The sequence below is a fragment of the Lytechinus variegatus genome, chromosome 6 (assembly GCF_018143015.1).
Source record: "Lytechinus variegatus isolate NC3 chromosome 6, Lvar_3.0, whole genome shotgun sequence".
NCBI classification, from domain to species: Eukaryota; Metazoa; Echinodermata; class Echinoidea; order Temnopleuroida; family Toxopneustidae; genus Lytechinus; species Lytechinus variegatus.
In genome coordinates, this window is record NC_054745.1 from 5,828,289 (window position 1) to 5,900,377 (window position 72,089).

At 36.2% G+C, this 72,089-nt stretch overlaps 2 protein-coding genes across 2 annotated transcripts; one reads left to right on the forward strand and one right to left on the reverse strand.

Moving 5' to 3' along the window:
• Window positions 1-951: 951 nt before the first annotated feature.
• Window positions 952-26,263, reverse strand: LOC121416911. Its single transcript, XM_041610438.1, has 12 exons — window positions 25,951-26,263; window positions 18,919-19,077; window positions 17,740-17,884; window positions 17,300-17,389; window positions 16,355-16,741; window positions 15,685-15,795; window positions 14,988-15,188; window positions 13,381-13,731; window positions 12,317-12,400; window positions 10,443-10,508; window positions 9,731-9,892; window positions 952-3,605 (listed from the first exon to the last, which is right to left on the reverse strand). The coding sequence occupies exons 2-12, from the start codon at window positions 19,063-19,065 to the stop codon at window positions 2,968-2,970; spliced, it is 2,382 nt and encodes a 793-aa protein (XP_041466372.1). The 5' UTR covers window positions 19,066-19,077; window positions 25,951-26,263; the 3' UTR covers window positions 952-2,967.
• Window positions 26,264-37,888: 11,625 nt separating this feature from the next.
• Window positions 37,889-60,128, forward strand: LOC121416755 (sodium-coupled monocarboxylate transporter 1-like). The gene is made up of 15 exons (XM_041610211.1): window positions 37,889-38,248; window positions 38,737-38,802; window positions 41,019-41,070; window positions 41,466-41,533; window positions 43,726-43,880; window positions 44,734-44,865; window positions 45,656-45,785; window positions 46,057-46,145; window positions 47,190-47,302; window positions 50,040-50,121; window positions 54,350-54,425; window positions 55,063-55,274; window positions 57,131-57,231; window positions 58,653-58,780; window positions 59,245-60,128. Exons 1-15 carry the CDS (start codon window positions 37,889-37,891, stop codon window positions 59,392-59,394), a joined length of 1,914 nt encoding a protein of 637 aa, XP_041466145.1. The 3' UTR covers window positions 59,395-60,128.
• The last annotated feature ends 11,961 nt before the right edge of the window (window positions 60,129-72,089 follow it).

Consider the following 72,089-nt stretch of genomic DNA (forward strand, 5'->3'; position numbering starts at 1 on the left):
AGTTCTTATCAAAACGAAGAACACCACATGATCCAAAAGCATAGATAATACACTAGATCTAAAGAAAAGTAAAAGGAATGTAATTAAGTAAATCCATGCCGAAAGAGAGAAATAATGTTACCATTTATTATTTTTTCATGGGCGGAGTTTTTTTTTTTTTTTTTTTTTTGGGGGGGGGGCTTTGCAATGGGCTCACGTGCACCCTCCCGCTGAGGAAGAGGAATACCAACACTGGCATGCAAAACGAAATTTGTACCCCCCCCCCCTTCTGCTGATTTAACGAACTTCAGCTCCAGCTCCCCAAGATGTGCATCCCTCCCCATACAACTTTAGCTCCACCTCCCCATGCTTAAGCCAGCCCGCGCCCTTGTTTTCCGTAGCATCTATAATTACATCGTGACATGCCCTTAAACGGGAGATGGATATGGCGCCATACTAATTCTATGTATAAAAAATGATGTTCTTAAAACTCTCCGGATTATTCTTATCATTCATATGTTTTTTTTTATATATATATTAACGGGCAATTATGTATAGACATGATAGAGAATTAGCGGTAGTCTGAAGGGGGGGGGGGGGCGCGGGTGGGGGTAGAAAGAGGAGGGGGGGGGGGGGGTCGATGGCGGAAATGTAGATAGAGAGACGAAATACCAACAACTAACAAATCCAAATCTATACATCATATGAACATGAAAATTAGAATACAGCAAAGATTTTAATAGCATTATGCAGCATACAAACTACCTCATATAAATGTATAAAAAATAATCTGATATTAACGCCAAGGAAACAAAACAGCTTTCATTCCTGAATGATATACCACATGTACCATGTTTTAGGGAGAAGACTTGTTTGAAATATCATGTATTACTTAGAACTTGTTGGGCATAATAAAGACAGAAATTGACGAAAGCGTTCATGAAATGAAAATCTGAAATGTACGACTGAAAGTTAAGTTTAGATTATATACATTATTTTATGTCATTCTTTATCCAACAGTCACTGTATTTGGTCGGTCTAGATTCTGTAGCTTCGTGATGTACGGTGGATTACTATACACAGTAAATTGATTGACAATACATGCCAAATGACAAAGAACGGCTAAGAGATCTTGGTCGAAAAATGTCCACGAGAACAGCAGTTTCGTCCTTATTCCGGAGCAGACGGAAAATAACAAACAGGTTGTTTGTCTCGAATCAAGGACCAAATTGTTGGTTTGATTTACCAATTTTCGACAAAGACATTTTGAATATTCTTTGTCACGAAGGCTTTTGATAATACATTTCCTTTGTTCTTGAATCCGCCTTTTGTGGCTGTATGAAAACTCCTTGTGTCCCCCAGTCTGAAGATGGCATAAAGCAATAGCCTTTAATATTACACCAAACAACCGACTCTAAATCGATCAATTGTCTTCTGGTAGGTGTTTCGTAAAGCTGCTAATTAACGCCTGTGACCCCTTTAAGGGTAAATGATACACATTAGGAGAGCATTTCATCAACATTTCTGTCCGACAAGTTGTCAGGTCTGACAACTTTCCTTCATTATGATCGGCTGAGAGGGAGTGTTACCATAAAATGTTGGATAAAACAGCACATTCTTGGATAAAACGTCTGACAAGTCCTTTCATGAAACGCTCCCCATATTACGATTGGTGTTAATGTACAAAGGATCGCCAGTCGTTAGTAAAGTCGTTCGTAACTTACAATAAGTCAATGAAACACCAACCTAAATATATGATCAGGGGGTGCTTCACAAAGATTTAAGTATGACTTAGAGTTGCACTTAAATGCATAGTTGAGTGCAATAAGATTGCGCGTTGCATATCATATACGCGTCGGCATTTTAATAAGTGCGTCTCTAAGTCACACTTAAACCTTTGTGAAACAACCCCAGGTTCCCGTAAAACAAAGGTTAGCGATAAATTGTACACTCAATTTTCGCGACTAATTGTACATTGTATTCAGTGGAATCAATCGTAGAAAGATATTATGCGATCATTGTTAATCTTTGTGTTACGGGCCCCAGATCGTATTCGAATTGTCTAGTTTCCAATAAGCATGGCAAGCATAAACCCACCAAAGAAAATCTTTAACTATACATAATAAGTATGATTGTCATAATGCCTCTAAAATAATGAAGTAAAAAATAAAAACATGCTAGATGAATAAGTTTTGACTAAGACACAAAATAATGATTTATGAATATCAGTTTTTTACGATCAAACAAAGCCACGTTAGCATAGAGGTCAATACATATAAAAATACAAACAGATCAAAACTAATATAAACATTTACCAATTGATGCAACTACGATAAAAAATAATGAAATAATAGGCAAGAATTTAGGTGTTTAATTTTATTTTAACATTTCCCATAACCATAATTATTCTTCTTATTATTAGCAATATTATTATAATCATCAGTAAAGCAATTATTGAATCCTTCTAAGCTCAATTTTCTATAGAATAATCATTACCACAATGATACAACTACAATTTTACTTGATTCAGTTTGGTGAATGGTAAACCATGCATCTAAGAAAACGATTATTTCGAATACATTCGAACAGAAATTAACGGATTATTTATACCTTTGGCAGAATTTCGTGATTTCATGCAATAAATTGGAACGGTTTTGATCTTAGGGAAGGGATCAATTCAACACCCTTTCCAACGACTCATATGATATATATTTCTATATCATCGAATAAATAAATGTAAAACAAAACACACGGGGATGGCAGCTTAAGAATAAACTCGTAATGACGTTGCTATCAACTGTGCCAATAAAAGCGTATTTAAGTAATCACCTTTTCTCGCACAAGCCCCCCATAAGAGTATTCTATTGCCGTTACAGGAGCTTGGAATATTAGTTAGGTCCATGGTTATAGTAAAGATACCATACCTTATACGACACTGAATTAATTTCAGGCGACGACACATTGTTTGTGAACAAACCTTTTAATTTTCTAGCAATCTGACGCTGCTGAGTTTGGGGTTTGTAAAAGTTTGTAATGTGCGAAGTTTTTAGGACCTTCCGCGAGCGCTTGTGGACCAATTGTCATTATCACAATGCAGTGGCTTAGATATTTTCCTTTAATTAGATCTGAGAATCCATATTTACTTTCATCCAACGGCGCGACTGATAATAGTTTCTGGAAGTCATTCTCATCTCCCCTTAAGACTATGACATATTCTGTCATGGTGCTCTTGAAATAATCTTCAATTCGACCTTGAGTCAGCTCGAATTCCTTACATACGCGTTGAGATGCTACAGCGCCCCCAACGGATGACCCAGGAGCGATGTCAGCAACGTTCAAGACGTAAAGCAAATCAACGTTCCCCAACGGACTGTGCGGATCCTTCTCTATGGCCCAATCGTAGCCGAGCTTCTCTGCCACCATTTGCCGGTCAAGTGGTTCGTTGGCCTCGATGAAAATGCGACTGGGATACTCGAGAGCCTTTGTCCGATTAACGACCTCCTCAAGAGTTGTCAATTGTCCCATTTCAAAGTCTTGTCTATTCGTGATGACCCGTGGAACAACCTTTATACTTCCGGTAACAAATTTATGCAGGTATTCGTTTTTCATGTTCTCCCTTATTAGCGCTGGATGAAAAGGAGGAGAATGCAAAATAATGGATTATATTCCGGTTCCGTGCATTAGTATTATTTTGATTTGAAAACATTAGACCAAAAGATCGATACCATGTCTTAGCAGAAATGGAAATAGTGCATTAACGCGGAGGGTTTGGTTAACCTGGACTTCATTCATTGCCAGACAAAGCCTTTATATAACTTCACACTAAACATTATCGTTGACCCTACAATCATGACAATCATCGTTTATCCCTTGGTAATCGGAGGGTCGTCGTATTGCACCCTCATGACTCGGGAGATCGTACGATTAACATGATACGACCCCACTGGCTACCGTACGATTACCAAAGACAAAATGTAAATTGGGAACTGCTTGGAAGGTAAGTTCATCAACATTTTAGAGGTCGGGGATTTTGGAAGTTTAACACCTCACTCCTTAATGACAATACTTTCGTTGAAATCATTCGTAATTGTATTGCAGAGAATAAATTGTATCATTATAATAATTTAGATTTTGGGATTTCTTAAAGTGTCAGATGAGATCAGTTTCAATAAACTGTTCAATAAATAAATCTAAAGAAAACAAAACATATGAAACTGACTTGGTCCTGAAATGGAATAAATTAGAATTAGATTATGATAAAAATCCGTCCAATTCCCTTTTAGATATGATAAAACAATGCAAAACTCGAGAAGATCTCGAGTTATTATATAAAAAGAAAACGGACGGTGCTATCGTTAGATCCAAATCAAACTGGATCGAACATGGGGAAAAGAGTACCCGATATTTTTTTTGATTGAGAAAAGATAAATCAACGACAAAATTAATTTCATAAATCAATTTCAAAAATCAATAACGAAAAGGGGGAGATTGTCGAAAGTACTAAACCTATTGTTCAGGCCATTAAACATTTCTATGAGACAATGTTTTGTTCTTGTGATCCACCAATGGTCTCTTTTGATGATATTTTGCCTCAAGATTGCCAAACGTATAAGCTATCGGTTAATGATAGAAAACATAGTGAAGGTCTAATATCGACGAAAGAATTGATGGATACCTTAAAACAATGAAAGATAATAAAACCCCTGGTACAGAAGGGTTTCCATGTGAGTTTTATAAGTTTTTTTTTAAGATTTAGGGGACCTTTTTTTGAATAGTTTTAATTTTTCATTTGAAACAGGTAAATTGTCATTAAGAGCAAAGAAGAGCTATAATCAATCTTATTTCCTAAAAAAGATCACGATCTTCTATATTTAAAAAAATTGCGCCCGATTTCTATTTTAAACACTGATTATAAATTACTTCCGAAGTGCCTTGCACAAAGATTAAGAAAAGTAATAGATGATATCATTAGTTCGGATCAAACAGGCTTTATTAAAAATAGATACATAGGAGAAAATATAAGACTTGCGTTGGATATGATAGAATATACAAATAGTAGTAACGTTTCTGGTTTCATTTTATTAGCAGATATTGAAAAGGCCTCCGATAAGTTAGAATGGTCATACATGTTTGAAGTGTTACAATATTTTAATTTCGGAGAAAATTTCATAAGATGGATTAAAGTAATATATACAGATATATATATACTCCTGTGTCAATAATGGTCATGCCTCCGAATTTTTCAATATCACTCGAGGTATTCGTCAGGGCTGCCCCCTAAGTCCATTACTTTTTATAATTTGTCATGAAATATTGAGTATCTGTATTAAAAAAGACCCTGGCATTGAAGGTATTTTGATAAATGATGTTGAAGCTAAAATCAATTTGTATGCCGACGATACTGTATTTTATATAAAGGATGTAAAATCTCTCTACAGAATTTTCCATATTTTTGACAACTAAACAACATATTCTGGATTACAAATGAATCGCAATAAATCTGAAATCTATACTGTATTTTATATAACGGATGTAAAATCTCTCTACAGAATTTTCCATATTTTTGACAACTAAGCAACATATTCTGGATTACAAATGAATCGCAATAAATCTGAAATCATAGCACTTGGCTATTACAAAGCCCACCCTCCGGATATTCATACTACAGGGTTAAGGTATTCGAATGGCCCTTTTCATTTATTGTATGTACAATTTACTTATGATCCAAAAGATCTTTATGTACTCAATTATATTCCTGAACTTGAAAAATTAAAAAGAACTCTAAAAATATAGTCGCAACGAGACCTCACGCCTTTGCGCAAAATTACTGTTGTCAAAAGTCCGGATATATGTCAACTTATATTTTTGTTTTCTGTCCTTCCAAAACCTTCTAAATGGTTTATGCAGGATCTTAATTCTGTAATCTTTGAATTTGTATGGGACAAAAAACCTGACAAAATTTATCGTAAGACTATTGTTGGAGATTACACTGTAGGAGGCCTAAAAACATGAAAAATGTTACACATACAGTCAGTTATTATGGGCTTGAAAATTACATGGGTGAAAAGATTTTTCAATGATTATAACACAGGTAAATGGAAATGTTTTGTTAACTTGTTCCTAAATGGTCTTGGTAATAAACTTTTTTTATTGCAATATTAGAAACAATGAAAAGAAATTTCATGTGGATAATATTTTTATTAAAGAAGTTTTGCAGTCTTGGTGTGAGTTAAATTTTAATGAAAATCCTCCTGCTGAGTTTATTCACAATCAGGTTATATGGAATAACTTTTGTATCAAGGTAAATGGTTCTTTACTTTTTTAAATTTATTGGATAAATAAAGGTATTATTAGGTTAAATCATTTGTTGAAGCAGGATGGTAACTTTCTCTCACATTCTGATTTTGTTTGTAAGTTTGATATTCTTGTATTTTTTTTTATTATTATTCTGTTATATCTGCCATACCAATTGAATGGAAAATTGTTTGCAAAGAACCTCCCCAAACAAAAGTGAATTACCAAGAGGAAATTATATATAACATAAACAAGGTAACACAAGTGTGTAAATATATTCATACGTGTTTTGGGAAAAATTTTAAATTTCCTATTTCACAAATCAAATGGAAAAGTATTATTTCAGATCCAATCGTTACTTTGGACAAAATCTATATGATTCCTTTTAAATGTACTTTTTCAACAAAGCTTAGATATTTTCAGTACAAAATTTTTCATAATATTCTTGGCGTTAACAAGTACTTGAAAACTGTTGGTATATCACATTCTGATTTTTGTTCCTTTTGTTCAGCACACACGGAAACTATTGCTCATTTATTTTGGGAAGGCCTTACTCGTCGATTTTTAGATGATTTTGAAAAATACACTCTTAAAAGTGAAATAAAATTATTTTTTAATGACTTTGTATTTGGCATACCAGCTGGAAATTCTTCTTTTGATATTTTATATGCCAAATACTATATCTTTTCAACTAAATGTTTAAAAGGAAACCTATCAGTCTCATCATTTCAAAAGAAATTAAAGTATCAGCATGAGATAGAACGAACTATGCACATGCAACAAAATAAGTTTATTGTATATCTTGATGAATCGAGGCACATCGAGCTTATTTAAATTATGTATTGGGTATATGTATGATATTGAATTTGATGTATCACATACATTTTGCATTTGTTTATATGCGTTGTGGAGAAATATTAAATAAAGACTTTCTTTGAAAAAGAAAAAAAAAATGGAGCGATTGGAGCTAGAATTCTTAATGAAAATAAACGGGTAGGAAAATGGAGCTAGATTTTTTTTTCTGAAAATAAAAGGGCAGGAAAAAAAATCAATAGTTAAATAATGAATAATTATTCAATGTATGTAGCATTACTTAATCGTGATAATAATTGACCAATAAAGTACATTCCCTAATCATGAGAGTATCTTTTGATATCCACCAAGGCAATATGATACAACGCATGGGTGTGACGTGTATGTACTGTATTTCGTAAAGTCTGCAGAACAGACACGGCTACAAGATGGATACGAGACAATAGTGGCCCCCTGAGAGAAAACGGCGAACGATGAACGAGAGTTATTATATTGTGTACATGCATAATTTACATGGTAAAAGATAAGGCCATGTGTCCTTTATTGAGGAACGATTGCCCGATGATGAACTGGAGAAGAGTTGGTATACAAGAAAACCAGTTCATATTGTAACACTGAGTACAAAATAAAACAAGTTATCTAAAATTATATACAACGCTCTCAACTGTATTCACTTTTTATGCATAAGAAATTGATCTGATCATATTCTTTTTCATGCACTCTTGCTATAAGAACAGCGAAAAGAGTTTCTCAACCAAAAACTATAACATTTTGAGCGTTTATAGGGAGTTGGAGGAAACAGTATGATTTCGCGTACTACTAACGCATAAATTAGCATGACCACTTATTACATAAAATAATTTAGTATACAATTTTGTAGATTATGTATTAGACAACGAGCGTTCGCGTGGTCGACGGCCGAAATCTCAAGGAGGGGTCTTGGTGCCCCCCTTCGGCCATATGAACTCCCAAAATACCCCCGCCTAGATAGGGTTTAACCGTTTAAAAACCATTGTCAGGTTCACAAATTATTGGGGTGGTTCAGGCTGAAAATATGTATAGTTTATTACACAGAGTAGAACTCACTGAGCAAAACGCTGAAAATTTCATCAATATCAGATAACAAATAATAAAGTTATTGAACTTTAAAGTTTAGGCATATTTTGTGAAAAAGGTCGTCATGAATATTCATTAGGCGAGCTGATGATGTCACATCTCCACTTTACGTTTTCTTATGTTATTACATAAAATCATTTTTTTTATTATTTCATACTTGTGTGAATAAAATGGCTCCCTTACATGTATATTGAAATAAGTTGCAGCAATAAATATCTAATGCATTAAATCAGTTGTCAATCCAATTTTTCTAGTTCTTGGAGGAAAATTTTTGAATGAACCTAATTTCATAATCGCTAGAGGGTATTCATTTGTCTCGCAATCTACTATGGTCAACAAGGAAATTCGTGATCACTCTCGCAAAAAGTGTTCACTGGCTTTCTAGGAAATTCGTGATCACTCTCGCAAAAAGTGTTCACTAGCTTACAAGTTCACGAGCTTTCGAGTGCCGCTGCAAAGACCCTATCCCTGATCACAGACGTGATGGCGTAGTATACAACATTCCTTGCCAGGGATGTGACGGGTCTTACATCGGAGAGACAGCCCGACCGATAGTTGAACGCATTTCTGAACACAAGCGCGATGTTCGGTTACAGCGAACCGACACATCCGCGGTGGCAGAACATGCTTGGGAGAAGCAACACCACCCAGATTGGGAGGGTGTACATTGCATTGCCAAAGAAAGACATTGGTATACACGCAGGATTAAGGAGGCTATTAGTATACGTCTTTGTCCTAACAATTTCAACAGAGACAGCGGGATCGACATCCCCGATTTCTGGATGCGAACCATCCGACAGCACAATACCCCCTTACCTGGCAGTGCACGCCGACCCGATCGTTCCCGGCCCCGATCGAGGGACCGCTCAGCCAGTCAACCCCCGCCCACGGGAAACTAGCGAGCCCGCCAATTTTGGTCTCATTTGCATATACCCCCGGCTTATTTGCATAACTCCTGACCAATCACACAACGGATCAGTGCCCACCTATTGTTCTCGCGTTTGTGCGTACGGTCTTGGAGGTTAGTATAAATAGAGTACGATATCGGACAATCCGTGTCACTTGATAAAGAGTTGCAGCGGCACTCGAAAGCTCGTGAACTTGTAAGCTAGTGAACACTTTTTGCGAGAGTGATCACGAATTTCCTAGAAAGCCAGTGAACACTTTTTGCGAGAGTGATCACGAATTTCCTTGTTGACCATAGTAGATTGCGAGACAAATGAATACCCTCTAGCGATTATTTCAATCCGCAATAATGAACCTATTTAGTAAACCTAATTTCATATAATAAAATACAAAAGAACAAGTGGAGACGTGACATCATCAGCCCACCTAATGAATATTCATGACGACTGTTTTACAAAATATTACTAAACTTTAAATTCAATAACTTTGCTATTTGTTGTCCGATATTGACGAAATTTTCGGCATTTTGCTCAGTGAATTCTACTCTATTTATTAAGCTATGAATACCTTCCGCCTGGACCACCCTTTAAACAACGTTTTTACTCTGCACAAACAAACTCACATATCCATACGGCATCCGCAATGTCACGTTGATTCATACGGTCGAGAGCGTGTGCTAGCTTCACCAAGCCTGCTATGTGCATTGTGTCATCCCTAGTAACGCCGAAAACATCTAGCCTGTCCCACATGTCTTCAAGAATGGAAAAGTCCATTCTGTCAATAACTAGAAAGGATTAGAAAAGTATTTGGGGCAAAATATCAAGCTGAATTCTTTCTGAATATTTGAAATTAATAACTTTACGTGTAACCGCTTTGCAAATGGGTTTAAAAGGTTAATGTATCACAGCTTTGTTCATCATGTTCATTGTTTAAATAAGTTTCGTTAAAAACAAAATTCTATTTTATCAAAGAAGCACCTTCGTATGGCTTTAAAGCTGTAGTGAGATCTTATGTTTAGTTTGAAATGAGGAAAAAAAGACGAAAGAGAAGACTGATAAGAAAATGAGAAAGAAAGGGGAGAAGAAAAAGAAGAAGGAGAAGGAGGAGGAAGAAGGGGGAGGAGAAGAAGAAGAAGAAAAAGAAGACCAAAAAAAAGAAAGAGAAGGAAAAGGAAAAGAGGAAGAAGGAGGAAGAAGACGAAGTAGAAGGAAAGGAAGATACAAGGAAGAACAAAAGAAACGAGAGAACGGATAAAGATTCATAAAGATAATTTTGATAATTATTGTAAAATGGTGCTTCAGAGGAAAAGCAATATTTATGAATTCTCAATTTACCTGGTATCGCAGATGTTCCCAGTCGCTTATGAGATATCCTCCTCTCACCGCCTTTCTGAATTCCGGCTATAAAACGAAATTTAACATAATTATTGTTTGAAATATTTTGCTGATGCCATTTCTTTGTTTTTTATTCAGTTCGCATTTATTTCATCTCTAAAAACAATGAGTACATATTTGCATCAATTATACACATCAATTATACAGATTAATGATAAAGCTGATAAATCACACAAGAATAACTTCAGATAGATACAATGCTATAATTTGGCCTGTATGGTCATAGAAGAAATGAAATAGGAAGATTTGAGATCTAAAGCCAGTAATGGCCCTGTGAGATAAAGTCTCCTTAACTATCAAATGCTTATGTGGAGGCTACTTTGCATATTATAATAAAACAAATATCTACATGTATACAAAAAACCACAATAGGTGACATTAGGGGTGACGGATACATTTTTACTTCTATCCGTACTACGCAGGAAAATTTATTTAAACTGCCAAACAGAATAAATAAATGCTCGTACAGTGTAATTGATCTTCTGGGAAAGAACGTTCGATGCCTGCCAATAAATTACTAGTAATGAATGGTCAATGGGGGCAGAGTAAGCTTGAGCCTTAAAGGTCAAGTCCACCCCAGCAAAATGTTGATTTAAAAAAGGAGAGAAAAATCACATTGGCATAACACTGAAAATTTCATCAAAATCGGATGTGAAATAATAAAAAATTATAGCATTTTAATTTTTCGCTTATTTTTCACAAAACAGTGATATATGAACAACTCAGTGACATGCAAATGAGTCAGTCGATGATGTCTATCACTCACTATTTATTTTGTTTGCTAGTGTTTGAATTGAACAATATTTCGTTTTTTTTTTTATTTGACCATTACATCGGGACCAACTTAGTATTAAACAATAGTATTAAACAATGCTAATTCCACATATTCAGGGAGGAATTAATCACTTTATCACTTGACAATGAGGAGAAAATTAGAGGTTACACTTCGTAATTCCGAAGGTTCTTTATTCTGAAGGTTCGTAATTCCAAAACACGTACATTGCCAATAGCTCGATGTTCGTTAATCCGAAAACGTTAAAGGGTTCGTTAATTTGTGGCGTTATTTCGAAGCTTCGTTATTCCGAAGGTTCGATAATCCAAAAACGAAACAAGGTTCGATATTCCGAAGGTTTGTAAGTCCGAAAACGAAATAAGGTTCGTTGTTCCGATGGTTCCTTAATCCGAAAACGAAATAAGGTTCATTGTTCCGAAGGTTCGTTAGTCCAAAAACGAAATAAGGTTCGTTAATCATTACGTTTTCGGACTAACGAATCTTCGGAATTACGAACCTTATTTCGTTTTCGGATTAACGAACTTTAGGAATTACGAACCTCAATTTGTTTTCGGACTAACGAACCTTCGGAATAACAAAGCTTCGGAATATCCAAACCTTCGGAATAACGAAGCTTCGGAATATCGGAACCTTCGGAATTACGAATGTATGCGAAAATTAGAATATTTCGTATCTCAAATAATGAAATACAAAAGAAAAAGTGAGTGGATGACGTCATCAGTCTCCTCATTTGCATACCGACCAGGATGTGCATATAACTGTTTTGTGAAATTAACTGATTAAACGACAATTTAACATGTCATAACTTTCTCATTAATTTTACATCCGATTTTTGAGGAAATTTTCAGTGTTTGGTTTGTAGAATTTTTATCGTTTTATTAAAATCAACTTTTCGTTCGGGTGGACTTGTCCTGTAATAACCCAACATATATTAGGCATTTCTGTTTTGTTGTCAGTATCAGCAAATCATAATCAAAATTTAAGAAAAAGCTCAAGAAAGTCTCCTGTCTGAATTACTCACGTTCTCTTAGTTGTACATAAGTATGATCATTTTCATTTTGAGCAGTTTGCATCTCTCCTCCGTTGGCATCCTTAATCACTTCGTCTAGATAAAGAAATAGACAGAAATATATCCATATCATATACCACATACTAAACGATTATTCCGTTCTTTGCATCAAAACAGGAAAGCTCGAAAGGTTGAATTAAGCCAAGAATAAAATACTGGTGCATTGTTTGACGAAAGCGTTCAACATGTTCAGGACTGACAAATTGACACTGTGTGTAAGTTACCATACTAAAATTTAGATCGCTACTCATTTAAAGGTAAATGCTAGTTTTGGTAACGATATCAAAATGAATTCTTAAAGAATCCAATGAAATGACAATCAAAGTGTCTGTTTGCATAAATAAAAATTATGTGCCAAAGGAATCTGGAAGAAATTGTGTAATTGCTGAGAAATCAGCAAATCAGCACAGGGTTCGGGTAGAGCGTCCGGCCCGACATTCAAAGCAATAATTATACACTGTCCCACGTGCGCTTATCTGTGTCGGGGATCTTCGGTGTGAACATTTTTCAGCATAGATTTCAAGATTTCACAAAGTTCACTTTATGTAACTGTACCAGATCTAGATCCTCGATGATATACAATTATTAAAGCCTTGTTTTACAGACTTTCTCATGAAATCAGTGCTTTTTTAATACTGCAACTACTGAAATTTCTCTTTAAACGAAGCCTTACCTTGAACTTTTTACCGCCAATGCGCATATTTAAGTCGATGATTATCATGATTATTGCATCAACGAGATTCTAGACTACCCATCCTTTTTGGTACAAGTCCATAAAGTGTGCCTTCGTATCCAACCCCCCCCCCCAAAAAAAAAAAAATCAACAACAACCCAACAAATTTGTCTCTCTCTATATCTTTTCGCATTTCCCCCCATTTTCCCTTCTTCCATTTTTTTTTTTGGGGGGGGGGGGGAGGGGCAAGTGGGCGTAGATACAGTTTTACTTTATTGATACTTATTCATTTTGGTAGAACATTATTTCAATATTACCCGACAAACACACAGATAAGACTTACAATCAGGATTCGCTTCAGCTGCTATATTTGCCTGTTTCTCAGTTGGCTTCGCATCTTCAGTGCGAAAGATGATGCTTTCATAGTCGGGTTCCTTGGTGCTAGAATCAGCAGTGCCTTGCCCTTGGGGAGGGCGCCCTTCATCCTGCAAACCTGTAGTGTTGACGTACGTGTGTTGTACAAATTTATTTTCTTTGGTGTCCTCAGGTGGGTAGTTCACGTATTTGTGGCACTGTGAGATTCCTGCACCTGAAGGCGGGACTTGATTACTTGGATGCTTTAGTTTAAGGGACAACATGGCGCTAACCATCGAAGAGTGAGCAGATACCCGCTGAAGGTACGTTCTTCTTTGTTCTTCGGGGGGAAAAATGAATAAAAATATAAGGAAAAACTGATTCCGCAGAACTGTCGTATATTTTTTTATGAGAAATAGACTATTACAGGAAGATCGGTTTATCAGGCAACGAAACAATAAGCGGAGAGGGACATTTTGCGATTCACAACATTTCATGATATCGGAGTACAAAATGTGACACACTTTCGCTTCGCGAATCCTCCTGATAAAGAAATGTAAACATTCGTTTACTTTTAAATCTACATACTATTCAAAGCTAAAATTGAGCCTGGCACATGGAAGTTTTTGGAATGTTTTTGAAGGGCAACTGTATTATTATATACAGTTATTATGATTATTATTTTTTTCAATCAAATAGCAAGCTATATTTGAAGAGCTCACTTGCAAAAGGGGTGAGGTCCATTTTTCATCAAATATGATTTTAGTAGCTCTATAAAACGATACCCCCAAAAAGTTGAAATTCCCATTAAAAAGTGAACTAAAATGCCAAAGAAAATCTCTTTTTTTCAAAAGGGGGTTGGTCCATTTCAGTTTTGTTTCAAAAGGGGTTAAGTCCACACTGATTTTTTTTTTGAAGAATATAAAAAAATATGAAGACAGGTCGGTTTCTTTTATACCAAATTTTATGTTTTTATGGTAGGGTATCATGAAAATAAACAAAAACAAAATAAACAAAATAATTTTCTTGGAGTGGACCTAACCCTTTTTGCAACCAAACTTTTCTGAAGAGCTTATTTGTCAAAAAGGGTTATGTCCATTTTTCATAAATGTTACTGTTTTCTGTCTCTAGACCTCTAAATTTTTAGTCGCTCTGATGATACCAAGAAAAATTTGAAGTTCAAATGAAAACTTGAATAAAAGTGGAAAAGAACATTCACTTTTCTTTGTCAAAAGAGATTGGATTCATTTCAGTTTGCTTGCAAAAGGGGTCGGAACCACAATGATACGTTATTTTAATATATAGAAAAAATTGAAGACAGGTATATTTTTTTATACCCAATTTTACGTTCACATAAAAGGGTAGTACATCATGACAATTTAGTTTCTTATAAGAATATTGCAATAAGTGAGAATACACAACAAGGTTTTTATCGGAATGGTCCAAAGCGGACCTAACCCCTTTTGCAACTAAACCCTTCATTTATAGCAAGGAAATCATTTCTTTTTTGGAGGGAGGATACTGATCATCGACAGAGAAACGTGTGTACATCTTACTTAGTTCATAAAATAGGAGTTTAAGCACAAAATATCTTACCCTCTTTCTCACTTTCCCTCAGCTCCCCTTTCCTTAGTTTCGAAGCAAGACGACTGGCACCAACTGACTCCAGAATTTCAGCCAAAACAGGAATGTCGTTCATACACGGATTGTGCTTCGATTTCCAACTAAACAGTATATGCTCGAACTTTGATCTGCTTGACATGGCCCAAAGGTTATTGATTTCGGCGTCCGACATACCTGACAAACAAAACCAATCAATTCAGGTCAATGGCATCGCACATACGTATTCAAATAAGGAATTCGTTTTTAATCATCGGCAACCTTTAGGTTGCACGTCCGACCATCGTTCTACACATACTGCTCTTTGTTTTAGATTTGAAAATTTATATGATACCCAGACTAGAAAGATATTTGTTCCAGATGAAGGAAATATAATCAACACAACCACCGTCATCATCCTCATCATCCTCATCATCATCATCATCATTATCATCGTCTTCATCATAATCATCTTCATCATCTTCATCCTCATCATTATCTTCATCAACATCATCATCATCAGCTCCATTATCATCATCATCTTCATCATCATCCCCACCACCACCACCACCACCACCATCATCATCATCATCAATACCACCACCATTATTACCATCTTCACTTCCTCCCCCACCGCTATCATAAATTAAATGACTATAATGACCACAACCATGGTAAATGTTTCCAAACTCACCTAATTTCAACCCGAGCTCCGTTACCAACGAGGCATCTAGATTTTTTGCGAGTCTTACCAGTTCTAGGTCATTGACACGCAAAGGCTTAGCATCAGACGGTCTTGTGTTTGCTGCAAGAAAAAAAAAAGTTAATGAATATTCACATAAGCAATTCGCCAGGTGACATGTGTGGGCCGTGGTCGTCTGTTAATGGTGACGCCATTCCAAAGTGCGAATAGCGCCTCATCGTAATGTCCCAGGCCGTATACCATATGGTGCGACAAAGTGTAAATCAAAATGATATGCATTTTATAGCGCCAAAACTAAAATGTTGCGCTGAAATATCTTCCCAGATGCTGTACATACTGTTGGATTAGATTTTTTGTTTTTACTTTAATTTGAAATTTTGTAAGTTGTTGAATTTATAATGTCAAGGGAAGTTTTTCCATAGTTGTGGGCACGTCTGAAACGGTCGTCCTTTATCGATTTTAAAGTATGGTGAGTGTGTATGGATGATACATGTTTCAGTTCGCACCCCCATTTTCCAAAAAAAAAGAGAAGAAAATTGCAGAGGGAGGGGAGGGGGGGGGGGAGAAGTTGATGTTTTTTTTAATTCTGTGCAATACAACCCCTTACTCATGGAGGGACACAAAGTTCAGAATTACGTTCTGGTTTGGAATGTTCGCATACCTTCTTTTCGGAAGTGTTCGATGATCTGTCCAATTTCCCTCTCGTCCTTCTCAGAGAACCAGGTTTTCAGAGAAATCGTTGACCTCTCCATACCAGCGGCAATATGTTTGCAAATGACATCATTCAGGTCATCAGCAAAGCGATTCGGTAATGACTTCACCCTCTTCTGCAACTCCAGAACGCCATCTTCATCAATCGAAGCGACCGTGACCTTTATACTTCCGGTACCATCGTCGGGCAGTTGCATCCGGATGAGTCTTAGTCCGAGTATATGGATGCATGTACACAGCCTGATGGCAAACTCGTTAGGTTCGGTTAGGCAGTCTAAGATCAGGGAGAGCGGTACCTGTCCTTCGCTCGAATGCATGGACACCCTGAATGAAAGTTCTGACGAATAAAGTGTTCATGAGAGACGTTTAATGTCAAATTTTGTATACCATTTAATACCATAGCAAGAACGACGTGGACTGCGATCAGGCAACGATATGTCACACGGTTACTTCCTTATATGATATAAACTGGTGGTCTTCGAACCAATTGGTTAGTGAAAAGGGGTTAAAGGATGCTTGGGGACTTCTGGAGAGGCGTGTAAAAGGGGGCATGGGGTTGCATATACACTGTAGAAAAATATATTGTGTAAAATCTTTATCACCACGAGGGTAATTATGTCCAGCCAATTTGGGACAGTATTTTACCCATTACGGGAAGCGTATTGTCCGGTAAGGTTAAAAAATAAGCAGCTATTAATTTAGAATTGGCAAAATTTTCATCACACTGGATAAATAAAAATGACCAAGAGAAATGCCGAATGTTGGTTGGACACAAAATGACCCTAATGGAGCACTCTTACCCGATACTTTTCTCGGATGTACACTAAGTGACAGTATACACGTGAGTGCCCCCCATGAACAATACATTAAACCAAAACCAAGTTGGACGACGAACCTTTTTCTTGCTGATAAGTCCTGACCTCGTACTCGAATTGTCTCGATGAACCAATGACTGCAACTTTATGGGGTGGTACGAAACCGACTTCTAAAATTTGAAGAAAAAATTGGGAAAAAAAACATTTGACCAATGTGTTTTTAAACAGAGTGATCATCGATCAAATTGGTCATTCCTTTTTTCATGTCATTAAAAATGAGAATGATTTTATTCATGTAAGATTTAAAGTCATCAGAAATGTCATTTCATATCCGAGACAAATTATCGTCAAACTTATAAAACAAGAATTTAAGGTTGCCATCACAAATTCAAATATATCATAATTATTTTCTCTCTCTCTTATTGTCTAATGGATTTTTGTCATAAAATCAAAATAGTATTCTTTATGTTGATGCGTTTTATTAAAGCATGTATTTAATCAGAGTGAACAGTCATCTTACCTGTTTTGGTAAGCAAGTACGCCAGATCCATCCGTTCCATTTCTTTGAATTGGTCAATCAAAAACTTCCTGGCGTCCGGTTGGGTAAAGTTAGGATACATACCAAGCCAGGTGCGCAACATATTGAAAATCCCATTCTTGATATCCTTTCGAGTTTTATAATGAGGGTGGGGGTGAGAAATTGAATAAATGTCATTATTGATGACAGGCATTGTTCATTGAAGGGAGTCCTTTATTGGCCTTTCTTGTGAGGGAAGCTGACAGGAGATTTGTCTTAGCGGCTTACAGATAGCTCAATAACAGAGAAAATATAATGTCGAATGCCAGTCATGACGAAGGACAACATAAAAGTATTTGTCGAAAATCGGTGAATCAATACATGCTACAGTGTACATAATGTATTTGCAAATTTTCATTTTTTCGTCATCTCTGACACTTAACAGGAAACTGCTGTTCCTGTTTACTAATTTTCGACAATGACCCTCCAGCTTTTTTGTTATTTGACGGGCATTTTCAATGCATTTAATCTGTTCTTGAATCATCCGTACGTAGCTGAGCGAATGCTCTCTTATTGCCCCAAACTACACTATCATTTACTTCATATTATTTGACCAAATAAATGTACAATATAAATGAGAACATTCGTAACGTTGATTTCGACAAATACTAATAGAAAAATTTTATCTTTACAGTCAAGGTAATTGATTTTAAGACAAATTATGACCCCTATTTCAAACAAAAGTTCCTTGGGAAATCTCGTGTGAACATGATTTTCTTTCGATATCTGACATAACAGTCCACAATACGATTTGTTTATTCGGTTTATTGCAGTGCTGCAAGGGGCCACGCCCATTGAAAAAAAGAGAGAAAGAGAAAAAAAGTTGGATTGGTATATCAGGGCCCTATCTTACAAAGAGTTGCAAATGATCTGATCAATAACAACTACATGTATGGACGGCCCGCAAGGTCAACATCTCACATGTTTAAAATGCAAATTTGTTTTCAACACATTTTCTAGATATGATATATATTCATACATTCATCATTCTCTTGAAGATTCAGTGGGATTCTCTTTACATGTAGGAGATTGTGTAAGTTTTCTGTGGTAGGGATGGATCTTAATACAGTTTAGATTGATTTGATCAATGGTAACTCTCTGTTAGACGGGACCATGTATTACCCCTTTATATTCTTCTTTCCAGACCAGGATTTCATTATACACGAAACCAAGACGAATCCCAAGGCTAAGCCAATCATCAGGGTTGACCTTTTCTGCTACTTTGTAAAGTTGCATCTGCGTTAGCTCAATAGGACTTGCCATGCTCATGCCCTTCTATATCTACAAAGAAAATGGATACCAATAATATCAATGAAAATAATAATAGTATTGAACGAAAGTCAAGCCCAGAATGGTTTGTGGCGGTACAGATACTATATTGTTATCACCATTTTATTATGATTATATTTTTAGGATCATTATTATTGTTATTATCATTCATATCATTTTGAAAGAGTATCAAAGTATTTTGAGGACGTTGGTTTACATATTTTTGATTGACATGAAGTATAATATTTTATGATAAATTTATTGTGTGAACACTGGAGTTAATTTACATGTAACACCAGCCAGGTATCTTTATGGAAAGAAATTAAAGGTGCTGTAACAACACCAGACTGCTTAGGCGTTAGGCTAACATCACATATTCATTTAAGCAACACCAATCAGTGTTAAAACAATACCACTTGTATTCTTATCTGGCGTTCTTTAAACACTTCCCTGGTGTTTTCAAATATCCTATATGCCAGGCTGGTGTAACATAAACTCCAGTGTTTTGCAGTGTAGCAATATTACTATACTACTGATATACTACTACTACTGCTGCTGCTGCTGCTGCTACTACTACTACTGCTGCTGCTAATACTACTGCTACTGCTATATACTTCGACTACTAAAACTACTTCTTCCATCACCACCCACATAAACAACGATAATAACATTGATAATAATAATGATAGTAGCAATCATTAAGGTCTGGTCACACCGCCCGATCGTTGTTGGAGCGGTCGTGGAGCGGTAGGGAAAGAGGGTCGAATTTCGCTCACGAAATTGGGGAAAATATCGAAAATAACAATTGAAAAAAAGAATCGAAAATTGGTGAACGGTATCGAGCAGTTATCGTGGGTATGATTTTTTTCTCTCCGCTCCATGACCGCTCCAACAATGCTCGGGCGGTGTGACCAGGGGCCCGTTGCAGAAAGAGTTGCAATCAAAACGCAACTCTAAAAATCATGCGCAACTTGATTTTCAACCAATCAAAAGCGCGCATTTGGGACTTGCGATTGATTTTTTGACTTGCGTTTAAACGCAATTCTTTCTGCAACGGACCCCAGGCCTTTAACGCTGGAGCACCGATTAAACGTTGCACAATTTTTGTAAGCGTTTTACGAGCGGAAACAAGCGGGACTTTTTTTGTCCCTTTTTGCCAATTTTTCATGAGGAAAATGTGCCCCCTTCGAAAAATTATGGATCCGCCCATGATTTTTTGTTTACAATAAGCCATACAAGTTTCTAACGGAAGAGATTCTGAAAAAAACCAAGGTTGTGGTTAAAAAATAAATGGAGAAAATGAAATAAAGTGAAATGTGTTCACAGATGATAGATTTTCTTGAAATATTCAATTAAATCATTGAACACGGTATTATTCGAAATCGTGTTTATTCTAAAAGGGATTTCCCCCCAATTATAAAGGAGTTCCGTCTCCACATGTGACTTCCACCCACGCTAAACAAATATTAACAATTTATCCTTTTATGGTCCAATTGCAAAATGTTTCCATCCTTTTTTCTACAATCATGATTTCGAGTTCGAAGCTTTCTTCCGATCAAACAACCTAATTCTGCAATTACGAAAATTATTTTAATTAAAAAAAAACAAGTTATCAAGAAGGACATGCATATGGCTGATCACGGTCTAAATAACTTAAATCTAAATTCTATTAAACATGTTAAACGGAAGAAAATAAAATCCACAATCAAAATCTTGAATAATTGTGTCATTGCTTTTCGGTCTGGAAATATATTCAACTCAATAGTCACGTTTATATTGCATGGCAGTAATGCGTTCCCCGTTTTATTGTACATGCATACAATATCTTTAGCACGGAGATACAGGATCAAGTACAAACTTCACTTTATAATTTACCTTACAGGTCCAAAGTTCAAGAGGGTCTTTAAAGGACTTTGAAAGAAAAAAAATAGTTCAACTGTATTTTAAGGGGGAGGGGCAAACAGACCAAACCCATGTGTTTTCTCTCATTCACAGTGGTTTATGAAGAGTAGTCGTAAAATCGACCTTTTGGGAAGAACTACATGTATGTAAAGATAAAATAAGCTATAAAGTGCGTATCAAAAAAAAGTTTACACTTTGAAAAAACCCTGGGAATTTAAAAATATAGAACATGAGGGTAATATTTTCACATCATATAATCTTCGGTTTGGCTCTCATCTATCCAATGAAAGTAAAAGTTTTAATAGAATGTTACACTTGAGTTAGCACTGTCCATTTTTGTAAAGCTCGCAGAAATCTGTTTGTGCAGAAATGGTTGTTTTCACGCCGTGTCAAGGAGAAAGGGCGAATTCAAACTTAACCTGCGAAACATTTCTCACACATTTCCCTTGCACGTTCAGTCCATTGAAATAAAACGGATACATTCAAGCATTTTGTAACAATTTTGCCATCAAATTGAGAATTTAAAACATATAGAGCACAACCTTTACCCTTTTTGTGCCAGCTGGATCTGAGGACATACCTCAATCTGAAAAAGTTTAAATCAGATATCTCCAGCATTTTTTCACTATGTTTTTTTTATCATTTGAATTGGGTTTACATTTCATTTTTCATTTAAAACTTGTTTCTGCACACTTCCCCCAAGTTTGACAATGATTAACAAAATGAAAATCAAGACTAAGCCATTTCATGTCAATCACAATTCAGGGCAAAGCAAATATCGTCACGACGGCCCTCGGTACATGGGGGGGGGGTGGGGCGCAATGCATTCTTCGAAGTGTTTTGGGCATAGAAACAAGTTAAAAAGGTAAAATATATCTTCAAATCAATTTTACCAGCTAAATTTTATGTGTTCTTCATGTTTAAGTTCTACTTTTATTCCCATAACTATTTCAAAGTTCTTTCTTCATCCTTCTATCCTTCCTGCTTGTTCTTTCTTTCTTTTCTTTCTGCTATTAAATTTCCTTTGTTATTTCCTTTATTCTTTCTTTCCTTAAATTTTGTTCTTTCTTCCTTCTCCCGTGCTCAGTCTCCCCTTTATTTTCGCTCTTTCTCTCCTTCCATTACTTTCTATTTTTTTTATTCCGCACCTGCCTTAATTCTTTCCTCCCTCTCTCGTCCTTTCTTTCATTCTTCATTTTTTCATTCTATTTTCCCCTAATCTTTCTTTCCTTTCCTTCCTTTCTTCCTGTTTTCTTCATCTTTGTTTCTGTCAAAGAATGAAAGAAACATTTTTTCTTTCCTCCTCCTTTTTTCTTACTTTCATTTTTTCCTTTCTCTCTTTTATTTTGTCTTTCACATGTTTATTCATCTTTTTTTCGTTTATTTTTCCGTCTTTCTATATTCATTTCAAAGAATGACGTAAACCATTTTTCTCTCTTTTATTCTTTTATTTTATTTTTTCCCTTCATTTTCCCTTTCATATTTTCTTTCTTCTCAATTCATCTCTTTTCTTTCTCTCCTTCATTCTTCCGCTCACCCTTCCAATTATTTATATTTATTCACAAGTCTAACACTGTGTAGCCTTCTTTGTTGATTTTTATTTTTTTCAATTGTCCCGTATTTCATTTTGTGAAATCTGGCCACCCTGTTTGAATCACTGAAGCATGTAAATTGGTCATGAAAATAACGAAAAAAGTTGAGAAAAGATCATTTTCAGTTACCAAAATGAAATAATACATGCCTAACATATTTCAAAATCGTATTTTTTGTTTTCAATAAATGTTCATTGAACCGTGAAAGGATGAATATTGTTGAAGATACTCTTCCCAAAATAACTGCCATCGTATTCTATAATTTGTATTGATGGAAATGTGTAAAAATCCAATTATAGCAAATTTGGACTAGTGTTTATTCAACGGTGAAATTTAGCAAAGAAAGTTGTATCTTCTGTTAGAAAGTATCTTTTACAAGCTTTCTGACTATTTTTCATGTTGAGAATATGGAATAATAGTTCCAACAAAATGGATTCAATGTAATGATATTTGGCTTGTGACTTTTGAAAAGTGACATTTTTGCCTTTTGACGGTGCTCATTGAAGCATGACGTAGAATACGTCCAAAACATTTACTCAGAGGATAGGATATAAAATTACCTACGCGCTCATGTAAAAATATATTAAATATTCGCATTGGTTCGGAAATTATTGATGTTTGTTAAAGGGGGGGATTACTTTTTTTGTTTTGTATATTTAGTTCCCAAGACCCCATACTTTTCCTTCGTGGTCAGTTCCTTAGACCCACCATTTACGAGTTTCGTGAGGCACACCCCCTTCCAAAAATAAACTGCCCCCGGACGTGTACAACACTCTGTCTGCCATCACTTCATAAAGTGGTTCAAAGTGAATCTTGGTATCCTTAATACCTTTGAAGTTGTGACACTACAATAACCATGATAACTACGTACTGAATCTGACACAAAGAGGTTGACGTCTCGTCAAAATTCTACATATATTACGGTCCATGCACGGTTTTGGTTGAATTGTCAAATTTGAGTTTGCGCTTGCATATAATTTAGTAGACGCGGAATTATGTGCGTATTAAAACGGTTAATTATCAAATGATTTATGAAGGCTAAAAAACCCCAACAAATTACAGAACAATTATGACCTTATTCACACACCCGTATTATCATTTTTTTTAGCATTTCTTGTTTTAAAACATGTATTTTATCGGCATTTTTCTGCTTTGTTCTTTTATCAAAAGATTTTATTTTAATTCCTCTCCATCTTACAACGTCGCTAACCTTTATACACAAAGCACTGTTTCCTACACGGAGCGCTACTGGCTATTTAATAATTAATGTTATTTATATCCATACAGTTTTTGCTATGTGTTTTTTGGAGGGGGGGTGCACTCGAAAACCATTTATGTTATCTATATTAGGAGAACATTTCACCACTGTGCATATATACATGTATGTGTGTGTGTGGGGTGGGTGGTAATCTACATTGTAACTAATTATCTTTAGGAGTGGGCGGTCGCTCCCCATTTTACGCAGCCCATAACCTAATACATAAACATAAACAAATGAAATGAAACTGGGCGTTGTGGCGTGCGCCTATAATCCAAGCTGTGGGGAAGTTACAAATTATTGATTCAGAGGTTCAAGTCCTGACCATGTTCTTTCGGATGGTAAAGTTAAAAACTCAAATACATACAAACACCCTTGTCTGGTAGAGAAAAAAAAATGTCCTGTAGATTTTAGAATGCAAGAACCAAGTACAAATCTGAATCCAATTTATACTTAACATTACAGTACCGTAGGAATGGTGCCTTGTAAGAGGGAGTGCAAAATGATATTAAAACAGAAAAAATACCATTGCTTTTTGTACAAGAAGGAGACTTGCAATGTGCCTTTTATGTATTTTTTTTGTAAACACGAAATGAATAATTATCGGATAACATTTTATCTCAATAGCTAATTAATTAATTATGTATGTCATATAAAACTCACGGTATATTACAATTGTTAGAATTAATATCTAAAGATGCATAAAACTATACAAATGCATATACATGTATATATATATATATATATATATATATATAGGGCCTATATATATATATATATATATATATATATATATATATATATATATATATATATATATATATATATATATATAGGGCCTATATATATATTCTATGCGGGATATGCAGGATATACATACGTATATATATACACACAGACACACTGTGGATGAGTGTTTCCAATGTGATCAAACAGTAGGGAAAGGCAGGCGGGGTAAGTTGTGGCACTTTGCATTTTGCATGTTAGAATTGATATGACTAGTAAAATTGTAGAAATAAGTACCCTGCCCTTAAATTTGATCCTTGGGAAATATTTTTTCATCCAATTATACACTTCTACCCCCACACTGAAAGTCATTGTAACCTTTGAAAAAAAACAAATGGCTCAACCTGCCCCATCTGTGGGATAAGTTGTGCCACCGTCTGGGGTAAGTTGAGCCATAATAATTATATACAAAATCTATGCGGGAAGTACCAGGATGACAATTTTTCTTTTGAAGTCTTTTTACTTATTAATTCTTAATAAGCACTAACACCTTCTAAAAGTAAAAGAACTGTCATGTGAATTTGCTCCTTTCTGGCTGCATATCAATGGCCTTTTACGGTTTTTTTTTATTATTATACATCACCATAAGAATTACCATGGCTCAACTTGCCCCATGTTGATTTGGCTGCAGTCCGAACTTATTGCGATGTTTTCACATCCACACATTTCTTATGCATTCATAATGTAAAAGACCATGACAAGAATGAGAAACCATACCTGGACTAACAATATTGTTCTTATTTCTATAATATATTTCAAGACGTGAGTGGGTAAAAAAACACTTATCTATTTCACACCCTTTTTTATACTTTCTTTGCTGAAATTTGTATATTTCCCCCTAAAAAAGTACTTTTTATTTCAAAGATCAAAACAAAGTGGTGGGCTTAAGGGTTATGCAATGGGTCATCAATATATGACACCACCACAATGTCTGACTCATTCATTATTAGCTTGGGGTGGTTGCTCAACTTGCCCCTATGCTCAACTTACCCCGCCTTCCCCTATATGTGGCTGGTATCGGCCTAATCGGCTAAACCCAGTTATTCGGACATCACAATGGTCCAAGCCAGAATATATATTTTCTGTTGCTTGTAAGTTATAGGCCTATCTTTCTCCCTGCATAACAATACATAAATTGGTACAGTATAGCGTTACATTAATAATAATATTACATAATATGATCTTAGTAGTACAGTAGAACTAATTCAACTAATCGTCAACTAAACCAGGCCTGGTTTGTTACTAGTGCATATGACAAAAAGTGAATTCTGCCCATGCGAACTACAGTAAGCCTATATTGAGGGAGTAATCTAGAAATTAATAGGAAATTGAATGGTGAATACTTACATAGTTTCTCCTATTGAAATAAAGATGGTTTCCCCCTGTAAAGTCTACTTCGATTGCATGCCTATCTATGTAATTTCCACTTTGATTACTTCCGGCTTGCTGTACTGCATAAAACACTTGTAGTGTCGCCGCAGAAGCAACATAATTTGTTGCATGAAACCTCCAATGAGAGCTTACTGGCACGGTATAAACGAAGCTTGTTGAAATCCATATATTCCCCTTTCCATAAGGGTATTCCCCAACTAAACACACGCAGGAATGGTTAAGTAAGTATTGGATTACGGCATTAAGATTTCCAGGGGATCCGCCGAAGACAAGGTGTGCGAGCAGCCGGCGAAGCAGGCCACCAGTGATCGTCTGATTCCAACATGTGCATAATACTACTGTAACCCAAAGAGCTGTTTGCAGTTGGTCACGGTTGATAGCCCCGTACACGTCATGGCGAGACCAATTCTATACAACACAATTCTTTTCATTCCTATTTGTATTGTTGTTGAACGTGTTGTACTCCCAGGTGCGTAATATTGATAAAAAGATTAATTTGTTTGAAGACCCGTTGACAGTTTTCTTCACCCTTCGTAGCCCCCCCCCCAAAAAAAAAAATAACAACAGTTGATTGTACATTTTCTCGATTATATGATTATATCATTTTTTCATTTTCATTTTAACTTATATGGTCATGCGTTATGAGCTCGCCCCCCAAAAAGGGTGGTGCTGTTACACATTTTCGCTTTGTGCTATAGTAATTCTTAATTATTTTCAAAACCATAGAGGCTATTCCAACAAATTTAGTATCATTTTAAAGCTGAATTATTAATGCAATAGCCTGGAAAGTTTCATTGCTGTAGACTTTTTAGAACTTGAGTTATAGCTCTCAAAAGTCAGGACACCAGAGGTGATGAGGGGTGGTGCCGGAAGCGGCGCTCCCGGAAGCGGCGCTCCCGGAAGCGGCGCCGCCTGTACAAAGTCAATGGGAAAACGCAATTTTTGGTGTAATTTTTGGGAAAGCATCAATATTTTTGTCAAAACTTGGCCTAAACCTACAAACTTGGTATCAAATTGAAGCTAACATACTCTACTTTACTGTCTAATGATTGAAAAGTATGTTTTTCCATGTCATAGACCTGTGTGATTAGGTTGAAACATAAAAATCTGATAAATTTGCAATGTCTTAATTTTGACATTTTTTCCAGATTGACACATATTTGAATGACAGTTATTGTTAGCACTAAACTTGCATCAATTACAAAAAAAACCCACTTCCTACAGTTCTGAGGGGATGAAAATACTGCTCAGTATTAAGGCAAATCATCCAAATTATTAACTGACAAAGGTCAATGACCTTCAAACATCCAGAAAATGTGTTATGAATTTTAGAAAGTTTAGCATTATTTTCTTAAAAGCACCAAGTTTGTACATCTTCACTGATGTCTTATTACACATTCATGTATACATATTTCACTAAATACACACACTGACATTTAACAATAAATGTCTGTGTGAAATGGTCAAATGGACATAACCTACCTCAAATGTTATCATACCAAAGGACTGCATACTATATTTTGGCTTTGAACTCATCAAAACCCGCCATGGCTTTAAACTATCAAACACAGACTATGTGGATATAATGCGTGCAATTGCACTTTAGAAACTTCTTTCATGAAGCTGCAGTAGTCATATAAATTGATGTATGTTTGTACATACAGCATCTGCAAACTTGTTTCAGTCTTTACTCCTGAACCTATAGACATTGTCTCTTGCATGTCATCATCACTTGGCAGATCATTGTAATAAGAGCCTCGGTATTAAGCAAATTGTGTAACTTACATTTCAATTGTTACTTTTTCTTTGAATTGTTTATGTACCTACATGTACCTTCAATTCATTTTAAAATGTTAATAACTTATAAATTCTGATACATCATACATGTACAAGTCAAAGAAAACCCAACAAATGTTGGTATTGCAAGCATTATAACACCTGATATATAGTATATGATTCCTGAAACGCATGATTTTTTGGGCTAAAGTCGGGGTCAATTTTCAGATCATTAATTGAACATGAACCCTACACAATTATATATTGTTAGAAAGGTCTGAATGTGTTCTGTCATAATATAGCATTATTTTTGTCATAGGGGTACTACACAAAATTTTATGACAAAAACCATGAGATTAAAAAAAATATCAGAATTTCCCTATTCAAGTCCATTTAAAACTATTGCCTTACACCTAATGCTATTTTTGAGTGCAGATTTGGATTCCTTGTGCAATTTCCTTTCAGAAAATGCATACTTTTGCTATCATAGGGTGTATACTTTGTCAGATAAATGTTTTTAAAGTTGAAAGTGCGTCGCGAAAGCAAAAATCACCATGTAACGCAAAAGGGGGCGACCTCATGACACATGACCATATGTATATATATATATCCAAAACAAGAAACACAACACACAGGCAAACCCATCAACTTCCTAGACGCGAAGGACGCCAACTGGAGACAGGAGACAAGTACATGTACATGTATATAGGTAATGCGAAATGTCATCTCTGAAACTCATTGCAACACTTCAACGACCATCATGGCATCATTCACCCATTCAAACGTCTTACCATATCGAGTCTGTATTTTCATTACGGGATATAGTTGTAAATACTATTAACTCAGTGCAATAACACACCTCTCAGAAGAAGAAAATCAAACCCAATCGGTAATGATAATAATAGTGATGATAACAATGACAAAAGTAATGATTTTGAATATAGTCAAACATATGAAAAAAAGCTATGATTAGAATACATGATATGAATAGATAAATATGGAAATAATAGAAGAGAAAAATGAAGATTATAAAAATAGACAAGAGAGAGAGGAAAAAAAACCAACGAGGCTTTAGAATTGATAACAAGAACGAATGAGGGCACTTTCCAATACTCACTGCTGTTATTGTGAGCTCCGGGGTGAAGATATTTATATTTGAATAAATGCATTAAAATTAAAAAATGAAAATGCTGAAAATTTCATCAAAATCGAATTACAATTAGCAAAGTTATTGAATTATAAGATTTGCATTATTCCGGTTACAGGTTTAGGCATGTCTTCGTGAATATTAATCAGCTGGGCCGATGATGTCACATCCCCACTTTCCTTTCTCTCATGTTATTACATGAAATCATAATTATTTCATTTTTTTATGAATGTGTCAATTATGTATCTCCATTATGACTAAATAAGTTGCAGCAGGGAATATATAATGCACTCGATCTGTTGTCAATCAAGCTGTTTGATTTCTTGATAGAAACATTTTGAATAAACCCAATGACATATAATAAAATGCAAAAAAAAACAACTAGGGATATGGCGTCATCAGCCCAGCTAATGAGTATTAATGAAGACATGCTCTCTGCCTAGAGCATCCGTTTCAAACATAAAGATTGTTTGATAGCCTGTCATGGAAATTTGCATCGATAAGGGAATTATTCAATAGACCTTTTTTTTTCTTAGCCGTCAAAAAAATTTAGATTTGTTTTTACCCCACAATCATGATAACAAAGTATAAACAGCAAAGACAAGTATAAGTTTCACGCGGAATACTGGTTACCAACAATAACTATCTTTTTTTTCGCGCAAGTATTTGCTGTTTCTCGGGGTTAATTTTGACAAGTTTCTTATTGTAATTTTGGACCGTTCGTCAAAAATTTATTCCAATTCAGCTATCGGAGAAGCTCACAACGAACCCCACTGATAATGCAACAACTTTGTTGAATATGATGAAGAAACACAAAGGCACTTCGAAATTCATCCCTTTTTAATTTATGATCTATGAGTCTTTCATGCATTGTGTTTTTATAACAATTTTCTGGCGTTAAATGTAAGACGGTTAATGACCTTTGAGCTCAAAAGATATAGAAAATAAAATCTTCTTCTCCCCTACTACGTGTTTGTTGGCAAATGTCGACAAACCATAACCCCATATCTTCATTGTTCCCAAGTTTTCCATCCTCTGTCTCTCAATTCTCTTCCTTTCTCCGTTCCCTCCCTTACGACCCCCCCCCCCCTTCTCGACCCCCTCTATAACCTTTCTCCAACTCAATAAAACATACATCCCGGTCGAAGTCCATGCACGTACATCAAAACTCAAATGCAATATGTTATCTGATTTTACCTGTTACGATACTGCAACAAATAACAATGAAATAATTTGAAATTTAATTTCCCTTTTTTTTATTACAGGAAATTGATTATACATTAAAAATCATAGATAAAACAGGAATAAATATTTATCATACGTCTCTTGAGGAGACCGATGTGCAATATATCCGATTAATTATCCAAAGTAAAAGTCCAATTTGGCGGGCGAAAAGTAAAAGTTCACAATGATGGCGATGATAAAACCGAAGTTGAAGCACGATGAATAACAAGAGTCACTGTGATTAGTTGAAATGTCCGTGAAGACGATGTTGATGATTAACAGTCAATTTCAGCAATCCATGGGTTGATAAGCGTTCATTAAAGAGGTTGATGATCTCGATGAGAACTGAGAATTCCTCTCTCAAAATAACTTCAAACAGTTCATTGGTGGTGTGCAAATAATTCCACAGAAGATAATTATTCCAGGTGGAAATAAACTCTGCTCTGACATAAAGTCTGGCGTGAAACATTTAGCTCTGATCTGATATGATCTGATCTTATGAAGTGATCTTGTATGATGTGATGATGTCCTTGACGAATCTGCCAGCTTTATATACTAATTACAACTATTCTAGATCCTTCTAGTATTCACTATTCTAAAGGCTTCTGGTATTGTCTTTTAAAACAACATTCTCCTTTCTGGAGCATTCTACATTTCTAAAACATTCTTGAATGACCTAAGTGAAATCAACAACACAGTCAATAAAATAGCTAAGCCTATTGCTGAAATCCTATTGTGTAGTTGCTTTTCCCTATTCAACAATAAAACTATTTGCCCTTTAAATAGGCAGAGGCCTGCTTAACAAAAGCTTTTTCAAACATGTTGTGGAACGTTCTTGATCATTCTAAGTTATAAATATCCTTAAAGAGGAAATAACTAAATAAATGAATGTAATTGCTTTTACAGTTCTTCTTATATGTAACATACGAAAATAAGACGTATTATAACTGGAATATTCGTACACACTCTGGACCGAATAAGATTATGCTCCCCAAACAGTTGTTATATTCATGTCACAGTATTTATGTAATCATGATTACTGTGATATGAATATGACAACTGTATGGGCTTTGTCATTGGTTGACCTGGATGTCATCGTTGAGGACAATAAATTGCAAGATTACATATTATATAAAAATCAAAGTGTAAAGATTAAATTAATAGCTGTCATGATGATATGCGTAGCTTAGTTCAATGACCAGATGTATGGTTTTATTTATGCTTACGTCTTGTAACTTCTTTGTTGAAAGTATCACCAATAAAATGGCAATAAATGAAATTAATATTTACACGAGCACTTGCGCTTAATAGTCTGCGAACACAGACCGTGATTAAAACTTTGATCAGTAAGTAGACTTCACACTAATGTAGCTCATTAAGATTTTTGTTTCTGTTTCAATCCCAGAGAGAGGGCCTTCGTTGAACAAGTATTTGTAGGCTCTACACTGCATTTAGACCCCCTTAAATCGAGTGCATTACACCAGACTAACAACATATACCCCTGAAACTAAAAAAAAATTAGTCTAATAATAATAATGCTTCTAGCAGTCCCAATATTGACAACACGGACTCCAAACAGACACCGACAGATTTCCCCTCTTTGGAAATATTACGTAAAGGATTTATCTGAAGCAAGGCCCTGGGAGAACAATTTCTTGACTGGGGGTGCTGATGAATTCAAAAAAAGTCTCTTACCACAAAATGAATGTCAAATTGTTTCAGAGTAATAAAAAAAAGTTTCACCTTAAAATGAACTTCATTTTGGTTAGTCTTTCCAAATTCTACACATCTTCCAGAATATCCAGAAAAATAAAACACGCAGCACCCCCGAATAAATTATTCAGAACTCCCAGTACCACCGCTACCCATGGTCATTTTCTTTTGGTCAGGTTTGTTTAGAATTGAAAATTGCATCCGTATTTTATATCATTTATTCCGTTATATTGAAAAAACCTCTAGGAAGAACAGAACCATGAAATCAATGGCGCAGAGAAGCGTCTTCGTTCAGTATCATCTTTTTTCATTTTTAAGTATTTGCATCATGTTATCATTTTGTAGCAATAATTCACTTTTGCACACGTCCATTTTGTTTTTGCAATTTTCATAAGGTAAATAAGACTAACCCATACCATGCACCAGAAGGAGAATTTTGTCATAATCTGTGACTCTCGTTGCTTCCTCGCGTTAACATTGTTTGCCATGCAGTGAACCCGATCCAAGGTTTTGCTTATGACCCTGGGAAGCGGGGGTGCTGGGGAGATGAACAATGATGAAGCACCCCCTCAAAAATTTCCTTTGAGAATGCTGCCTGTAATATTTTCCAATGGAAGCTCCTACTCGAATTCTGGTAGGTGTTTAAATTGGATAAATGAAAGGAAAATGGCCTATATTTCGCAGTGAAACCTTCCTTTTATACTTGTCAAAATTATATCAGCAACCTAGCAACAACAAAATGAGTTCCTAGGGCTCTGGCTTTGAGACGTAGGCTACCACAGTATAATACACTAGGAAGTTCTCGGAACTGCTAAGCAGGACACCTTCTGAAACATAAAGAATGTGATATCAAATGCCCTTCATGATAATCAGTGGCGGACCGTGACCCGGAGGAGACAAAGCATTGGAGGGACACTGTATTGTTTGTGAACAATGCTGTGCACCTCCCATGCTTTGTCTCCTACGAGTCATGGTCCGCCACTGATGACAATGATGTCTTTGTCGAGGGTATGTGAATTGACAGCGGTTTCGTCTGTGACTTTGAACAAACGACATTGCGTTTTTTTTTTGTCAGCTCGGAAACGTAGGATGAAAGTGTTGTTCCGATTTATCAATTTTTTACACAAACCTCCTACATTTTCATTGTGATTTGACTTTTTTGATTTTCAATTCATTTGCTGCGTGCTAGGGTTGATTTTGCGAAAACTCTTTATTGTACGATGTATCAAAATTACAAAGTAATACATCATAAACATGTTGTATGTTATGTTTATAGTATCCACACCCCATGAATGCAAATATAAGAAGGTTGAACTTGAACTTGAGTTTGTGCATACATTGTATAATTTTTTATATCAAATTTCTAATCACTTTGCAGATGCTATGATACATCTGGGACAAACGTTTTATCATATCACGTGAGTGGTCACGTGGTATATGATAACAACAACATGAATAAAGTCCTTAAAATCCATGACACAATGGATTTGGATGCATATTAAATCTATCCCTCTCTCTGCAAGGAACAATAATAGCCGCAATAAGGTAAGAAGAACATCAAAGTGAGAATATTTCTCTTCAGGGATAATTTTAAAAGAGTAAAAATATTCGATTTGATTTGCTCTGATTCCAATCTTCTACTCGTTTCCAGAGTGACATAATGCGCTGTAATATATATATATGTATACATGTATAATGATGAAGGAATGATATATACACATGTCTAATCTTCTTTTCTCTTGAATCTTCCCTCTAATTTTACGTTACTCTCAATCATGCTTTTAAAACAGAGAGGGAATGTTTCATTTCATGTTTTAGAATGAAAAAAAAAATGCACCTTCGGTCTTATTTTTTTGTGTTTACTTTTCAGTATGATTGTGATATCCAGGTCAACAGACTTGATTAGAAATGCGTTTCATTGTGTTTTAGCCATGATTCACCCACATCAGTTTAGATTTAAAATATAAAAGGGCCTGTGTACTAATAACACTTATACAGTGGGATCGTTGTACATCCATAGGTAAAGCTTCACTACACCATTTTCAGGCGCATTCATCGTTGTAACTTTTACGGGAATTACAAATGTGCATCACTAACGAAAAGCAAAATCCAACTAAGATAGTGAGAAAGAGGATGCGACCATAGCAACAATGTGTGATTTCGGGTGTAAAGAGCGAAAGGTGCAGTATTGGACTTTTTGGTGCGACAAGATATTTGCTCCTGCAATATTTCCTTCCGTTTTTACTATCTCAGAGGCAAGGGTTGGGGGAGGAGATCTTGGCTTAAATGTTGGCTCAAATTATATTGTTCTGATTCCGATGTAACCCATTATGTTATGTGATTATGCTGCGGATATTGCAAATAAAATGATTTATTTTCAATGCGTGATTTTAACAGCATTTTTCTAGTTTTTCCTCAGTTTTTGTTAAATAAAAAGGAATCAAACACTCTGAAGTAAATGTAATGCTACTATTCCCATGGAAGCTTTGCATATTATAGTTGTACCATAATCAGGTCCAAATATGTTCAAAAGTATACCAGAAACGCTGCGGCAATGGCATAGCTTAACCATTATGGTTACACTTCGTAATTCTGAAGCTTCGTAATTCCGAAGGTTCTTTATTCCGAAGGTTCGTAATTCCGAAACACGTAAATTGCCTATACCTCGATGTTCGTTAATCCGAAAACGAAAAAGGGTTCGTTAATCCGAACATTTGTGGCGTTATTCCAAAGGTTCTTTATTCCGAAGGTTCGATAATCCGAAAACGAAATAAGGTTCGTTGTTCCGAAGGTTCGTTAATCCGAAAACGAAATAAGGTTCGTTGTTCCGAAGGTTCGTTAATCCGAAAACGAAATAAGGTTCGTTGTTCCGAAGGTTCGTTAATCCGAAAACGAAATAAGGTTCGTTGTTCCGAAGGTTCGTTAATCCGAAAACGAAATAAGGTTCGTTTTTCCGAAGGTTCGTTAATCCGAAAACAAAATGAGGTTCGTTAATCCGAAAACGAAATAAAGTTCTTTTTCCGAAGGTTCGTTAATCCGAAAACGAATAAGGTTCGTTAATCCGAAAACAAAATAAGGTTCGTTAATCCGAAAAATTAAAACCGGGAAAGCAGCGGCAGAGGCAAGGGGGAGGGGGGCGGGGGACCCTGTAGCCGTTCAATTGTCATGAGGATGGGAAGGCAAGGGCGGCCGAACGAATTTTCGTTTGTGGGGTAAAAAATGAAACTCATACGTCAAAATGGACACTTTGGTAATATTTTCCCCTTAAGATTATCATCTGCTTGAAGTCATTGTGTGTTTGATAGTGATTAAGTAGAGAATAACCTTTTTTGAAGTGATTTCTTATTATGGCAAAACGTATATTTAGGCTTTATTTTTTCGGGAGAGAGTGTAATGAGCGAGCGGCTTGGTAAAACAAATTCAAAGGTGAATTTGTAAAACGTTTTTTGGGGTAAATTATTCTTAAAATTGCATAATTGCGAGGTGTTGCGAGCGTGAATCACAAGCTAAAACTTTTGGGTATTTCAATAAAAAATGAAAATAAGTTTTTAAAAATCCGAGCAGATTTCTGCTGTCATTAAAAAGATGTGCATCTAACTAAAAAATTAACACGAGCGCAAAACACAGCTTAAACATACTGACCAGAAAAGGAACCTGTTAAAGCATTTAGTGACCTCTTTAGGATGCACATTTCACCAATCGAATAAGAGTGCGAAGCGCAAGCTGAAAATTTGCAATATTCCAGCCTGAAAACTTAACTTGTATATTTTAAAAAGAGTATTTTATTTCGAAAAAAACACGAAAAACGGCATATTTATTTTTGAAAAAGGAACTTTCCTATTTTGGAAAATATTAATTTCCCTGTTTTTTATTTCAATTTTGGGGTGCAAGTGCCCCCTGCCTCCCTCCCGGCGGATCCAACTTTCGTCAAATCAGGGGAGGGGGGCAATATTTTTTTCAGCCACATTTTCCTCGATCGGCAGCTTAAAGTTGATTTTTGTTTCTTTCTTTGAAAGGGTAGTCCTAACAGTCAATAATTAGCTTTATACTTATAAAATAAAGTAAATATGTAATAACATGATAAACCCTTTTTTAAATAATGCGAGCGCGAGCTATATATTTTTTTTTTTAATATGATGGGCAATATGTTTGTGATCTTTAAAACGAGATGCCTATGTAACTAAATTTAGATAATAACTGCTAGCAAGATCGCAAACAGAAATTTTAAATATAGGCTGTAAGCTCTGACCTGATCTAAAGGGGACATTTAAAGAACTTTTTGCAGTTAGCCATGAAGACGATGGGTGTTTCAACCAGTGGCGGCGGAATATATTTTCCTTGGGGGGGGGGGTGGCAAAGCCAAAAAAGGGAGCCAATATAGGGGCAATTTGGTGCAAACGTATATTTTCACCATGAGATTATCATCTGTGAAAAGAGGTTGTGTGTTTTGTAGTAATTGAATTGAGCAAAAAGAAATTAAGTGATCACTGATTGATAAATTATAAATTTACGTTTTATTTTTTTGGGGAAAAAATCAAATCTGAAGATGTAAAATTCGCCTTTTTGGTCAATTACTGTTAAAAGGGCATCCTTGTGAGATGTTGCGAGCGAATCACGTGCTCAAACTTTTGGAAATTTCATGTAGGCCTAGAATGATAATAATCATATAGATATTATTTCCCCAGGGAAGCCACTTCAGTTCTGAAAACTGTTCTCCGAGCTATTATTATTTTTTACAAGAATGCTTAGAATGTCCAGTTTTTAGGTTGGAAAATCGGAAAATTTTGGCTCACGTTTCTCGCTCGCATCAAGTATTGTTTATTGAGGAACTCATTCTATTCCTGGGTACAAAAAAATACAAAATGTCCAGTTTTCAGGTGGAATGTCACAAATTTAAGCTTGCGGTTTGCGCTCTCATTATTTAGTTCGTGAGATATATATTCTATTCATGAGTCACTAAATGCAGTCCTTAAAAGATTACTTAGTAGAAGCCTGTTGCATAAAACTTTATACCTGAGAAAACTCTGGAAAAATTGAAAACTAAGGTTAGTCTGATTTCCGCCATTGACTTTAGCACAGGGCAAAAACTCCGGTAAAAACAACCTGAATTTTCTCAGCTGAAAAGTTTTATGCAACGGGCCCCAGGTCAGTATATAAACAAATTACAGCTCGCCCTCGAGTTAATTCTTTAGAAAGATACACATCTTTCACACGATTAAAAAAACTGCTCAGAATGTTTGAGTTCACGTCTTGTTACATGAAATGTCTATTAGTTTGAGCTTGCGATTCGCGCTTTCAACATCTCACAAGGATCATTATTATAGTATTATTTTTTATTACCAGCAGAAGCTGTTATTAAAACTGACATCCCCTCCAATACAAATCATATTATCTAGAGGTTACTCGCACGCGACCAACACACTTGATCCCCTGCATTTTTAAACCATTTGCTTAGGCAGCAATTGCTCAGATAAAATCGAAATTAGCCTATGCTTGATCAGGGCGCCTATTCTTAATGAAATACATGCCTTTGGCCACAACACATGCATGTATCATCGATCGTCATTGCATAATAGTGTAATCTTGTAATGACAACACCGTTTTTGTTACCATAATGAATAATTTTTCATTTTCGGAAATACGAACCTTATTTAATTTTCGGAATTACGAACCTTATTTCGTTTTCGGATTGACGAACCTTATTTCGTTTTCGGATTGACGAACCTTCGGAATCACGAACCTTCGGAATTACGAACCTTCGGAATCACGAACCTTCGGAATAACCGAACCTTCGGAATTACGAAGCTTCGGAATTACGAATGTATGCGACCATTATAACCCTTGATTAATATTCATACTTTAATTTCATGCCTATGGCATGATATTTTGGGCATGAAAGCCAGCAATTTTTAGCATATTTGGTTAAACTTTGAACCATATTTCCCCTTTTCTCTCAGTCATCCAAAAGGAGGGTAAAACACTGAAAATTTATTAATTAATATTTACAACTGCCTCATCCACAGAGTCATCATAATGGACCAACAAGGACTCGATTCAGGCCCCCACTATTTCAGCGTGTGGGACTACGTCGTCTTCGGAGCGATGCTTTTCGTGTCCGCGTCCATCGGTGTGTACTCTGCTTGCTCCGGCGGGAAGCAAAAGACGGCCGACGAATTCCTAGTGGGTAATAGAAAAATGGGTATTTTCCCTGTTGCGATGTCCCTGGCGGTGAGCTATATATCTGCAATAGCTGTAATATCAATGCCTGGTGAGATCTACGTATATGGGACTATGTTTTCCTGGATGATGGTGACAGGTGCCCTAGGAGATGTCTTGTTTTGTCGCCTTTTCCTACCCATTTTCCTTAGAATAAACGTCATTAGTATTTATGAGGTGAGCAACTATCGACACGATCGAGAAATTGTTATCTTTCTTATTGTGTTGAAATTGAGAGGAAGGGAGGAGAAGATTGAAAGAAGAAGATGAAGGAGGAGGAGGGGTAGGAGAAGACGAAGAAGAAGAAAAGAAGAAGATGAAAAAGGAGGAGGAGAAGAAGAAGACGATGAAGAAGAAAAAGAAAGTAAAGACCCCCCAAAAAAAATAATAAATAAATAAAAAATAAAAAATAAAACCGATACAAAGACGAAAATGAGAGAAAAATACCTTATCGTCAGTCCCTATTCATAGAGCGCTAACAATAAACACACTGGTATATTCAAAGACTTTTTTGTAAATGGTTTTAATTTAGGTTCTTCTCATTTTAAATTGTCTTAATTGACAAGTCAAATGCAGTGTTATGGTTGTATATTCATTCTATATTTCCCTCAGTAAATAAAGGTAGCAAAATAATCATTTCATGTTAATATCTTTCTTTCTCACAGTTTTTTGAAATGCGTTTCAACAAAGCTTTACGACTGATAACAAACATAGCTTTTTCATCTTTTACGGTATGTGTTCACTTCATAAAAGTTTAGTTAAACTTAATTGGCAGTAGAGGACCACAGACGTATGGTGGCCCTGAAGGGACATCTCATATTGACCAAATCGCGAATATTCACGACGAAATTCACGACGTCGCCAATTTCGTCGTCAATTTGAATATTCACGACGGAATTCACGACGTCGCCAACTTCGTCGCCAATTTGAATATTGACGACGAAATTCACGACGAAATTCGCGACATCGTGAATTTCGTCGCCAATTTCGTCGCGAATTATTCACGATGAAATTCACGACGTCGTGAATTTCTTTGCTTGCCTGGGCGGTATGCGGGTTGAAACCAATTCGCCTGCTGCTAATTCGTCCACTCACAACAGGGTCTACATTCATTTCGTATAATGCAAGTCTGTCCATTAACTTTTCGCCTAACAACCATGGTCCAATAACCATTTGGTCCAGTCATCACTTCGTCTTATCACCAGTTCGTCTTTGACCATTTCGTCTCATAAATAGTTGGTCTAATATCAAATTTATTTTCCTTAATTTCGCCCAATCGGATAGCAGTGGACATCGTTCTGTTTCAACCTGCATACCGCCCAGGCAAGCAAAAGAAATTCACGACGTCGTGAATTTCGTCGTGAATAATTCGCGACGAAATTTGGACGAAATTGGCGACGGAATTCACGATGTCTTAAATTTCGTCACCAATTTCTTCGTGAATATTCAAATTGACGACGAAATCCAGGACGAAATTGGCGACGTCGTGAATATTCGCGATTTGGTCTATATGCGATGTCCCTTCAGGGCCACCATAAAATACATGTTTATTGTCATTGAGTATACAGCCGACCGCCCTGCACAGGTTCTTTTCGGATTCGATTCTGTAAACCATAAACAGTTACCAATACATACAATGCACATTATGATCTGAGATTGAACTGCTTCACAGGTTACCAGTATGTAAAATAAGAATGAAATTATGAACGTTTTTTTAAAGGATGATGAAATAGGCCAAACTTGCATGTTTGGTTGCCAACATGCATTGCGAGCTTTCTGCGGGTGTATTTTAGTATGTGGCATCGTGATTGTCTTTTACTAACAAGCTATATATTTCGTGATTAACCGGCGTGCAAAATATCAAAGAGATGACCCTTTATCCTGTACAATAGACGGCGCGTTTTTATAAAGGTAATCAAACGTGGTAGCGCGTCGTGACGCTAGTAAACGTTTCAAGCCCAATTATTGGATTTTAGAAAATTATAAGACTTTTTTCCATGTCTGACGCACGCTTAGGAGATAAGATAACGTACGATTTATTTCTATATTGACCAGCTCTAGGGGTATGAGAGTACACATGATATTTACAATCAATATTTACATTGATTTAGGCTACAATGAATATTTACAACATCATCGAACATGCAAAGCATATAGAACCAATGATTATGGGTCAATAATTGGGATAGCAATAATTCCATTAATACAAGGTTCATGCCTATTTTTTTATTATCATTTTTCTTTGTTCGCCTCTTGCTTGGGTTTGTTGACAAAGTGTAACATATTTATGTTTTACACATTTATTGTTTTCGGAATGTAAGTGAACGCGAGGACATCGTTACTGGGTTCAAGGGTGTAGGCTTGTTTGAGCATTGAGAGGTGCACATCATGCCGAGGTGTATCTCAAGTAGTATGGTGGGGATACACATCTTAGGGGGAGGGTGAAACTACAGTTTGGAAAAAATCAGCTGTTGAAAGCAAAAAAAAAAATTGGTACAAATTTCGTTGTGTTTGCTAGTGTCGGAACTCCTCTGCCAGAGCGGGAGGTGGCACGTACCCCCAGCCTACGCCATTGGAGCTAGCCGCCATCGGGATCTCTGGCGATCAGTTTGCGCTCAACAAATTGCCACTATTATCATCACCATTGATATTATTGTCATTATCATTATTTTCATTATTATCATTATAATCATTATCATTTATACTGTTATTATAGTTAGACCATTATTATCATTATTTTGGCTATTATTATTATTATTATTATTATTATCATTAGTATTAGTAGTAGTAATAGAAGTAGTAATAGTAGTAGTAGTAGTAGAAGAAGAAGAAGAACAGTTATTCTTTTTCCATTTCCCTCTGTATATTTCATTTTGTTCGTAAGATCGTCAATGTGTAATCATACGCTCATTTTGATTTTCGCCTTACCATACTTGTCACCGTACAGCTGTTCTATTTGGGATCTGTGGTCTACACACCTGCGATAGTGTTGAATGCAGGTATGTCATCTTCAATTTCTTTGTGTGCTAGTGTTTTAAACTGCACACCTCTCAATTTAAAGCAAATTCCAACTGACTGCCTTGTACATGTGACTACTTAAAATAAACAATAACCAACTACTGAAAACTTGCCAAGTGCGTTACCCATAATGCATTTTCGTTTGTAGTGTAATCGTGTGATTGAGACCCACATTAATAATGGAATTATTTGGATGGCGCAATGTATATGTTGCCGAACATCTAGCTAAATAAATAATTACCCCCTCAAAATATTTTAGTTTCAATGTAAGGGGGGAAAGAATAGCAAGCAAACAATTATTACCCCCTCAAAAAAATGCAACGTGTTACATCAATTAATATCCCTTTTATTTTGTTTTTTCATTTGGTTGCCATAGTTACTGGGTTTGATCTGTGGACATGTATTCTGTTGACTGGAGTAGTGTGTATATTTTATACATCAGTGGTAAGCATCCAGGAGTATTTTACAAATAAGAGTAATTTGCGTGGTGCAAATATATAACAGTCAGACTGCAGGTCCCAAGAAAGTGGCTTCTTTAATCCAAGTGATATTCATGACTTGAGTTGTTTTGCATATTTAATGAGCTTGATGCGGACCAAAACACCTCTTTTTATTCGGTCATTGCTGCTCTAATTGTGCAATTTCATGTTCGAATTTCGAATTTCATGAATTTGCCACCATTGTAAAGAAAAAGAATAATTCTTTCAGGTCATGTGTTAGGATTTATTCAAAGATTTTGTAATATAGGTTAAAATTTTGATCTAAAATATGCTACAAAATAAAAATTTTCACCTGACAAAAGCTGCTATTTTCACACTTTATGTTTGAGCTCAAATGATTTTCATATCATGATAAAGCTGAATATGTATGCTATAAAATTATATAGGTTTCAAAATAAGATTTGGTTTAATCGGGTCAAGATCACACTTTTCATTTGCCAAGTTCATAAAGCAGTTTGAAAACAAGAATACTGCACTCTGATTGGTCAAAGAGACCACCCAGTGGCAAATTCCAACTGTTCCAGTGCCTGGGTTCGTGGGAAGGTCACACTTCCCATGTGGTAATCTCCTCAAATACCGCGCGCCTGTTGTTCTGTGAACCTTATCCAGCCAATCAGGACTCTGGATTTCATGCAAGTACAAAATTTCAGAAATCTCGTCTTGTACCTTGGTGGGAAAAGTGTGATCTTGACCCGATTAAAAGGTGCCGCATATCAAGTGTGGCATTGTGAGAAAGTACAGAAGCTCAGCTTTATGGTGATATAGATATCATTGAAGCTCAAAATAAAAAGTTTTGCGCAATTTGCAAAAGAAAACGGAGGAAGAAAATTCAGTTTTGAGGCACACTTTCAGGCCAGAAATGTACTTATTTAACAAAATATTGTATACAAAAGAAATGACCAATATGAAAGAGTAACTTTTACTCTATCTGATGGTGCAATAATATTTCCTTTAACTTGAAGTTAAAACAGGTAAATTCTTAGAGAAAAAAATCTCACGAATCACGAGATTTTGCAAGGAGGAGGATTCAGTCACGAGATGATTTGGATGAATCTGGCCTTTTTGCTCATTAGCATAGGGACCTGCGGTCTGACTGATATATATATATATATTAACTATAATTTTCATTCGTCGTGAGGACGAATTAGGTGATCTGTCTCTAATTTGCATGCTCACGGATACAATCACCATGTATATTGAGATCAATATGATCATCATGATGAAAACTAAACTTTTCTCATGAAAAGAATGTGTTGAATGCTCTTGAAAAAGAGGGGAAATGAGAAAGCTGTGTGAGAAAGTAAAAATGTCAAACACATGGTACATCTTATATTAAAAGGGATTTTAATATCTTTTATTATTATTACCCCGGGATTAGCTCTAGCATGCATTAAAGGAATCAATCCTGGCGGATACCAATTCAGCTCAATTGGGTTGAGTGCAGTATAGTGTAGATTTTTTTTTACTGAAGGAAAACACGCCGTGGTTGGGATTCGTATTACACAGATCGGTATTACGCTTTTAAGAATGATTCCCAATCATATATATGAATAGATATATATAAATATATATATATTTACACACACACACGCACACACACACACACACACATATATATATATATATATACATATACATATATATATGATTGGGAATCATTCATCATGTGTGAAATTATACGTGCACAACAGCATTTGGCAATTCTTTTATTCAAATAAGTTGTGAAAGGAATGGATGAAGATAACAATTGCGGCTTGTCATTGTTCATTACCTACCCACACCCGACAAAGGAAATTATAATTGATATAGTGTCGAAAATCTGTTTATCCTACGGTCAGTCGGATCGGGGTCGTCCTTGCCACTAACCCGTCTCTGCGGTCTGGTGGTTAAGGCACCGGCGTTCAAAGCTGGTGGCCTGGGATCGATTCCCGGCAGAAGCATTTTTTCGGCGTTTCCATTTTTGTTTTCCAAAAAAGGGCAGATAGCTCTGGAGAACCTTGATTTAAGCTACGCCAACCATTGTTCTCTTCATCCATTTCTTTCACACAATATCTAAATAAAAGAGTTGCCAAAGCTGTAGTACGTGACTAACATCACACTTTTATATATATAAATATACATCTTGTATATGTACAGGGTGGTTTGAAGGCAGTTGTGTGGACAGACACCGTCCAAGGAATCATCATGATCGTTGGTGTCGTCGCCCTGATCATCAAAGGCACCATGGTGGTCGGCGGTCTCGACAAAGTTTGGCAAATTGCTGAACAGGGCGATCGGATCCAGTTTCTCGAGTAAAGATTTTTTTTGCCAAATTTACCAACTCCCCATTTGAGATGATTAACATACTATAAATTTGTGTTATTAAATGATTAACTTATTTAATCATTTGCATTCATTTATCTATCTAAGTACATGTTCATCAATTAATTGCGTTCATTTATTAATTGATATAATCAAGCAATCACCTTTTTAACTTTTAAATTCGATTTCAAAGTTTTGCAATAGGTTTATCTAATCACATATTTTCTCCTGAATTTGACATGATTATTTGTTGTCATTAAAAATATTATTTTGATAATTATTATCATCAATATTACTATTATCATCATTATCATAATAGCTATCATTATCATTGTCAACCATTATTTTTGGTTTATCCATTATTGAATGAATTTCTTTATTAATCATTTATGTATAGTGCTCAGTAACAAATATCTATGATGTATTTGATTAACCATCTATTCAAATAAATAAATTGCGTAAATACGAACTGCCATTGTCATTCTTATTTTTAGCATAATATATGCACCTGGTCGTATTCTTATATCAGTTTTGATTTTTGAATTTTGATGTAACTTTTTAACCTTTTTGGAATCTGATGTAAAACAGTATTTTTATACAAATCTTGTGTTTTTCCTGAATAAATATATTTCAATAAAATAAATAAATTAAAAAAATATATACAAACATAACCTGTTACTTTATTGTTGCAGTGGGATGGGTTTAATTTAAATGTCCAATTGCAACCGTCTCCTTTCTTCCCCAGAACCAGAGATTGTAACGACAATTTCTCAGCCAACATTGTGCTAAAAAAAGAGATGTACTGTAGGCTGCTGTGTAAATTTTCGTTTAACTGTTATTTAGGGGGAACCCAGATCCGAGGATCCTATATACACTGTGGACTATGTTAATAGGAAGTACTATTAACGGGGCAAGACCAAACCAAGTAGAGGTTCAACGCCTTATTGCCTGTGGAACCAAGACCAGGGCCATACAGTAAGTAACTTCCAAGCATTGAGCAGGTGAAACAAGGCGTATGGGCAACAATTTACACGCTGCATCGGCTTTTTCATTGCGCGTAAACGCGATTAACTTGCATCGGCTCTCGATGCAGAATCGGCAATTTTGCACCACCAAAGTATTAGGTTCAGAACCGCGTGCCGATGCAGAATCTGCTTTTTTTTCTACGTGTAAACAGAAAGCCGATTCTGCATCGGCAATTCAAGCGCATTTCATTTACTGTACCATTATGACGTACTTGTGAGCGCATGGATTCAGCGTTGTCTTTATTATGGCAACGTGCAGCGTGTAAACGCGGTGCAAGATAAACCCATAAGCCGATTCTGCATCGACTCGCGGTTCTGAACCAAAAGCCGATTACATGTAAACAGGGTAAGTGTGAGGTAGTAGTATTTCCATCATTTTTTTTACTGCCAACTCTCTGCATAGAAATGTTTTAAATCTTCACTAAAAAGATGAATGAATAAATATAAAGATAGATAAATAAAAGAAATCAATGAAAAAATATGATATTAGAAGACAGAAACAGGCAATAAATAAAAATCATAGTAAAAAATAAATCACTGCTTAATGTATTATTGTATTGGTTACTAAAATATTTGGCTTTATGATTATATTAAAATCGTTTGCAACATAGATGCCGAATAGATAAAAAATGTTGAAATTTTGTTCATGTGTAAGCCCCCCAGAATGAATAGTTCACCTGAAAACAACATTTTTTTTATCTTGTTTCGAAAAAAAAATCATTTTCTTTTCATGTCTGTAGGGCCTTGTTCCTCGCGGTCCTCTTCAAGGGGATAATATTTGCTTTGTGCATATTCTCTGGATTGGTAATGTACGCCTACTACGTAAACTGTGACCCATGGAAATCGAAGGTCGTCTCGTCACGTGACCAGGTATATTATTCATAACATAAACTATCGGGTAGATAGGTTCTTTTTGGTGAAAATGCTGTAAGATCTCTTTAACAATTACGGAAATCGATACACTTGTTTACATCTTTATCCGTAGGTCTAAGTTCAGTTCCTATCATTTAGAGCTTATCTGCATGTGATTTAATCGCCACCTCTTATATTGAAATTTCATTTTCCCCATAAACTTCTTTCCAGAATCGAATTTCGTTTTTCCCCTTCGTTATTTATTTATTTATTATTATTATTTTTATAGATAATGCCTCTCTTTGTGATGGAGTTGTTTGCCAAGTTACCCGGAATGCCTGGTGTATTTTTATCATCAGTTGTCAGTGCTTCTCTGAGGTAGGTTATAACCACATGCTAACTGATATACAATTCGATTCTAAGTTCTCTTTATTTCATAAAAATGCACAAGTATATAAGAGGACAAGAATATATATATATTCTGCAATTTAATTCAATGTAAAAAAGGGAAAAGAAAGCATGTTAAAGAAGAAAAAAAAAGAAAATAAATAGAAAGAAAAGAAAAAAATGCAAGAAAAAAGACAAATTGATTAAAAGTGGAAGTTAATCTTGATGATATGTTGGTTTAGGGAAAATAAAAATCTTAAACAAGATCAAAGTGCGAAGGAAGGTTTAATGAAAATCTATCTGAGAATAAATAGAATAATGATTTATGTATGTGTATAAATATATAAATATATATATATATATATATATATATATATATATATATATATATATACACATATATATATACACACACACACACTCTCCCACACTTTAAAAAAAAAGTGCGCACCTAGTTACCAACAATGAATATAGCATTTCCATTTATTTGAAAGCAGAATAAAAGAGCATTGTAGATTAAATGCCTTGCTCACGGGCATAGGTGCCGCGGCCGGGGATCGAACTCCGGACACACACAAACCCACACACACACGCACCCACACACACACACACACATATCATATATATATATAATAAATATTTAGAGTATATTTAACCTACAGTATGCTCGTCCGTGAAATTAAAAAAATGAAATTAATAGCCCCGGTATTCTTTGAAGGTTATTCATAATATCATGTCCTGTAACCCTCGGGCAATAAGTGATTTAGGGTTAGGGAAGAAATCCCTCTGACAACCATGTCGTTGCACGAAAAAAGGCACTATGTTGGAGAAAAAAAATTGTGCCAGTTGAAACATGTTGCTGTGTATACAAAATTACAAAATGGAACTGTTCAAAAATTGAATAGTCTAGTTTCAGATTGTTTTTGTTTTACTCTCGTAATCCGTAGAACGATAATACCAAAAACAGACAAAAATATTGAAGAAACCAAAACGTAGATAAATTATTTAACATTTAAATGTCATCCATTTCTGCAGCACGCTATCGTCGGGAGTAAATGCACTGGCAGCTATCACGGCAGAAGATGGCGTGAAAGCAATATGGCCGAATATTAGTGAGGGAAACTACGCCAGAGTCGCCAAGATATTAGGTAGAGTACAACGATTGTGATTTTTCATAATGAACTTCTCCAAAAGAGGATGTATATATATATATAAATATGTATATATATATATATATATATATATATATACATACATATATATATATATATATATATATATATATATATATATATATATATATATATATATATATATATATATGTATATATATCTTCTAATATTCATTATTTCCCGCGCTGCAAATTGACGTTCATATGTATTTTCATCAGTTAAAGATAAATGCAACTTGTGGTAACGATCTTAAAATGACTTCGAACAGAATCAACAAAATAACCACTCAAGTGTTTCATTGTAAGAATAATGAAAAAAATATGCCGAATGGCTCAAGTGAAGAAAAAAAAAGTGTAATTGCTGAAAAAAAACGCAAAGAATTCCATAAATGTCGGTGGTCGGGTATTTTCTAAGCTGCCCACCAATACAGAGTCACTGTCCCAAAATCGAATACTTCATATATTCCAAGCATGGACCTACTATTAGGTCCATGTTCCAAGGACGGCGAGGCTGTGGAATTCTCCCCTCCAATGTATTCCCTTTAGCTCCCAACATGGAAATAGTTAAGAATAGTATAGGGTTAATTCATATTTAATTAGCTGGATGTAAAATCTTGTACTTTTCATTTAAGTATGGTTTTTACGTGGCAGTCATGTGCCACTTTTTATCATCTTATGATGGCAACATCAGGCCCAAAAAAACAATCGAATATAAAAACAATATTAATAATACACTGTCCCACATATGCATTTTCGTGTTAGTGATTATCAGAATTACCAGTGTTAAGCTAAGATTTCATAATTTCACAAAGCTGATTCTATTTCAATGTACCAAATCTAAACCTATAACAATGTAGTGGTAATTAGTAATGAAGGTTTTTTTAACGGATTTGTTTAAAACCGGATTCTACGAACAGATGTAGACTGATATTCACTGTTTTTTGTGTTTAAAAGAAACTGGACATGTAAAGGTGAGCTTCGCTTACTTTTAAACAACTTATTACCCGTTAGAAATAATCGTTTAAAATAAAGTATTGCTGACAAAACACATTTGTAGCACTTTTCTTACGTTCGGAGCAGTGGCATATCTAGGGAAGGGCAAGGGAAGCACGTGCCCGGGCGTCAATTTCATGGGGGCTCAAAAAAGGGAAAGGGGGCGCAAATAAAGAAAAGAAAACGAGGAATGAACAGAAAAAAAAATTGTTTTTGCATAAAGAATAGGCAAACTTAAGGGAAAAAGGGGCAGAAAAGGAATACCACTGGTAATGCAGTTTCCAACTCAATTAGAAATTAAAATTGCATGTTTTTTAAATGAATATCGTGCCATTTTTTATTAGTGATATATATTACACTTATTCTTTTCAAGAATCAAATAGTCCTTAGAATATTTATTTGTCAAACGCATATTATAACTGTTCATGTCTGCGGGTTAGCATTTTAATAATTTACCCTTCGTTCTTACAAACACTTCTGAAATACACATTTAATTTTCTGGTTTAATTTTCCTTAAATCATCATCACTGATTTGATAAGGGAGATACAAACCCTCTTCATTAGTATTATTTTTCTTTCTACAAACAATCGTCCCCTTTAAGGAGAGGATATGCATTAAAAAAATTGGCTCGCGCTTCTCACTCGCATTACGCTGTTGAGATACGTATAGGAAGTTTATGTATTCATCGGAAGACCTCATTTTTCCCCCTTCCAGGTGAGAATATTGAAAAAAATCAGTTCATCGATTGTGCCTGCATTAATAGCTTAGTTAGATCCTCATCATGGGATTAATTTTCAATAAAATGTCCCGATTTCTGATCTAAATTCCAATAATTTTCCGCTCGTGCTTCGTGTTCGGCTGTTATCATTGTTTGTTTAGGAATTTCAGTCTTAAGATCTTAATGTTGAAAAAAAGAGGCTCGCGCTTCGCCTTTAATTGTATTAAGTCACTTTATCTAATGAGATCCCTACCACAATTTATGCATGATTTTCTAAACAGGCTTTTTTTAAGGTTTCCTTTTCAGGTCCGACGATAAAAAAATGTCAGCTCGCGCTTCGCGCTCGCATTCATTGATAAGTTAGATATGAATCGTGTTAAGATTACAAAAAAAAAACAACAAAGAATAATGAAAAAAAAAATCGCACTCGCAATGATATTATGTATAATAAATTTGAAAGGGGTGCGACTTTAACCATTGTCCCCGGCGCTGATTGACCAAGAATAGCTTCTGGTTAGGAGTGTTGTGATGTACTCTTTTAGCGTCAAAACTCATGTGATTTTTTTTCTTATATTAATCAATACCGATAAAAACACGGATATAACAAAGAAAATCGCCTTTTGGTGTATGTATAAAATGTTGCCTAATAGAAATAGATATAGTATGGACAGGAGAGGTTCAAGTTTAAAATATCTTTTTGCAAGAGAAGTGGAAAATGGTATGATTACAACCAAAGAAAATGTTAAATATATTGTGATGTTCAGTTGACTACAGTTATGACATGTGTGATGAATTATGAATAAGTCCCTCGCTTAGAGGGGGAAAATATGGTGGCATTTAACTTTGATTTTCAAGACATTCTCATTAAATAAGTGTTTCCTGTGAATACTGTCTTTTACCTTTAATTACAAGAAAATTTTGCACGGCCAGATACAATTGTTTGTATGTGTTATTAGTTACAAAGTTTCAGAATACATAACTTTTTATCTCTTTTATTACAGCTCTTGTGTACGGCATATTGGCAATTGGCTCTTCTTTTTGTATTAGTTTCATGCAGTCCGGAATCTTACAGGTATGCAGACAGTAACTAATTGCCTTACAACGTTTATTTACATTTTCTACGTCATGGTGTGCTATCCGGTTCCGCGTCATCTAATTCGATATACCGAATCGTGCGAGGGCGTTAGTCAATGCTAATTTACATTCATCTGGTTAACCTTAGGTGGCGATTCTTATTTTGCTTGTAGAATTGAACCATTTTGAAAGGTCATATTACCCAATACTTCGTTAAAGGGTAGGGGGGGGGGGCTACGAATGTACACAAAATGCAATAGCGCACCGTGACGTGATAAAGTAAATAAACGTTGCAAGCCGTAAACAACAGGCCACACCTTTGAATTTATGACGTAATCTGTAAATGCAAAAGAGCTTATCTAATTTATAATCACGCTCCTCTCTGAAAGAAGTGAGATTTTCCTCTCTTTTTTTTTTTTGGGGGGGGGGTATTTTACCCCATTTTGAGTGAAATTGTAGTAAAAGATTTCATAGGGAGTTATAATGCACAAAACAAATGAATGTATCACTTTAAAGTCACCTACAAATGGGTTAGAGAATATCCAAAAATGATATTCATGTATTTTACTTGATTATGGTAATTAGAATTTATTCACACTGATTCATCTGTGAATTACGAATGATAAGAAAGGCTCCCACTTGCTTAATTTGCTTTAGGTAGGCCGCCTATCCTTATTTGTATATTTTCAATTGATTTACTTATTATGATGCCACTTCTGTAACCTTATTTTTTATAAACAAATTGATAATTCATGCATATTCGTGTATACTACACAGTTTATATGGGGAGTAGAAATTATACGGTCGTCGCAGAATTTCCACGTCCAGTTCAGTCACGAATGTTATATCTTGGTCACATTTGTTCTACGGCGGCCGTACGGCGAGTCGAAAACAGCCGTTTTAACATATTTTGTCCAACTATACAGGTGGTTTGAATTAAAATTAATAAAACGGCTGTTTTCGACTCGCCGTACGGCCGCTGTAGAGCAAATGTGACCAAGGTATTAGGGTCGCTGCATGGAGTATTTTTAAGTTTATTGAGACAGAAATTCTTCGGCTGCCGTATGTCCTTGAAATGTTGACGCACTCCCGCACAGTCTGTGGGCCAGGAGAGAGCAAAAGTGCACCAAAACTGGTTTTTGGTCATGAAACAAATTTTGATTTTTTTTCATGTTCTAACCAAAGATAAGAACCTGTTAAATGTCTCCATACAATATTTCTCCATGAAATTGATCATTAGTTGCCCATTTTATTCAATATTACCGGAAAAATGACCCTTTACGGCTACCGCATGTGTAAATGACACGTTTTTAGATATTTCACTATTTTAACAAAACGGATTGCTTAATTTATTTTTTATTGACGTTACTTTTTGATGAATCATTGTTTTAAGTGATCGGAAATTTTCAAGATAAAATGATTATCTCTTCAAAGGTAAATTTGGACGAAACCATTTGACAATGGGGGGGGGGGGGGTTCTAGCAATTCTTTTTATGATCATTTCTTTTACAAATTGCTGTAGATTGCTGCGCTGTAAATATCATGACGGTCTTTGTTATAGTTCAGGCTTTACATTGATATCAAATTTGGCTGCATATACCTGCATTTTCTGGAGATATAACAAGTTTTCCAACCACATGTTCGCCGTATTTATCACAAAAATCGTTCCAAGTTAGTGTCCCATTATGCGCGTGCCGAACGTTGCGGGTGACATTAACCAAACTCCGCGTCGCGTGCTGGGAGAGAAAGAGAGAGAGAGAGTGGGAGGGGGTGTCCGTTCAAGTGTCTGGCTCTTGTGACTGGTATCTGACTAAAATATTTTCGTTAAAGGGGAATCCAGCATTGGCCATAAAATGTTATGTTGGGAAGGAGAAAAATAAATTAAACAGAATGGTGAAAGTTTGAAAGAAATCGGACAAGCAATGAGAAAGTTATAGTTGCTTTAAAATTGAGATCACTAATACTAAGTAGATTTGAAATTGGCAACTGTGTAAGTAAATTATGACAAGGGGCAAGGACAACTTTCCCATAGGCCATGTACTTTATTATCAGGGATTTGTGGCTTTCTCCTAAGTACCCAATCCCCTGGGGCAGTAATCTAATTATAACCCAGGTAGTATATTGTAGTATGTCCTCATGAAAGAAAAATATAATTTGAAATAAAACTTTTGGGAAAAATGACATTTTAGCCATAATATGTATTGGAGTACATGGAAGAATAGTCCTTGCCTTACATCACTATGACATCCCATATGCGGCCAATTTGAAGTCTCCATGGGTATAGTGATTACCAATATTTACAACTTTTAAAAATTCATAACTTTCTTGTTGTTTGTCCAATATTGTTCAAACTTTCACTTATCAACTTGTCTGATTTTTCTTTTCCTTATAAAAACAAGTTTTTATTTGGGTTGGATTCCCCTTTAAACATACGTAAAGACAAGCTTTCATTCCCACTTCAACTAACTATATAATGATACATGTAGCACAACTTCATTTTGATTTCAAACTGTTCCATCCCGTGTTCCATATCTGATATGCTGTCATCATGAGAAGATTAATTCTAAAGGTAAGATTCCCGGGTAAGATTATGAATTTGTTTGGATGTTCATAAACCAAGTAGGGGCTATTGTATATCGACACAAGGCTAGGGATGTGATAGGTCTCATGCAGTTTTCTGCCAAAATATGAAAATGTGCATGGACAGAGATGGGATATACGTGGGCTCTATATATGTATAAGTTGCATTATCCTTTTTATCCCCCCAAAAAGGTTTGTAACTTCACATATACGTATGAATTCGTTTATCCCTTGGCTCATTCTAAATTTGCTATAAATTATTGTTAGTATCGATCAAGAAGGAAGTGTATATTATCATTTTTAGGATTGTTTGGTTTGTGACTCTCATTGACTTTATATGTATTCCACAGACTAATGGTAACAGGTGACATTGTGATTAGTAGCAAGTTTTTAAGAATACCACAATCACAGCCTCTTCCCCCTGATGATCAAAGTATGCCAAAAGATCCTCTCACCAAAGACATAGTTGGTGAGATAGCAGAGAGAGATTTTGTACACGCCGTTCTTGGTGTAATAATTAAGGCCTTGTAGGGCCTTGTACTTATTAACCTTCCGATGACCCGGCCTCTATTAAGTATTATTTACCATTGGAATAATTATTTTAAAGATTTCATTGTCCACTTCTGGTATCAATCCATTTTAATTTATGTAGGTGTGGTTAATCATTGTACCCAGGGAATAAAAATACTCATTTGATTTTTTTTTTACAATTTCACTTTGAATTTTACAATTCCGGATTCGTGGTAGGGTGCCCTCTTCAAGCGATACTCTAGTCACCAATATTGAGTTGTTTGTACCCCGAGCACAGACTATTTTTCTTTGTTTGCCTGTTTGTGTGTTTGCTGTTTGCTAATATGCTTAATTATTGCTGAAATTTCTCTAAAACTAGTTTCTAAAAATTTGAAACTTATTGTAGAATTAGAAACATGTAATTTCTTCTCAAATGTTAACACCCAATCAGACAACAGTATTTTAACGACGTCATCAATATTTGAAAATACTTTCATTGAATTCTACGGGTAAAATCACCCCTATCTACCAAATTTAATCGTACAAATGTGTAAATAATGGGTTTTGGCGCACTTTAGGTTCATTCTGGCCCACTGTGGGCCGCTGCAGAGTAACCCTGCCGCGACCGTAATTTTTTTAACAAATACTTCGCCAGATGCAAGTAGGAATAGCAAGGCACCCTCACGGCGGCGGCAGGAGGGTATGTACAGTGAGTATACAATGAGTGGCTTGTCACACTCATGCTATTTTACAGTAGAAATGAAATTTCCGAAACCTTTCAAAGTGTCGCACCATGCTTGCAAAGCAGAAAAAGGGAAAAAGAGGGAAGGGAACATCATTCGAGTCCAGGGCAGCCGCATGGCCACTGTACGCTCAACGTACGGCCGCCGTAATCCGTTCTACGTAATGGATGCGGCTGGTCTAATTACTACGGCAAGCATAAAAATATTTGTTTTTTAAATGTTATAAATCCGCGTTATAATTTTTCTGCCACCCCTACGGCCTGTAAAAATGAATCAGTCTTACGTTGACACTGCGGCCTCTTCATAAAATCTCGCGAATTTAGGTATTTACATCCGTCGTACGCCCACAGTAAGCATGGAATTTGTTTGTGTGTGTTTTTTTTCTCAACACAGTTTACCATCAGTATTGTCGGGGTGATCTCTGGCGGGTTTCTTGGTATCTTTATCTTAGCTGTATTCGTGCATCGTTGTAATTCAAAGGTTCGTATAAGCTACATTTTTGTTGCAATAAATTGTTATCTTGAGATTCTCCTTCTTTGTTTTAGCCAATATAATGTGATATAGAATCATAGCGACAACTTTTTTAGGATGCACTGTGAGGGGTACTTTTGGTGCGAGATTTTGTCGTCGGTTCCAGAGTTAGTAACTCCTTAACATTTCAATCACCTCTGATCCATGCGATTGTGAAAGAGCTACAGTTGAAGAAACGATGAGAATCGATCTGAGCTTGCTAGTTGTATACTAGGGTAGCGCTGAAAACAACTGACTGTACATAAAAAATCAAAGTTGTCAGCGATGATTAAACGGTCATCGCTGACAATTTTTGTGAAATTCGTAGTTTTGATTGGCTCAGAAGCTATGCCTCTGACTGTCGCTGTGGTCGGAGTAAGACGACTTGTCATTGCTGACAACTTTCATGACCCCCCTCCCCCATGTCAGCAGGCTCTGTTGATATTAGGTCGTGGGCACGTCAAGTAACATTTTATTTTGAACGAAAGAGTAAATTTGTTGTTTAGCCTTATTTGATCGAATTTTGGGGCCATGTGTTTGTGTTTTCTTTAACCGATCCATCCTCCACTGATGACCAAGAACCCTTACTTATTTTTCGTGTTTCTAGGGGGCTGTTGCTGGGTTCGTAGCCAGTTTCATTGTCATGGTTTGGATCAAGGTAGGATCAATCATATACCCCTCATCAAGGGGCCAACTGCCTTTATCGGTTGAAGGTTGTCCAGTACCCAATGGCACATACACGACCTACACCAGCCCAACCACAGAATGGACTACGGCAACACTCCCAGGCTCAACCCAGGAACCAATTTCGGAGGAATTGTAAGTACGTCGGGTTTTAGACAGCTGGCAGCCGTCTGTTTCGAGGAGTTTTTAAACATTTTTTTAATGTTTTAATTTCTCCTCGTCCACAGACGGCTCGATAGCGTATCCCCGCCATTAGGGGAGGTACAACGCAAAATCCCCCCGGCGGGGCTCATCGATTTATTTCTTAATTTCAAAACGATATATAAAAAGAAACTTACCAAAATGCAGCTTGTTATTTCCTCTTGGCATTAAAGTGGTAAAACATCAATTCGAAAGGAACAAAAACAGTGACTTTCCTCGGCTGTCGTGTAGCTCCCAATTCACTCGTTCCTCCGAAGTCGATAATGTACACAAACATATGAGGTGGGATGAACTTCCGGGTCAACTGCTTATCGAAACCATTGGCCAATCAGATCATCTCTTTTCCGTCAGGCTGTAGAAAATACAGAAAGATCTTAAATTCTGCAGATGTCAACGGGTCATCAGCAGCACACCAGGGATCACAAGTGTTTCGGCCATTTGAGTGCTGTACACCTCCCCCTGGCTGGCCAGTGCTATGCTGGAATACCCTGGACAGCACCCCCATTGACACCTAAGTAATCTTGTCCAGAAAGCACTACACTGCCTTCTGAATAACCCAAGCCCAGCCCGTCTCGGCTGCCCCACACATTCTCCCACCCACTTCTCCCCTTCCCTACCACTGAACCCCATTGCTCGGATCCACCTCCTTGCAGAGACACCCGCAAACCCCCTGCACCCAACCTCGACTGTATGTACCTCTGCTCCCCATCCATTCTGCTCACACTCCTGCTTCAGACTAGCATACTTATCCATTTTCCTCTCCCTCGCCTCTTCTATCCTCGTCTCCCACGGCACCGTCAACTCAACCGTCAACTCAATATTAATATTCTTTTCCTTTTCAACGTTTCCTCGCGCTTGCCAAGGCATATGTGTGACGTAAAGGTCATGGGGCGGAGTCTAACTTTCGCCGGCCACTTTTTCATGAATAATTCATTACCAAGATGGCTGCCCACTCTCCGAGTCGCAAGTGTCAACTTTAGAGACAATCCTCTGAATGCCAGTTTCAAAGCGGGAATTTAGAGTAAGAAACTGTCGTTACTTAGTCGTTACTTAAACATTATCACCTAAAGGTGCATATGAATGCACTGTTTGTGTAAAATATCACGGTATTGAGGAGAAAAACAAGAAATTAGCCGTGGTCATTGAGCCCCCGTACAGACGACGGTTTAACTTCGGTCTATGTATTTGGTGAGTGAAGCCAACGAAGTTCAGCTGAACAACCAACATAACAGAGACCGAAGCTTTTGGTCTAGTCGGGTTTTAGACTCTTGGTTTTCTTTTTAAGTATTCAAAGGAGTTGTGACTCATGCACTTCATTTTTTAATTCAATTTTCATTAATGTACAGTCAAACCTGTGTAAGTGGCCACCTGCCTATAGTGATCACTAGAACTGATTCCCATGGAGGCAGATTGTGTGTATTAGAACCTGTCTATAGCAGTCACCTTGCTATAAAGGCCTCATTTGTGTTTTCATCTGGTGGTCACTAAAGACAGGTGTCACTGTATGTATTATGAATTAGTAAATTCCGGTATGAGAACTGTCTGTGTATATGTTTACACATATTTAGTGCGGGGGGGGGGGTAAACTACAACCTAGTGGATCCCCCGTTTAACACCTTTTAAGCATGTTGAATGGCGACTTTGGGGATTTAAGTGTGTCTTCTCTCATCCCTCCATGAATGAATTAGCTAAGGCGGAGTACATGTACATGCTTAAGTCTATTGGGTTTCTAATATTCAATAAACAAAAAAAAACATTTCGACAGTCCCTCTCTATCTCTCTCTTTCCAGGCCAGCAATTACCAACTTGTATCATATTTCATTCCTTTACTATGGACTCATCGGAACCATAGTGTGTATCATCACAGCAATGATCGTCAGTTATCTAACAGGTAATAGTAATGGTAATGATAAAATAATACTACTACTAATAAGAAGAAGAATAACGATACTTATAATATGGACAATTTATTAAGCGTAGATACTACAGTGCGTATCAAAAAAAGGTTACACTCAGAAAAAATCATGTAAAATTATTCATTTGTAATGTCCTGAAATTTTTTCCACATTCATTGTAAAATTGGTACAGATTCATTAAGCAAATGACAATATAACTCCGCTTGAGTGAGCACCACTTACTTTTGAAAAGTTAGTGAAAAATGATTTGCGCAGAATTTTGAAATAGCTTGCGAATAAAAGTAGACTTTAATCATGAATAATACGTGGAATTTAGCTAGTAAAATTTATTTGAAGATATATTTTACATTTTTCAATTTGTTTCTTTGCCCAAACCACTTCGAGGAGTGCATTGCGCCCCACCCCACTCCCCCTCACACCGAGGCCAATGTGACGATATTTGCTTTACAATGAGCTGTAATTTACATATTTAAAATGGTTAGGCTTGATTTTTATTTTTGTTAATCATTGTCGAGCTTGGGAAAAGTGTGGAGAAACAAGTATTAAATTAAAAATTAAATGGAAACCCACTTTAAATGATAAAACTTTGTGAAAAAATGCTAGAGATGTCTGGTATAAACGTTCGTTCAGATTCAGTTATGTCCTCAGATCCAGCTGGAACAAAAAGGGTGAAGGTTGTGTTTAATAAGTGTTGAAATTTCAATTTGGGTGGCAAAATTGTTAGCAAATGCTTGAATGTATCTGTTTTATTTCAATTGACTAAAAGTGCAAGGGAAATGTATGAGAAATGTTTCGCAGGGTAAGTTTGACTCGCCCTTTTCCCTTCACACATGGTACAAACGAGCATTTCTGCGCAGATTTCTGTGAGCTTTAAAAAATGGATAGTGCTCACTCAAGTGTAGCATTCTGTCAAAACTTTTACTTTTATTGGATATATGAGACCCAAACCTAAGATTATATGTGACAAATTACTCACACGTTGTATATTTATTAATTCCCAGCGCTTTATCAAAGTGTAAACTTTTTTTGACACGCACTGTTTATCAATATACTCTACTGCACTTTACATTTTGTATCATAATCATTATTAACATGATTACTACGGCTGTAGCAAGGCAGCCATTGAGGTGATCAGATAATCAATGAATTTCTTCCTATCGGGTATTCATTCGCCTCGCCTGGGTTGAGTGCAGCACAATTCGGATAATTTTCTTACCGGAGAACGCACGCCGTGATGGGAATCGAACCCACGACCTACATATTTAAAGACAAGAGTCGTAACCACTAGACCACGACACCCACATGGTAAACCCCTAGCAAATGAATGTCCGATTACTCAAAAGATACATTTTCAGATATTTTTTTCTGAATTCACTTTATTTTGATATGTCGGAAGGTTTCCAAGACCCCGAGTTGATTGATAATCGCCTGAAGAATCACTTGACAGACGCCCTCTTCTGTTGTTTCCCCGGAAGTCTCAAACGGCGCATGCGCTGTGGATTTGACAAGATCAGCTATGGAGAGGTATGATTAATTTCTCAATAGTTTTACATTTACATTATTTTTGCACACGAGTATAACCTCATACTAATATCTCGTGTGGATTTGACGGTAATGGGGGTTAATGTAAGTGGTGGCTGCACACACGCATGTTGTTGTGTGGGTAGGTATCGCCATTAAGATCGGAATCTACTGCACCGCTGACTCTCTTCTTTTGTCTATTGTATTGTTGTCGTGTTGGTTAATTTGGTTTGCTACAGCTGATTCCTGTAAATGTCACGTGACGCGCATTCATGGAATCAGCTCTTAAGGATTAACTAATATGTGTGTGTTGTATAAAGTTACCTTTGGGACAACATCCTGCAATTACATGAATGAAATGGTGACTTTTGTCACTCCCCTTCCTATTAAGTCAAACGATTAAGTCACAGGCTCTTTGCCATTTTTACCACTTAAAAGAAATATGGTATCTCTCTTTCCATACGCAGGATGATAAATTACCAGTCGTTCAGGAAGAAATGACAGAGGTCTACACCAAGAAAGATGAGTTGGATCATATTGATGATCACGACAACGAATCCATTAATCATATTAATGGGCATGCAAGACCAACCACAAATACAATGGATGCCATCTAGAAATGGGAAAACATAGCCCAATGATATGAGTGTAGCATTCATTAAAGAAGTATCGTTACTAACGACCTCACAGTGATTTCACACGACCTGCCTTACCCGGCAATCATTGGGGAGGGGGGGGGTCCCTCAATTTTCAAGGCCGGTGACCCCCCCCCAAAAAAAAGGGACTTTTGGGGAGGTAATTACTCTTAAAAACTTTTTCATACAGTTTGCCACCGGTCCAAAAAGTAGACGTGATGGAAATAGACTCTTAAAATTCGTCAAAGATAACAGTGCAAAAAGGAGTGTTTGCCACTTTTGGGCCGTCAATAGACGCCTTAAATGAACAAGGGGTTTTGTGATTTGCATGTCATGCTGTTAGTTGATTTCAACGCGCGCAGAACTAATTACATGAAGGACATGAACGTCACTGTAGCTTGATGCATGCATTATTCAAGTCAATTTCAATTTATTTCATTTAAAATTGAAAACAATTACAAGGTAAAAGAATATATATACAATAAGAAAAGAATGTGGAGACAGCGTGGAAGAACATTGAAGTCGTATAAAATGCTGCCACAAATGATACAAACAATTAGAACCGAGTAATATACAAGAACAAATGAAAAGAGAGCATATTTCAAATGAGTAACAAGATGATACATATAAAATGAATTAATCAAATTATGTGCGGGAATGACTGATTGAATCCGATGACCTGGAGACCGTTTCATGGAAGTTGCTAGCATTGAAAAGTTGTCTTTCTTCGACAATTGCCATAGCAACAGTCAGAGCCTAAGTCAATCAGAACCAAGGATCTCAATGAAATTGTCAGTGCTTATAAATTGGTCCGTGCTGAAAACTTTCATGAACATCCACCGGGATAATGATATATCTGCAAAGCGCTTTGACACGACGTTCAGATGCATTAAGAGTTATATAAAAGCGGACTAATGTTATCTAATGTTCCTTAGTGCACGTAATTCTCCTCTTGAATGTATATTAAAAAATAAAAACTCATAGTGTAATACAATCCTTGTTCAGTCAGCAAGCATATCACAATGGACATAATGGAGATAGACAGAAATGAATAGATTTCCCCCATAATTCTCTTTACACCAATTGAATATTCTCATTCTGTAGAAACCGATGACGTCCATCTCAAAATGACTCAGCACACTCCATATCTATTATATTCATAAAAGTATTACATCATATTGTTTATTTCAATCAGTTGATTTACTTTCGAAAGTCTGTACACCTTTTTCTTTATCCTCATGTCGGTTCTATATTTTCAACAAAGACTAGATATGACTTTTTCCCCACATGTTTAATCGATTATTTCATATTACTCTTACTACCTTACTAGCGAATCTGAAATAGCAAGCCTATGGATTATTGAAACATTTTCTTGTTACGTTTTATTGTTAAAGGGGAATGAAACCTTTGGAACAAATAGGCCTGTGTAAAAACAGAAAAATCAAAGAATAACAATAAAGAAAGCTTGAGAACAATTGGACAAATAATGAGAAAGTTATGAGCATTTGAATATTGCAATCACTAATGCCATGGAGATCCTCCAAACGGCAATGCGACAAGGATGTGTGATGTCACTGATGAACAACTTTCCCTTTGGTGGACTATAAAATACCCTCAAAATGTCTCTTTTTGCTTTTTCTTATGATGATACAAACTCTTTATCCATGATGTATTCTTCAAAAATATGTATTACATGCCCTCATGTAGAAAGAACACATGATCTCTAGATAGATGTGATAAAAGAGGCAATTCAAGTGACATATATACTAAAGTAGTGGGGAAAGTTGTTCACAATTGACATCACACATCTTTGTCGCATTGTCAATTTGCTATCTTCATAGCATTAGCATGATTAGTGATCGCAATATTCAAATGCTCATAACTTTCTCATTATTTGTCAGATTTTTCTCAAACTTTTGGTGATCTGTTTCTTTGATTTTTCTGTTTTCACACAAGCTATCTTGTTCCAATGGTTTCATTCTCCTTTAACGACTGTATAATGATGTTGACGCACGCTATGTTCAGTAACGTTTATCGACATCGTTAAATGATATCGAATTTTGATTGGCCGAGGAGCGTTGTTACTATGGTTTGATTTGTTTAATATTTTGTTTTTTTTTCTCTTCTCTGATGACAAAAACTTTAATACAACTGAAATGTGATGATTTATAATGATGTAATATTCTATCATTGTAAGACGAGAATTAACGACGGAAAAAGAGAAAGAGAGAAAAAAAGATGAAGGTAGAGAGGGGGCAGGGAGATGGGGAGAGAAGTGGAGGGGTGAGGGGAAAAAATGAGAGACAGGTTGGGCAAAGACGAAAAAGGGATGTCAAAGGGGATAGATAATAGTAAGGGATAAAGAGGGTTAAAGTAGAGAGAAAGATAAGATGGAGTGAGAAGAAATGGGACTAAAATGTGGGGAGAGAGAAACTGAAAGACAGTGGGGGGGGGGGGGATAGGGACAGAGAAAGAGAAGAACAATTAATATATAAAGGAGGAAGAAACAGAAGAGGCAGAGAATGTATATTATAATGTAATGTGAAGATTTGTAATGACGTCATGAGCTTTTGTATCTTAAGATGAGTAGATACTTTACGTTTTGTTTTAAATGAAATTATATTTCCACTGTGCTTTGTTGTGAATTTCTAACACTTGTTGTCAAATAGAATGTTTTGGGATGCATAGACGTTAATCATGATCCAATAATTGTAACATACTTGAGAGCAGAAAATGTGAAAATAGAAAGAAAATATCTTTACTATGGGTTATGGTATTTTGTACACACAGTAAAAACGCTGTTTAAACTTTTATTCACCGCTGTTTACTTTATGAATCTTCCAGTATTTGTTTAACCGTTTAAACAGCAATCATGTTTAATTTATTGAAGATTAGATATTGAAACTTAAACTTTGTTGCTTAAATCTAAACACTTGTTAAAACTGTTTAAACCATTACTGTAAAGTTTATATAGTAAACAGCGTTGTATATTTTCTTTACTGTGCATATTGAGAAAGGTTTGCCAATCCCCTATCAGTTGTAAATTAATTACTGAACTTAACACCAATAATCAACATATCTGAATAAATGTTTGACATTTCAAATTAATCAGAATCTTTGCATGGTGCAAAGCCATAATGGCGACAGCGAGAGTGATTTTATATGAATAAAATATAATCATGTAATTTCATAATCAAGTGAGTTTGTCAACATACATGAATTAAATGTGAAAAAATGACATTATGCAGCTCATCGTTTAATGTACATATGAGTCTATAAGAATGGTTTGAAAATAAAATGTTGACAGACGAATGGGGGAAGAGGAGATAAGAAGAGAGAAAGAAAATGGGAGATAAGTAGGGAGAGAGAAAAAGAGATCCAAGGAAGATATTGACAGAGAAATAAAGATAAGTATAGCGAAAAATAGAGCAAAACAGAGACGGAAAGAGAGGAAGAGGTGTGTGTGTGAGAGAGAGAGAGGGGGGGGGGATTATTAAGAGATATTGAGAGAAAAGGTGAAAAAAATAAAGAAGGGTAGCAAAAATTGTATTCGTATTTATTTTTTTCCTGTTCTCACATGATGGTTAGTCGCGTGCATTTGAGTGTCTGAAAGTCTACACACACATGTTCAACACAGGGAACAGACGTTTTCACGAGCGTAATATTGCAAAAATCCGGGTATATCTTTATCATTTTATAACTATTAATAATCTCACACCAGATTGATAATAGTGTGAAAATTTTTATCCAATTCCATGAATTTGATGTAAATATTATTACAATTAGTTCACTACTTACGTCTCGCTGTACATTTGAAAATAGTCCGCGTTCACAACTCTTGGTATGGCTACCGGTCCGAATCCACCCATATTTTCGAGACACGGCATCTTTGTTTTCCCACTGAAATATCCGTAAGGTTTAAAAAAGGTCAACATATTGAACACAATGAAGAACATATATCAAAAGCGTGTTTTATCCTGATATTGCGCGAAATAGTGAATGACAACAGTTTCAAAATGTGATAAAAGCTAATAATTTGATATTTTTTAAAACAACATTTTACAAAATCCTACACACTTCCACACTATAAAAATGTTAGGATTAATTTGCTGGGATGTATAAATTTATGATGCTGCGTGTCAGCACTGTGACCAAATACTGCCAGTCAAGTAATTTCAAATTATTTTCCAAGATATATTACAACATTTATTTTTGCTGTCCCCTGTAAAAGTGAGCAAAGTGTCTGCTGATATTATCCAACCAGAAGTGCACCGTGAAGTAAATATCGTTACAGAAGCATGTTTCCTTTTGCAGTTCGCCTGTAAGTCTGTAGTTAAGTTATCAGGTTAACTCATAATCCTCTACTTTTTAATGTATTATGATTTTAATGGTAAATCTTGACTTGTTTCTGATTTTTTTCTCAAGAAAACGTATGTCATCTATGCATGCAATAATGATATTATTCGCCTATACTTAATGTTATTTATAAAACAATAACTCAATTTCAACTTTATAACCCTTCTTCAGCCTAGTATCTATCTCGATATTTCTCTCTTTTCACTTAAGGACCCCCTAATAAAGTACATCGATATTTGTATTGTTATGTCACGGATGTCAGTCGTTTACCTTTACCTACATCATTAGGTTTAGAACAGCCCCCTCCCCCCCCCCCCGGAGGCACTCGACGCAAAAAGTGGTAAGGGTGTCAGTGCCGCGGGCGAGACAAAAATCTGGGGCCTTGGAGCGGGCTTATTGTAAAAAGGAGGATTCTCGGAACGGGCTTCGGAACTACAAATGTTTGTGAAAACGGGGGTCCTTGGAACAGGTCGCCTGCGTGTGCATCCCAATGGAACGGGCATACGTGCATGCAGCTAGCACGGCTCACGGGCGCCGGCTGCGCTAGCGCAGAGGCGATAGTCGGACAGCGCTCTCCGGCCGCTTATCACCAAAATTGCGGCTCAACGTAGCAGATTAAAGCAACCGGAATAATATCATGCATAGATGACATACATTTTCCCTTAAAAAAAAATCAGATACAAGTCCAGATTTACCATTTGAATTATGATAAATTTTGTGATTGTTTTGGCATCACAGTCCTAAATCAACGTTTTTCTTATTGTACACAATATTATCAGGCTAATAATGGGTTACACCGTCTGTCAAATGCAGCATTTTGTCATGTTCTTTCCCAAGTCGCTTCGCACCCTTGGCATGATTTGTATGAAATCAACTATCATCACAAGCGCTCATTCTACAATCAGGCCTCTGCCCACCCCACCCCTTAAAAACAGGTACCCCCGCCCCTTTAAACCGTATGTAAGGTGCATATCCCTATGACGATGTATGCTAATTTCATACCCCATTGATGATCATATTAAATTCAATTAAAATAAACGTTCATCTTTTTTTTCCATTTGCCATTCCATCAATCTTTCAGTCATGATATAGGCCTAAATATACAATTCAATATAGCACATTACAATGAATACCAATACAATATTTAAATTATCCGTATGGGTAACGGTGAAACACCAAAAAAAAAGCAGGTCTTTGTGTCAGGATACCCCCTACAAGTATTGATAAACAGTTAAACAATTATTAACAAATATGATTTGGTAAGAAAAGAAACGGGAAAAGATAGAGAGAAGAACAGAACCAGAGAGGAGAGCAATAATAAGAATGGTGTATGCTAGGTATGTAACTGGAATGATACCGTTCTAATCATCAGTAATGTACTTATTAACATCCGCCATATTTTCCACAAAGGCGAAGACGGTACTATGGCAACGCATCATGTATCATGCATAGCATACAACACGATGGGAATCCCCGTGGTATAGCTAATTGCACAAAAGGTTGGTGACTTTTTACAGATAACGGGAGTATTCAAATTCATACCACATCGTTCGGCGAGTTCCAACGTAGTTGAGATATTACCATTTTAGAAAACGGAATTTATTTGGAAATAGTCGAGTTTTGGCTTCACGTGGTAAGTCTGTTTCAATTAATAATGCATAATGTATATGGCGTTATGTTCAAATTCAACAGAGTTCGTTGTTTGGGGATATATGATATAAATGGTCGATATAGGCACAATTCATTCAAAAGACTAGTAATCAGAAAGTGAAGGGAAAAATGTACACTGGGTGGTAATTCCATATTTACTACGATTTCTCGTGTGATTTTGATTAAAGTACCTTATTACCAAAATGTAATGTAGGCTGAAATGAATATTTTTTATATTAAAAACGATACATTATATTCACTAGTAGGTGTATTGAGATAAAAGAACAAAATATTTATTTTGAAATATGTTCCTCAAACACTGTTTTTGTCCATTTAAATAAAAATTACTGATGTAAATAGAACACTCAAGTAAGATACTTTTCAGATATGCTGGACTGGACAAACCCCTAGAAAATGGAAAGAAAAATTGAGAAGACATACTTCAGTTTTGGTTGGTGTTCACGCAAAAAAAACCCATTAGGTGGTTATTTGTTTTCGTTTTTAAAAACGTTTTTACAAGGTTCGAAAAAGCTAGGGAAGGAAGTTCTGCATTCCTTGCTTTGGACAGAAAAACAAATCTATACCAGGCATTCACAAAAGATGGCTGCCCAACATTCTTTGATACACGATAATCTTTCCAAAAATTCTCATTTTTGGTTTTGATAGCCTTTGTTTTAGCGATGTCTCTTTTCTTTATTGCTTGAAATATACTTTCAGTTATCCATGGTGATTGAGTTTTTCGAACCCTCTTTGTCTTAAGAGGCATTTGTATTAAAACTTCTAGGTATAGCTGTTTATCAGTGGCTCTAACGATATAATTTTCCGACTCAACCTCAATCCAGTTTTGCTAAGTTTAACCATTCTTGTACTTACAAGTTCAATGGTACGCTAGCACAAGAAATGTGTACCGATTTGTCACACGAAGTGCACAAAAGACCTTTGTGATTTTTCTCTCAACGGTAACTTACATAAAGCACATGGATATTGTACAACCATTAAATATAACGTTATCGACACCTAGATTAAAAGAAAGAAAAAGAAAAGGAAAGAAAAACATACACTGTTAGAAAAAATAGAAGAAGTTCCTGCAGCAGAGTCTCGAGAACACCTGTAATCTTACCGAATTGCGTAATCTTACAGGAAATTGGTATTTGATGTATGGAATCTTACAAATTTCCTTGAATAAAACACCCTTTTCCCCCTTTTTAAACAGACCTGTTCTGTAAAATTGCAGAAAAATTCTTGTTTTATGAATTTACAGAATGATTATTACGCAATTCGGTAAGATTACAGGTGTTCTCGAGACTCTGCTGCAGGAACTTCTTTTATTTTTTCTAACAGTGTAGATGGGGACACCGTTGGGGATTGTTGGGAGAATCACACATTGCAGTATTTTCCGGTCTGCCCCCTCCTCCCAGAGCCGTGCACTGCCGAAGATCTGGAGTCCTTTAAAGGACAAGTCCACCCCAACAAAAGGATTATTTGAATAAAAGGAGAATAATCCAACAAGCGTAACACTGAAAATTTCATCAAAATTGGATTTAAAATAAGAAAGTAATAGCATTATCAAATTTTGCTTAATTTCTTAAAATAGTTCTATGCACATGCCGATTGGTATTGCTTGTTTGTATGTTTGTATTTATTTCCATATTGAACAAATTATATACATAATCAAATTATGAAAATTAAGAAAAAGAAAAATCGTCAAATAAAATATGGAGGATTGCCCATTTCAGCGGTATTAGAATAATGCCGCTGTTCTTCCATGGGGTGCTTATGCAAATGAGGGAACTGATGACATCACTCACTCACTATTTTTTGTATTTTATTATATTACTATGAAATATGAAATATTCAAATTTTCTCCTCATTGTCTTAGGAAACAAAGTATTTTTTTCTACCTAAACATGTGGAATTACCGTTGTTTGATGTTTTTTTATATGGTCCAGTCAAGTTGGTCCTATATTGTCAAATTTGTACAAATTGAACTATTGGGTGATTTCTAGTACGGTGTTAAAATCTGGTGTTGGTGTTGTGACAACACCAACACCAGCCACAACACCGTACTTGAAATCAGGCTGGTGTTGGGATTGACCTCGAAAAATATGACGTATTTCCGGCAGTTCGTGTTGAAGAATGGTGTTGAATGTCGTCTGCTAAACCCAGCACTGCGGCTGGTGTTGACAATCTACGTGCAATTTCCCCATTCACCAACACCAACCCCCACGGATTGGGAAAATCATGATTTCAAGTTCGGTGTTGGTGTTGGTGTTGGCAATCTCAAGCCCGTGAATAGGCGGCGAACACGATAAAACATCCCCGTAAAATTAGCTTTTACAGTTAAGATGAGTTCAAATTATTTGAGCTTTATACCTTTTGATGAAGAATAATGTTTACTCTTTCGAATTCTTGAATTAATTAAAGCATCGGCATTCTGTACGATGAGAATTTAATACATTTCTCTCCGATTTTATTTTCGTCGTCGAGACTTCTCGCGTGAAGTTGAGATGATTTAGCAGCGCAGCGCAGAGGCGTGACGTCATGTGCTATCGATAAACGCAACCGGTATCGTTCTTCTGAACTCAGCTCGGTGTTGGAGCTCGGTTCAGCGGACTTTTTACGCTCTCAACACCAACACCAACACCGAACACCGTACTTGAAAATTTCATTGAAATCACCCATTGTATAATTCAAACAATAAAAAACAAAAAGAAATGGTGAGTGAGGGGCATAATCGAATCTATCATTTGCATATGACTAAATTGTGCATATAACTATTTTGTGAAATTAAGCGAAACTTTAAAATGTCATAACTTTCTTATTTTACATCCGATTATGGTGAAATTTTTAGCATTCTGTTTGTCTGAATTTCCTCTATCGATTCAAATCAACACTTTTTGAGGTGGACTTGACCTTTCAGTTAACCCAAAGCCAGATCTTGTACCCTCCACAGGAGAAGTCTTGTGAAGTGACCCGACAAGAAGAAGAACCCCCCCCCCCCCCCCTATACATCGATGTGTTAATGTAACTTTTCACTTTCTACACAGTTCGGTTCCCACGATATATTTTTATCACTACTGAGGTCTTAAAATGAAAAGTAATTTTAGGTTACCAGGAAAATCAAACCTGGACCGTTTTCAGTAAAATATAACTTTAAATAGAGTGTTACAATAATCAACGCCTATACTTGTATTTTGGCCAAACGCATGAATTACGTGACTTTCAAAAGTGACATTTTCTAATAATGCATGGCGTGATAATGTAGGATTATTCCATATGGTGCAACTGATTTCTTTAAGAACATTACATGTATGATATTTTGACAAAGGAGGATGCATTTTGTTTCTTTTGTTTGGTGACGGCACAGAGGGGAGGGGGGAGGGGATTTGCCAACCCTCATCTCATGATCGTTGCCCCATCCCGTCTTCACTTCCCCAACTGATTTTTACAACTGAAATGAAGTATGGTAAATGGTATCATAGGAATCCTACTCAAGCTGTAAAGTGCTATTAAAGAGCATTCTCACTGTTTAGATTTTGAAAATATTTTATCCACTTTATTAGAACCGGAAAATAATAGTCACTTACATATTGTTTAGGTCATTATATGAAATTTAAGACTTAGCTCACGCTTGCAGTTGCAGGGGCTAGCAAAGCTACATTGAGCCTTCGTTGTAAGTATGTCGGCAAATTTCGAACAATGCATTTGCCCAACATGTTTTATTGACGTGGGGATAATGTTAAAACGTCCCCCAAGCCAACATAAATTTAGGAAATTGGACCAACATCAACGGGGGCCATCATTGCATTATGATGCGTACTCATAGGTTTGTACGCATAAATAGACCTCTATATTGTGATGTAATATTTTATTTTTTCTTTTTACATTTTAGGCACCATGGATCATTCAGGAGTGCCCCACGGAAAGTGCAGAAAAGCGAGGAGTGCTGACCCTTTAGCGAACACAGACTTTTACGACATTTATCTCTGGGCATCCTCTAAAAACACAGATCATTTTCGTAAAATGAAAGATTGTTTTCATTCAAATGGATGGAAAATGACATCTTGTTTTGATCATAAGTTGGGTGAACTAGTAACGAAAAATATCGAAAATGCTCTCTTGAAATGCTCCCACATGGTATGTTTGATCACGAAAAATGACTGTAAAACAAACAACTTTGAACAGCTGATGACGATAGAGATGGGGTTTAAGTCGCTTCCAAGTACGACAGAAAAAGGATTGGAAGGCCGGGTTATTTCTATTCGATGTGACGTTCCAGAATCTTTTCTTCCTCTTCAACTGAGAGCCTTGACAGGAGCGAGTATTTATGATCGCGACCTTGAAGAAAGACTACGGAAAAGTATTAATACGAATATCCGGAGGGAGAGAGAAGAAAAAGTTCGGAATGTCTCAGGTAATTTAATACACTTATTTTCTCCATTAACACTTAAAGGGATGGTACGGGCTAAAAAAGTTTATTTCTAAATAAATACAGTCTTCAAATTCACAGAGCAAAATGCTAGAAATTTCATCAAAATTGGATAACAAATATAAATATTAAATATCAATATTTTGTGAAAACAGTTATATACACATCGTCATGAATATTCATTAGGTGGGCTGGTGATTTCACATCCCCAATTTCCTTTTTCTTATGTTATACTATGATATAAATGTTTCATTTTTTTTCATTTATGTGTATTAAAGCAAGGGCGCCGGAAGCGGGGGGGCAGGGGGGGCACTTGCCCCCCCCCCATATAAAATTTTGGGGGGGCACAACGAGATTTTGCCCCCCCCCCAGCGTGCCCCCCTGAAAGATGAAAAATGATAAATTATTTAAGGACAAAAGTAAATGAAGGCACTTTTCTGCCTGAAAATTGTCATTTCCATTGTCAAAAATGAAAAAATTTTGCCCCTGACGGGGCAAATACATTATCATAGTAAGCCTCGCGTCTTTTGACGAACAGTTCCTCTGTGAAACATAGCTTTGATAAGCCCCTTTTCCATCTTATTACAGTGTGATAACGTTTAACCTTTTAATGAATACATTTCAGACTAAAAGCGAATGGCAAATTGATAGTGGTCCACCAATGATTAGGTTTATAATTCTATGATGCTGGCTGTGTCGTCTAACAAACGCGCGGTCGCCCAGAAACGCTCAGACCGGACCCGATATAACTAACGCGCGTGAACACTAGTTACTCGAGCAAGATATGGAATCTATGTCATAGCTATCAAGCCCAGAAACCATAACATCTCGAGAAACTTGTTTCAATTATTTCATTTTCAACTAAATTTAAATTTAGTTAATACAGTGATAACAAGAAAGCGGTGTTGGAACGCGTCTGCCCGTCGAAGTCGAACCAAAGAACGTAGGTTCGAGTCCACCCTGGGCGGATGACTGAAGTCAGTGCGTTGTGTGTAAACGTCTCTCCCATGTTTCATAGATGCAGGCTATGTTACAATGGAAAACACTCCGTCCCTCGGATAGGACGTTAAATGGAGGCCCCGTGTAGAGGAGAGTCACCACCTTTGCACGTTAAGAACCCACTGCACTCTTCGTATAAGAGTAGGGGGAAACCCCGGTGTCGAGGTCCACCTGCACCCCCCCCCTCCAATCAGTTATATCGGGAGGAGAGACCTGTGGATCATAGTGATTCAGTTCCCTTTTCGCCTCCCAGGCACAGGTGACGCCAAACAAATAATAATAACAATTCAGTGCCCTAAAGAAAATACCAAGGTCATTCCAACTCAATATAGACATGTTATCAGAAAATTACACTCAGAATAATCATGTGTAGAGGATTATAATTTATAATTTGTAAAAATGGTGAATCCCACTCGAAAGCAACTTAGCGATAATGTTTGGACATGAACAAAATAAAATCATCTGTGAAAGTGTCTTCTTGACCAGAAGATATTATCCGAGATATGAATAAAAATGTAAATAATATAAAAGAAAAAATAAGCGTTACAGTAGTGCTCTACTATAAAAAAAATCTTAAGATATTTTCACAGCCCCGTATTTCCTCTATTCCTTTTCATTGGCATGATAGGAAGGCGTTTTGTCTGATACTATTTCAGCTCATATATAGCACTTATGTATTTTAGATTCCAAAATTTCTTCCCATTACCTGTTACTAGTCAGATCGAGATGGCAGCTATGTTCTCTGGTTCATCCCAGCTTTTGTTATTCATGGACGTTTGCAAAAATAAAAAAAAAACAACCCGGGAGTGGGTGGGGCTGCAAGACCTAAATTTTCGAAGAAACGTATGAGCGAGGGGATTTGTGATGGGGGAGCTTTTGCATTTTCTAGAATGAAATTGAAGGATTTCGTGCACACTTTTGGTGAATTTTGCCCTCTCGATCGGCGGCCCCCGGCTGCGTACGGTCATGTTTGTCATCTTAAAGTCTTTAAAAGGCCTATATTACACTGGTTTGAAACAATTTCGTTTGCAATAAGGCTCGTAATTTGCTGGAACTGCGACCCTGGTCACGAAGAAACACCAGGCTGGGTCAGAAGGGCCGGCCGGCCGGAGGAAACAGAAGGAGCAAAAAGAACTCCAAGACTGTTTAATTCTCAAGAAATTTATTTTTGAATGCACTTAGAAACGCAACTTTTATACTCCATTTTACACAAAATCCTTACCGTGGGGGGGGGGTCCCATAG

Bases quoted from the DNA above. Each gene is read 5' to 3' on its own strand.
- LOC121416911 (XM_041610438.1), bottom strand. From the start codon at position 19,065: ATGAGCATGGCAAGTCCTATTGAGCTAACGCAGATGCAACTTTACAAA. The intron at 17,885-18,918 runs GTAATACATGGT...AAAACTCGAAAG, and splicing joins GGAAAGAAGAATATAAAGGG to GATATCAAGAATGGGATTTT. The intron at 3,606-9,730 runs GTGAGTTTGTTT...CTTTTCATCCAG, and splicing joins TGCGGATGCCGTATGGATAT to CGCTAATAAGGGAGAACATG.
- LOC121416755 (XM_041610211.1), top strand. From the start codon at position 37,889: ATGGACCAACAAGGACTCGATTCAGGCCCCCACTATTTCAGCGTGTGG. The intron at 43,881-44,733 runs GTAAAGATTTTT...ACTGTTATTTAG, and splicing joins GATCGGATCCAGTTTCTCGA to GGGGAACCCAGATCCGAGGA. The intron at 58,781-59,244 runs GTATGATTAATT...TTCCATACGCAG, and splicing joins ACAAGATCAGCTATGGAGAG to GATGATAAATTACCAGTCGT.